This window comes from Haliotis rubra, unplaced genomic scaffold (assembly GCF_003918875.1).
Source record: "Haliotis rubra isolate DU_JTF1 unplaced genomic scaffold, ASM391887v1 Scf1, whole genome shotgun sequence".
Taxonomy (NCBI): domain Eukaryota; kingdom Metazoa; phylum Mollusca; class Gastropoda; order Lepetellida; family Haliotidae; genus Haliotis; species Haliotis rubra.
The window spans coordinates 10,285,841-10,357,929 of NW_025764891.1; the positions used below are offsets into that span (position 1 = coordinate 10,285,841).

At 38.7% G+C, this 72,089-nt stretch overlaps 4 protein-coding genes across 4 annotated transcripts; 3 read left to right on the top strand and 1 right to left on the bottom strand.

The window, feature by feature from the left end:
- Positions 1–9,132: 9,132 nt before the first annotated feature.
- Positions 9,133–10,347, bottom strand: LOC124261998 (muscarinic acetylcholine receptor M4-like). The gene has a single exon (XM_046699857.1). It carries the CDS (start codon positions 10,345–10,347, stop codon positions 9,133–9,135), a length of 1,215 nt encoding a protein of 404 aa, XP_046555813.1.
- Positions 10,348–15,830: 5,483 nt separating this feature from the next.
- On the top strand, positions 15,831–27,887 carry LOC124266429 (penicillin-binding protein 4-like). Its single transcript, XM_046701544.1, is given in 6 exon segments — positions 15,831–15,984; positions 15,987–16,134; positions 19,592–19,771; positions 23,476–23,688; positions 25,627–25,874; positions 26,945–27,887. Coding segments are annotated over 6 exon segments (1,635 nt in total). The 3' UTR covers positions 27,637–27,887.
- A 2,395-nt stretch (positions 27,888–30,282) lies between these two features.
- On the top strand, positions 30,283–37,911 carry LOC124267338 (penicillin-binding protein 4-like). Its single transcript, XM_046702604.1, has 5 exons — positions 30,283–30,584; positions 32,341–32,490; positions 33,063–33,326; positions 35,278–35,525; positions 36,487–37,911. The coding sequence occupies exons 1-5, from the start codon at positions 30,283–30,285 to the stop codon at positions 37,179–37,181; spliced, it is 1,659 nt and encodes a 552-aa protein (XP_046558560.1). The 3' UTR covers positions 37,182–37,911.
- A 2,968-nt stretch (positions 37,912–40,879) lies between these two features.
- LOC124283827 (penicillin-binding protein 4-like) lies at positions 40,880–46,193 on the top strand. The gene is made up of 5 exons (XM_046719887.1): positions 40,880–41,197; positions 42,181–42,360; positions 42,993–43,256; positions 43,679–43,926; positions 44,596–46,193. The coding sequence occupies exons 1-5, from the start codon at positions 40,893–40,895 to the stop codon at positions 45,300–45,302; spliced, it is 1,704 nt and encodes a 567-aa protein (XP_046575843.1). The 5' UTR covers positions 40,880–40,892; the 3' UTR covers positions 45,303–46,193.
- The last annotated feature ends 25,896 nt before the right edge of the window (positions 46,194–72,089 follow it).

Sequence of the window (72,089 nt, forward strand, 5' to 3'; positions counted from 1 at the left end):
CAGCAGCACTGTCACTCTTTCGTCGCATGCCGGGGTGGATCGACACTCGCCGGTCATAAAAATCAACAGTCTTTGAGTTTGATGAGTTACAGGTCGTAGGTCGATCAGAAAAAGATCTATTCTTCGATTCTGCAGGGTTCAGATTCGACAGTCAGTCAAGTATTTCCACTGTCACTTCAAATTTCAACTTTTCGCAAAATGTAAACACTGGCTCGTCCGCCATTTCAAACTGTTGCGTAACTGTCTACTTCCAAGAAAATAAGTAGGTCAGACGATTCCATTATAGTGTGTCCCGGGGGTAGAGTAACACGGCACACAAAAAACAAGCTCTTAGGTGTACATTATTGCATTGAATAAACAGTAGTTTGTTTTCTTTGGACAGAATATATTTTATGTTCCAATGTTAAAAAAAGTACGAACGGCAGCTACCACTCCCTTCACGGACGAGTTCAGTTCGCCTCTCGTCCCATGCCGGATTATGCAGTGTCTTCCGCAGGACGAGGAAGTTCGATTTTAAATCGGTTATGGTAGAATGGAGTAAACATACTGTGTTTGGAAATTAGATGAATCTTAGACCGAATTGATAGTCTCTAAATTAATCATTTGAAACCTCACGCTACGCTTTCTCTCGTCATGATATGGCTAAAATATTGCCGATGTGACGTTAAATAATAACTCACTCACTCACTCACTCACTCACTCACTCACTCACTCACTCACTCACTCACGCTTCGCTTTCGGCTTCAAATGAAATTTAGAAACTATCAATTCGGTCTAAGATTCATCTAATTTCAAAACACAGTACGTTTATCTCCTAATTCGAATCGCGTGTTTGTACCGATTATGTTTCTAGATTTGTTAGCACCATAGCCGTTTACATGGGTTTCAGCAGAGAGATTTACGTCCAGAAGATCTATCCGTGTTAGAATTGGCATCAGTAACCCATGCTTGTCATAAGAGGCGACTAACGGGATCAGGGTGGTCAGGCTCACTGACTTGGTTCACACATGTCATCGTTTCCCAATTGTGTAGATCGATGCTCATGCTGTTGATAATTGGATTATCTGGTCCAGATTCGATAATTTACAGACCGCCGTCATATAGCTGGAATATTGCTGAGCTCAGCGTTAAACAACAAACAAACAATAGACGCAATATCGCTTCGGGATTTTCTCCGACATTAAGGTCACCCGTCAGGATATCACTGGTGTTCAACCTAACTCTGCGACGATGTTGACTGAATGGTCCCTGCTTCTTTCTAATGATGTTTACACTTTGTGGAAGATAATTCTGTACTCTCATTAGGCTATAAGATCAGTGTTTACTTGAAGTATGCCATTCTGTAATGTCAACAAGCGGCTGTATCGTTCTATATGGCCGACTGGTTCCTCATTAGCTCATTATATCACTCGACAATTGAGTGACACAAAATGAGTGAGGTGTGTCAATGAGCAACAAGGGGTTCGTTCGTCACGTCAAAGACCCGGGTTCCATTCCCCATATGGGTACAATGCGTGAAGCCCATTTCTGGTGTCCCCCGCCATGATATTGCTTGAATATTGCTGAAAGTGGCGTAACACCTTACTCACTGCAAGAGTCATAATTTTTAAAATTTGTATTATAGGATGCTTGAATTTAGAAATGAAAGCCGAACATGGCGACAAAGGGCGAAGATTGATTGCTTGTCGGACCTGAAAACGATGATGACTTCATCTGTGATAAGATTTTACGCCATCTTCAAACAGATTTCACTGCTTCTTTCATTATGAAGTGTAATCCACGTGACTATTTATGTGTACAAATACAGTAAAATACGTTTATAACGAACAACGTTCTGCATATTTTAGTCGAAATGCATATAACGAGCAACGGTTATAACGAATTAACTTTGAGAATGTTGCAACCGTAGTTTACTGCATTTAATAACATGATACAATTTTAAGCAATAAATCGGATCACTTAGAAATGAATATATACGCACTTTACATTTACCACAGTGATACTTAACGATGCATCATTTTAATCAGGGATCATTGACAAGACTTCATCTGATGATGATACTCTGCGGTTGGCGACCCATCTGTCCACAACCACCTGCTGCACAACTGAAGTTTTGTGCATAACCATGGAAACTCGCGTGCAAATGAAGTGATGAAGTTTGCACCACCACCGTTCCCAAAAGAGTGCGCGCACGCACGCACGCACGCACGCACGCACACACAGACACATACACGTACGTATCCGTCTCTGGGACATCATGCTGATTCAACTCACAACTGAGACAACACAAGATCCTGTAGTTTGAGGTCAAGAATCGGTTGGGGTCGCCTGTACCAACGTCGCCGCAGTTGGGTACAGAAATGTTTATTTATTTATTTATTTATGTATTAATGTTATGTTTGTTTGTTATTTTTGAAGAAAGGAGGTCGGTAGCTGTTGCCGCTTGCGAACGCGAGTTGTCGTTCTTGCTTAATCCATTCCGGACATGCCAGTAGTAATGTTGTGTTTCTCATGTACATTGTACAACCTCAACCAACAAAACAATATCAAACACTTTATTCACTTGTTGTGTTAATTATTTTATGAAATTTTAAATTTTAAATCACTCGGTAAGGGTCTTTAAATTAACACATGATGTAGATTGAGTTGATTTGCTTTGGAAACTGTGTTTTATAAACATAGATGAAGAAAGGTCAAGCAAGTGTTTTCTTTTGTGTTTTTTAGTGAGTGTGAAAGGGAAAAAGTATTGCTTTATCGTATCAGGGCATAAATTCGAGGTGGTAAAATTGAAATAAGAAACACACTAGAATAAACATAGAGGCGGGTGGGAGATGGGAAACACAGAAAATATGCGGACGGTCCAGTAATCATGACGCTTCCTCTCCCGAGTATATTCAAGACTCATCTATCCTTGTACCGTTAGCCGACACGCCGTGCCGACCACATTCATTTAATATCGCTGCAGTCCAAAAGCAGATTGTGAGGATACGTAAGTCCCAAAACCTTCAAAGTACATTTCAACTTACCAATTTTTTTAAACGTAGCATTTGTGTGATTTTAAATTATGGCTTAACTTTCCTACAATCGCCAGCGGCTGAAAGGAATGGTATAAATCCAGCTAGGGCCCATGCAGGTAGCAAAGGTACTGTAAGTCCCCATGGTCCCTAGTATGGTCATCTACCTTCGGTTGCTGGCGATCTATATCCCGTTTTATTTATATTGTATTGTCCTAATTTGAAATCCAGATTTAGAGATAGATAACTAGTTTTATTTCTTGAGTCTGTGATATTTTAGTTGGTTTTACTGTCGTTCGTTGACAGACGTTTAGTGATTTACATGTATTTATGATGAAGTTAAAAACTTGTTTTAGTCACGATATGGCTGAAATATTGCCGATGTGACTTTAAATTTTAACTCACTCACTCCAAAAGGAGAAACATCACTTAGTGATTGCGGGCCCACAATAGTGTGGCTCGACAGTCATCAGAAAGGAGTCATTACCCTTGCTATTGTTCAGGCCAGATGGAAGGTCTGTGGTCAGGAATAGCTTGCGGTCATCCTTGACCATCAACAGCGCATATTATTGAGGAAACATGAAAGACTACCCCATGTTCTGAGAAAGGGTAAATGCTTCAAATATGATTTTCTTCTTCTTTTTTTTCTGATACAACTATACTGTAGGAAACAATCAAAATGATTCTGTTAAGGCGCTTGTGACATCTTGAACGTCTCTTCATTCATTCATTTGTTGAAACGTTAGAATATAACTCCTTAGTACTAAACACGCATAGTTTTAGGCATTCCTTGACATTGCATTGCTTCGTTTGTAACTGCACGATGTATTTTCTGTGATAAATGTGACATAACGATGATTGCTAAGCAAGAATTATCTGTTTAAACAATGACACTGAGAATTCAAAACAGAATGTTACACAAATGTTACACCCATATAGCTGTCAACGCGTGGATACGTGTCGACTAGGGAATTAGCTCATGTTTAAGATGAAGTGTACGTTCATACGTTGACAAGACGGAGGCATAGTTGAGTTCAAACTTCTTTAATTACATGACAACAAATATACAAGACATAAATGAGGCGAGGCGAGTACCTGCTCAACCCCAGGGAGTTTCTCACGAGCGGCATTATCCTGCTCGCGGTCGTCCTTACACAAGCAGTCGGTATACCGGACTCGACTCCTTCCCACTATAGATGTGAGCATACTAAGTATATATACACTTTTTGACAACAATGGACAGGCGACGACTCAACAATGGACAAATAGAAAAAAAATAGCACTTCCTTGACCAGTTGATGTGATGGCAGACACGGCCAAGGGGGATGACCAATTAAGGTTATAAATGTCATATACAGTAATTAATTGCCTGACAAGTCAATGTACAATGAGGAAGTGATAAGGATTACATAGAATACAGATTAGCATCATATAAATACTTACAATAAAGTCTCACATGTCTTGAATACATAGTTTTTTACTTTTTAAATATTTGGACGATGGCTGTCCTGAATTAGTCCCTGTAACATAGCTATCATGTATAGCAGGCTTTGACTTGGGAACAAGATGACATATCTTGACACAACACACTATCATAATGATTATCAGTTGACATATCTTGACACAACACACTATCATAATGATTATCAGTTGACATATCTTGACACAACACACTATCATAATGATTATCAGTTGACATATCAGTTGACATATCTTGACACAACACACTATCATAATGATTATCAGTTGACATATCTTGACACAACACACTATCATAATGATTATCAGTTGACATATCTTGACAAAACACACTATCATAATGATTATCAGTTGATATATCTTGACAGAACACACTATCATAATGATTATCAGTTGACATATCTTGACACAACACACTATCATAATGATTATCAGTTGACATATCTTGACACAACACACTATCATAATGATTATCAGTTGACATATCTTGACACAACACACTATCATAATGATTATCAGTTGACATATCTTGACACAACACACTATCATAATGATTATCAGTTGACATATCTTGACACAACACACTATCATAATGATTATCAGTTGACCTATCTTGACACAACACACTATCATAATGATTATCAGTTGACATATCTTGACACAACACACTATCATAATGATTATCAGTTGACATATCTTGACACAACACACTATCATAATGATTATCAGTATCATTATCATTTTTTTCACAAATTTCTTATTTCACCAATGACATAACATATTTCGACTCTCATGTACTTTAGAAACTCTATTGATAACAACACAGTGACGTTTCCTTCCATTATTCACCACAAAAGTACACATAGTAAAGAAGACAAAATAAACCTGATTAACAAGATCTGCAATATTTGCAAACAATATACGAGCATCCCAATTTACCAGAAAAATACACCACTTAAGCTTGCGCTGAGAATGTTTAAGAACAAAACAAACATTAAGCACATCTACTTTATCGATTACGCACACAGTATGCATATAGTATATACTTCAAGGACACATGTGTTCCATCGACGGTAGCATTAGTTGGTTATTCCCACAATGTGTGTGCATGCATCTCCATAAATCTCCTGGTGGATACTTATGTCAATATTTTACATCTCTTCGTCAGAACCTTGCTGCGATCACAAAATGAAGCGCTTGGAGCCAACATTCACATTGATCGTTATTTCAGCTAAAGATGAAGACGTTCTGGTGAGGACCTGGTTTGTGGGTAGGACATGTGTTTGATTATCGGAAATCGTTTTTCCCCATCCGACGTCCTGTTTGCCTTAATGGCAAATTAAACACTACATACCTTCAAACTGACAGTGTTCACCTGTACTGTAAAGAGTGGTCGTATGATGCTATAATAATGATGGTAACATAGCATTCAGAAATATATGGAATACTCCCACAGAAATATATTTCCATGTACTAAATCCAACATTGCCCTTTAATTAATTACATATGTGGTAATTGTTCAGTCATGTCAAGGTTTTGATGAAAATTATTACTAAAATGTTAAACATTCGATAAGGGGTATCGCTTTCACCAACAGATCAAATCTGCACATGTGATACGACAATGCTTGATTCTTGACGTTACTTCGAGTTTTGAAATACAATTTTCTCATATTAGTCAGGGCAGCATTTTTATTTTTTGCGTTTCTCATCGCCCGACCGACCCTTCTAATTTTATTGGTGACTTCCCCCCTCCGCTACCTAACACGTACTGCCTCGTCATATAAAATGTTTATCTATCTAAAATGTTTTAATCAGTCGCTGCCACAAGTCCAAAGAACGCGAGAAATTGTAATAAGAATTACAATAAATGAAAATCAAGAACATTATTCGGGTAATTTTGTTTTTTTAATTTTTTTTAGTTTCGACCGACCGACCCATGTTCAGAATTTGGTGGCTACGTGGATCATATTTAAAAAATGATGCCCTTATAAGAACATACTTAAAGTCTCGAAATACAGTTTTCTCATATTAGTCATGATAAATGTCACTTTTGCCAAAATGATTTATATTTTCCGTCATAAAACGTCAACGCCAAACAATAACCAGTGTTGACTCTCCTAAGAAAGATACTTTCCCCACAATAATGTACCCACAACTAAGACCAGTCATTTCGTTTAATGACTAAAGACCGCCTCCGTTGTGTATTGGTTAGAACGCCCGCCCGGAGAGCGGAAGGTCGCGGGTTCGATCCCCGACCGCGTCATACCAAAAAGACGTTAAAATATGGTACTTGTTGGTACCTGCCTGGCGCTCGGCATTAATGGGTACAACAAGGACTGGTCGGCTCGGAGTCAGTATAATGTGTCTGAGTGGGGTATTCATGCTTCACTGCGGCATGGTATCTCAGTGGGCTAGCACTATAAAACCAGCTTCAGTCTGGGCTAGTACAAGCAGCCGCACATACACATACACACGCATACACGTCGTCATATGAGCGAAATATTCTCAAGCACGACGTTAAACCCAATTTCACCTCACCTCACCTCACCTCACCTCACCTAATGACTAAAATACCCAACAGCAGGATGTCAGTCATTTCCTGTAATGATAAACCCTGCTCATCACTTCCTGCAAGACCAACATTATAATCACAAAGATTTATCTGAAAAGATTTTCATTATTCGAAATTTTGTTCATTTTGTTTAACGCTACAGTCCGGTGAAATTAATATAGTCTGTGGATGATTTAAACAAAATGAAAATAAAAAAATTCAAATAACATGATAAATCACAGCCTGTCACTAATGACAAACTAAATAAGGTACCGAATATCTACTTGAATCAGAGCTCCCCTGCTGGGGGATAAGAGAATTAGTTTTATGTTTTTGTTTGTCGACTGTTGTTCCTCAGATATCGAGTCTGGATTAGAGAAACCAGTGATTGACAGAATGAGCATTTATATTAGCGACCTCTACACGCTCCAACAAGACTAACTCTCCTTTGTAACATGAAATTACCCATCAACTTAGAATCATGGTTCTACTTTTTACACAGGTTAATGATGTTTAGCTGTAATCTAAAACACTTTGGAAACGTATATATACATATTTGTATTATTTGTCAAAATGGCTACAAAAATCAAATTCCGTTGTTCTTGGTATTTCTGCACGACATAATCCAAAATACGATGTTGATGTAAGGGTTCGAGTTTCAGTTTATGTATTTAGACATGGACTTGAGATGACAAAACAACAACACTGGCTTCTGGTTTAGAATGCAAGTTTTCAAAGTGTGTCACTGTTTAGATACCCCTGATATCACCAAACGTTTGTCGCAAATACAATACATTGTAAATGATGTTTATCATTTACCTGAACAAGTTTTCCTGGGTTAAACCTATGACACAGCAAACCCCAAAAGGTTGATGTACTAGTTAGAAAGAAACCCTAATATTGAAGATAGACTCGTTTGATGCTGGAGACAATGATAATTCAAGTTCAGATTTTGACAGTGTTCACCTGTATAGTTAAGAGTGTTCGCATAACGTTGTGAGGATGAAGGTACCGAAATGGCAAATTCAAATATATCCTTGACATGTACATGCTTACCTTATCGCGAACACCTGGTGTCATCACTTATTTTCAGTGATCCATTAATATCATTTTCACGGAATTTGTTTCAGAGGATAGTTAAGACTGGTTATTCTTTTGCACTGATGTTCAATGTTTAACAAATTTCGAAACAATCATAATTTGTTGGAAATAGTGATTCTAAAAAAATCAGACCTGCCAAGAAAATAGCACATATCAAGCCACCATGCTCCACGTGGCAAACTTGCCCAGAAACACCTTATCTAAACGTAGAATGTAACCAAGTAGGCAATCTTTGATTAAAACATCCAGTCTTTCAATAATAAATGTCTACCCGTGAAGGTCCGGGTTAGAATATTGGCCTTCAGTTACCCATGCTAGAGGCGACTAACGGATCGGGTGGTCAGGCTCGCTGACATGGTTGACACATGTCATCGGTTCCCAATTGCGTAGATCGATGCTCATGCTGTTGATCGCTGGATTGTCTGGTCCAGACTCGATTATTTACAGACCGCCGCCATATAGCTGGAATATTGCTGAGTGCGACGTAGAACTAAACTGACTCACTCACTCAAAAATAAATGTCACGTTAGTCCAGTTCAGCACAGTAATATTCTGTCCAACAAACAGACAACTTGCTTTCTTTGTTTCTGGCATCAGCACTGTGTTTGATGTCACGGTCACGGGTAATATCATGATACTTCTTGTTCCACCTCATGTTCGATATCTGCTCTCTCCAAAAACATTAAACGTTGTACATTAAGTTAAAGAAATATTACGGCCATCGTGAAAGGGTTGTATCTATATTTTAAGACACTGATTGCAGAAGTCAGGACAATCCCTGAAATGGAACGTATGTGTCTCTCGTTGAATTCGTTTTTGAGCGTGTAGAATTCTGGGGTTCGATTTCCAAATGGGTATAGTTGTCATCCACGTTAATACGGATTGAACATTGATCGAAATGGCATTATCCGCACTCTCGATTTCGTAGTATAGCTATTTTTTTCCTTTTGGTTGTGGACACATACCCAGCTTGAACATAACCATTTCACTCGCGATATTTCTTGCAGAATTTCAGAAAGGGGAGAAGTTTGAAGAAGTTTTCTTTGAATCGTTTACTCTGAGATGCATACAGAAATGGATTGATGGACGATTTAGCCCACAGGAGCCAAGTAAAGAACTCATACACATGCCTGTTGAGACAGTCGTCACATTGTGCGAGTACGACAGTGGCGATGGTATATGGTGCCCAACAGATGAAGAAGGTTATTACAAGCACAGCCAAAGACTTCGCTGCCTTCAGATCCTTTCTGGCTTTCGTTTGTTTCGATGTGATTGGATTCGTAGAGCAACTCGGAAACCTGGAACAATCGTTGCATCCGGAGTGCTGAGATTTACCCGTCTGTGTTTCTTTTTGCAAGGGATTATCAATAGATCTGATATTTGTGTGTTCAGTTGATGATTCTCCTTCGTGTGTTTCGCCATCAGGCTTTCTTACCCTTTCATCAACCATATATTGCGAACGATCACAATGTACACCCGCTGGATCATTTGCTTTGGGGAAGATCCTCAACCTATTCCTAATAGCGATGAAAACCACAAGATTGAGGCAGAATAGAGCAATGAAAGGAAGAGTCAGTTCGAATACTGCCGTGATAAGGGTAAAGTGTAGATCTCTGATAAATTCAGCATCACAATTTTCTTTTTCAATGACACTATATCCTGTCACGATGTCCCAGAAGATCACGCAAGGTCCATATATCCCAAACGCTATGACCCAGGCAATGCTTATCTTCACCATTGCCACCTTCTTGGTTTCTTTGGCAATATACTCTGCTCCATTTCTAAGAAGGATGACTCTGTCAAGACTCAGAAGGAGAATTAGCAGCACAGACATCAAGCACATTGTATAATCGTTAACGCACCATATCTTGCAGAACACTCGACCAAACGCCCAATTCCAGGATTTGAGTGTAAAATCCGCATAGAAGATCATGCTGATGGCTCCAAGGAAGAGATCTGCTATAGCCAGATTGAGTATGTAGAGGTTGTGGACAGTCTGTAGTTGTTTGTCTCTGAAGTAGGAGATGATGACAAGGAGGTTGCCGACCACAGCAAGCAGTATCAGAACACTCATTCCAACCCCTGCTATTCCAGGAACCCAGGGAGGAATGTACCATCCGTCATCTTCATCCACGGTAGCTTCAGTTGATGTCGATAGGTTTAGATCATCCGGTTTGAAAAAGATTTGAGAGGTTGTCATGATGACTTTTCGAGTGTTCCTCTTAGCTGTTCCTTAAAGCGAAACCGAAATAAGAATTAAAAGCAAACAACAAAAGTTACATCATGCACTGATGAGGACGTGCTTCATAGCTTGGAACATTCACAATACTGCCATGCGCATGGCTACTCTTTGAAAAGACAACTTATCATCTGACACTGATGTATGCTTCTACCTCTGCCGTGCCCTGTTAAGTCCTCGACACGCATGTAAGTGTACATACACTCAGTCACAACATCCAGATTAATAGATCCAGAGACGCTAATAGCATTTCAGAGAGTCCAAAACAACCTCTTATTAACATGACGTAGGTGGTTAACAAATACAATGGAGCTGCAAAACCGCACTTCTGACTGAACAAATGGTTTACTTTAATCTCCTGTTTAAACACATTAACATCACAAGAGTCTCTTCATTTACAATGTTCGCATTTACTATCTGAAAAGACAACAGAGTGAGTATGCTTTAGTTTGTCAGAGCACTCGGTTACTATGACAATGCCATAATGGAACAAAATGTATTTATGTCAGCAGTAGACAATCCCTCTGCTACAGAATTAACTGGCGATATATGATTTACTAAATGTAACTGTTACCACGAACATATGTTGAACTTAGATTATGGCCAGTATTAGGTTTCCAAATGGGTACAATAGACCACTTGGGAAAACATCTGGGTTAGATTACATGCATGTAAAAAGGACTAACGGGACTACGTTAACATATGTCATCGTATCCCAACTGCATAGGTCGATGCTCATGATGTTGATCACTAGATTGTCTTGTCCAGACTTGATTATTCACCGACTGCCGCCATATAGCTGGAATATTGCTGAGTGCAATGTTAAACAACAAACAAACCAACTTGTGAAAATAAACTCGTTTCTGATTTAACGTCTTCCTGGATGCATTTTGTTCATAATCTATTTGACAAACCAAGGATGGCGGAAAGGGAGAGATCATTTGAAAATTTGAAATTTAGATCAATCAAATCAACAAAATAACTACAGCATTTACATTATTAACCATGACACAGTGTACGTCTTTGACTCAGACTCTTTATTTTCGTAGATGATGGCCGTTGAGGCCTGTAGTACATGCCAGGACATGAGCGCCCGTTCATAGTTTCGCAGTGTAAACATTTTGGTCAAATAGATAGCAGTATTAAACAATACAGATTTATCTTGGCTGGACATCAATTGTGTAAATTTAAGTTTAGTGTGGTATGTAAAATAAAAAGGTGGTATATACTTCTCTCTAATGTTTTGGTACAGAGGACAAACTAATAGGATATGATATTCGTCTTCAAAACCATCATTACAGAAGGGACAGATTGCATCCGTTAACGGAATTGCGGAACCAGCAGAAACACCGCGTCTATACGGTTGGATATTAAAATCGGTTGATGCGCGGCGAAATATAGTTAAAGCACGGCGCAATTTAGCAGATTTAACGAGATGTAAATAAGGCTCTGGCTGAAGGATGGTTTTGAATACAATAAGAAGATAACAATGAGGATTCATGTAGACGTGCACTCCAATCCTGCATACATACATCTTTCAATCGCTGCTTAAATACAATATTAAAATTATCAATATTACCAACATCATGTGCTAGCCAACCAAAAGCAATCTGGGCAAACATACGTCATAGAATCCCATTTAGAAGTTATACACATGAAACAGAAAATTTTCGGACCCCAATTTCTTTATGACAAGGAACACAACGTTTCGTTACACTTTTTAGTACCTAAAACGACAAATTACCAATAGTTTCATCAGAAGCATTCTTACCTGTACCTTTCTCCCTGCGACGACGATTCGCCCACTCTCGGTTCACTTACCTGTATGAATCAAGCTATCATAACGGTATGTGATCATTTAATGGTTCCCTTAATTACATTGGTCTTGTTGATATCCGATGACCTATACATATCATGGATTATCACAGATTAGTCAGATAGTATTACCGTGTTTGTGGAGCACAGATATTGGTTCAGGAGCCGATAAGACACTGGCATGAATCAGTTTGAAGCGTTTGAAGCGTTTGGATTGGGCAGCAGGAACAGAAGTAGACACGAGTGAATGAAAGAAGGCGGTGAAAAGCACACCTGTAGTCATCGGTGTTATCCAACAAGCATCATCAATTCTCACTGGACATAGACATTGGTTCTGACAATACGTAGATATTGATTCAGACAGGACAGAGGAAAGCAGTGATCAAAACCGCCATGTCATTGTTCACTAAGTCTGTTCCTAATCATCATCAGAGGAGATTCAACACGGCGAATGCCTAACATAAATATTTGCAACTGTAACTTCACACTACGAGAGAAAAGAGCTTTAATTGATTGTATTACGACACGTAGCCACACACGCAAAGGAGCTTCACGCTTTCTCTAAACTAGTTATATATGTAACACTCAAAAAAGGGTATGCTTCAAAACGACTAGGGGTTATGGAGTGAGTGAGTGGGGAGTTAACATTTCACAAGTCACATCGGCATCATTTCAGCCATATCGTGACTGAGAGTTGTACATATACTCATAGAAACGAATAAGGGAACACATGAAAGTACAAATTTTCCTTTATTTATTTCCATAATTTCACTCACAGTGCAATACATACCTTGTGAAGAAACCTGGAAAAGAATAAAGAAACACTTGTACTTTCATGTGTTCCCTTATTCGTTTCTATGAGAATATAAAAAAACGTAGACAATTTAAATATTTGTCGACAAAGGACAATAAAATAAGTCGGTTAAGACGTAAAACTAACATGTTAACATAAAGCAATAATTATACACGCATCAATACAATATAAATATAGGCTGTAGTGCGCCAACAACTAAGGTAGATCACCACACTAGGGACCATGGGGACTTACATTTGCTACCTGCATGGACTCACGCTGGATTTACACCAACCCTTCAGATGTTAGTGACAAATTTAGACATGAATTAAATGAACACATACTCTACGAGTTATAACGTGATAGGAATAAAATACGTACCTTCTCAGGGAGGACAATAATTTTACAATATTTCAACCCCTTTTTACAGCCACAATTTGCCTTCTCACAATAAAGAGGTTGGTCCTGTAGTTGTTGTCGGCGTGGCTGGAGGATCGGCAACAACTGAAGGTAGACCACCACTCTAGGGACCATGGGGACTTACAGTACTTTGGCTACCTGCATGGATCCTTGTTGAGAAGAAGGAAATAAGGAGCCTAGATAACGATTCAGCAGTTCACACACACACACACACACACACGTACACACACACACACACACACACACGTACACACACACACACACACACACACACACATACATACATACATACATACATACATACATACATACATACATACATACATACATACATACATACATACATACATACATACATACACACATACATACAACGAAATAGGTTGTCCTTTACTCAACCTAGCGTAATAATCACAAAGTATAACATTTACAAAGCACGACTAGAAAACGGGCGATCTCATATTAAACACATCCATAATAATATTTAAACTCCATACAATTTGGATCCGTGAAGAACCGGGTTAGAATTGGTCAACAGCAACCCATGCTTGTCGAGAGGCGACTAACGGGATCGGTGGTCAGGCTCGCTGACTTGGTTGACACATGTCATCGGTTCCCAATTCATCGATGCTCATGCTTTTGATCACTGAAGTGTCTGGTCCGGATTGGATTATTTACAGACCGCCGCCATATACATTTTGGATGGATGCAGTTCCACAATAAATTGCAAAACACATGCTTCATGACATTTTGGTCTTCATCTCATTTACTGTTCAAATAACCAATTACAATATTTGAATTGTATTCCAACCAATCTGTAGATGTGCATTTGCATGTGGTTTTGTAAATATTCATTTGCCTTGCCTTACTCACTTTGTAAATTTTAATATGTAAATCCCAAACATATAAAATGAAAATAACAACATGGATTATTATATTGAGGATGGCGATTTTCGCTCGATACACGCAATTAACAAGGCCTGACAGCATTATCCTTTCCGTCTCCTGTACGACAAGCATAGGTTAATCGACAGGTTGGTAATGTCAGTTGGTAGTTCGGTAGTGTAAAGACGACAAACCAAAGACTGAACATGTCACAACGATCACAGCTATCAGGTATGATCTGATACATCTAGTAGAACATCACTAGATTCCCTTGGTCAACTCTCTTCCTTGCCCCAAAACACTAGCAGGAGTCATGTCCACATTACCGAATATATTATTGAATGAGTGAGTGAGTTAAGGTTTACGCCGCACTCAGCAATATTCCAGCTATATGGCGGCAGTCTGTAAATAATCGAGTCTGGACCAGACAATCCAGTGATCAACAGCATGAGCATCGATCTACGCAATTGGGAACTGATGACATGTGTTGTTCATTTTCCCATGAAACATGAAGAAACATGATGAATCTAGTTTCATGTTTGAGAAACATAAGCAGTTCAGTCATCTCCGGCACCAGTTCCCTCCCCTACTTACGGCATAATCCGATGATGATGATGGGCTCGAATCTCCGATTTGCTATACACGTGCGAGCGCTGCTATTGCACCATACACATGCTGCTGGCTTTCATTCATTTTAGCATTTCAAGTTTACACTCCCAAATTAAACTGTTCAAAGCGGTTGCGATAACCACAACTCATTCATGTTCTCACTGGAAACTTCACTCAGTTCTTCCACCTATGATGATCGCAGTGTGCCACCGAGATGTGATAGAGAAAGGTTAATGTTTATACGAAAATTACTAGTTCGTAGAAATGTAGAATCAAAACCTAAATCTGCAGTAATCTGTATCACCATATGTAAACATTCAGATATTACCTTGAACTTTGTCTATGAATAACATACATTAAATCCCAGTCGTGCATGATGAACATTTCGACAAATGTCATTCAGGGCAATTGACAGTTTATCTCTTTTACTTATCAGACACTCCTCGCTACCTAAGAATCACTTGTCTGTGGCGGCTACGAAAGAAATCCGATCAAGATACAAGATGACTTATGTTCGTAACAACACAATTACCGTGATCTGAGACATGTCAACAATCCTATCTAACATTAAGATTAACGCGTCTACGCGAGCAATTTACTACTTTATCATCCCATGGCTTCCAGACGCCACCACAGTACTGCTGGTATGTATGTACTTGATATCTGAAGAACAACACACCGTGTCTGCCCGTGGGGGATAGATATGCCGAGGAGAACCTATGTCACCGCATCTACCGTTCAGTCCAGGTGGTTTCTTTCAGATATGAGTGCTTTGACGTAAAGAAGTGACTAAGTTTATCAGAAATCTAACACTATATCGCCTCTTTACAGGATTATATATTTACTCAGCGCGTGTGTTTCACATGTAGGACGAGATATAGTGTGTGGTTCAGCTTGCAGTGCGTCGATGACTTCGAGCAAGATGATGTGGTGTATACAAGCGTTGCTGATCATGTCCGCTGTCTCTATGGTGTCGGCGGGAGTTTTCACCGATGACCAGGCCAGTAAGGTGGAAATGTTTGTGGAGGAGGTCATGCGGTGTAGACATATCCCCGGGCTGACCCTGGCTGTTGTGAAGGGGGTGAGACGTGGACACGGGGGTTCGGACAGGCGGACATTAAACAGGGAGTGAACGTCACCAAGGACACTTTGTTTGGAATTGGTTCAGTGACCAAGGCTTTCACTAGTACCCTCCTGGCCATGATGATTGATGAAAGTAATGGAAGGTATGTGAGAGATATTGATACAAACAAATTATACATTCTACCATTTTCTCAACAGACGTTATAATTTTCTCACAATTCTTCTCGATCAAGAGGGACAAGAAAGTACTACTTATTTCTCAACCGGTGACTGACTAACAGTACTTAACAACATTCCTAAATCAGTGAAAACATAGGCAGTACTGAAAACAACTGTCTTGAGGTAAAGAAGTTAGTAATTACGGAATTGTTGTCTGTCCATTGTGAAAATCATTGTAGTCCATAGGTTGTTATCTAAAGTAATGTCTGGAGTAGAGTATGTTGTCTAACAGGTATATAAGCACACGATAACAGAAACCTGCGCTCGCGTGTTGAAACCACGCCAGACATTCAAGATCTGTATCTGAGTATGCGTCCTCATCCAGCTGATAAATTCCTGCTTTCTGCACATGTCTACAAGTTTAAGACATTTGGTGCCAGATCCCTCAAACACTCTGCTGCTGTACTATGGAACTCTCTTCCCACATAGCTCAGACGGGCTCCTCCCTTGACTGCCTTTAAAACAAGAATCACCTGTTTCATAATGCATGACAGTTCATGTTTTAGTTCTATGCTTAGTTTTAAAAAACACGACGGTGGTAGCTTTAGGCTCGCCTCAACTCGACTGAATTGATACTGGTTTTGAAACCAGGCCGCAGTCTCAAGCAAAGTATGAAGTCACGGGCTCATACATGAGGGGTGTTTGTTTCCTCTACATCACGTAATGATATTTAAGGATACTAAAGAATATTGGTATATTCAGAGGCGGTCATAATGTCTCCGGAAACAGGACACATAAATGTCTCCGGAAACAGGACAGAGTGAGTGAGTGAGTGAGTTAGTTAGTTGGTAAAGTTATAAGGACATAAATAGCAGGAAACGACCCAAGCCATATAAAATCCTATCACACATTTATAGTTTTGGTAACCATTGATGTATTTGGTGCTGTATGTTCAAGAATGACTACTGTACGACCAGAAGCTGTCAACTTCATAGTTCTAAAATGTAGAACGTTAACGCCGTTTGGACGTAACACAGTGCTAAAATCCTTATTGTTACCAAAACTTAATCTCTTATTTTCTACCGTTCCTACACCACCGGAAACTGTAAAACAAAATTTCCAAGCAAATTGCTTTCGATTTATTTGGAACGAAAAACCCGATAAGATTAAAAGGAACAGGGTAATATGCAATATTCCGGACGGGGGGTTCAATACTCCATTTGTAAGAGATGTAATTGCTTCTCAAAAGATTTCATGTCTTAGACGATTTACCTTCTCGAACACAATACATCAATTATTTCTTTACGAATCAAATACTATTCCAAGTAATATTCTAGAAATGGATGCAATCTATATAAGAGATAATATCATTAACAACATAAGAAACCCCTTCTGGCGAGATGTTTTATCATCCTGGGCTCTATTCCTGAATAAGCATAAGAAAACACGAAAGGATGCGTACTCACAGTATATATAGTATAATGATAATGTTAAGATTGATAAAAAATGCATATTTATTAAACAATGGGAGGAAGCCGGAGTAAAATACATCAATGATTTGATAGATCAGGATGGTCAAACTCTTTCATTCCTAGATTTCAAAACTACGTACAATATTTCCTCCAATTATTTAACATTTCACGGGGTAAAAAAAGGCTTTGAATAAATATTTAAACGAGCTTGATTATGACGATAATACACCATTAACAGCACCATTATTACCATTTAACATTCGTTTGCTCCTGAATACCAAAAAGGGCTCAAAATATTACTATAATGTGTTATTAGGATCCAAGTTCCAGAAGACTTCAGCCAATCAACAATGGGAGAAAGAAATAGTAAAACAATATACAGATATGGAATGGAGGAATATTAATGAAATTCCGTTTCGATCAACTGATAGTGTTCAATTACGGTGGTTTCAATATAAAATTATTAACCGAATCCTTCCAGTTGGAAAATATTTGTTTAAGATTGGATACCAAAACTCTCCTATCTGTACAACTTGTCATAATTTCATAGCAGATATTAGTCATGTTTTATGGAATTGTGAAATTGTGAACTCAATCTGGATTGAAGTCCAAAACTGGGTAAACAGCAAGGCGGAAATCAATATACAGTTTACTAAAGAAACAATTTTGTTGGGCTTTCCTTCTAAAAGAAATGACCCTTTAAACGTAATCTGTCTCGTAATAAAAAACACAATTTTCAAAGTTTATGTTAAACGAGGAAAACTTTCCTTTGCTTCGATCCAGAGGGAGTTAACAAATTACTATAACATAACAAAAGCCATAGCTTACTCTAACTGTGATTACAACAAATTTGTTAAATTTTGGTCAGCTGCCATAAGTTGTTTGTTGGACAAATATATTCAACTACTCTTTTCGATGAAACTTCGTTCTATCGATGCACAACATTGATCAAGTTGCCATAACTTGGTTGTTTGAACCACTCTATTCAATTACCCTTTTCGATGAAACTTTGTTTATCGTTGTATGACATTAGTCCATCTGCTATAAGTGGTATGTTTTGAACAACTTTATTCAATTACTATTATCAATGAAACTTTGTTTATTGATGTATGGTCCAGTTGCCATAAAGCAGTTTGTCTCTAAACCACTCTATTCAATTACCTTTTTCGATGAAACCTTGTGTCTCGATGTATGGTCCAGTTGCCATACGCAGTATGTTTCTTAACCACTCTATTTATTACCCTTTTCAATGAATCTTTATGTATCGATGTATTACATTGGTTATACCACTCTATTCAATTACCCTTTTCAATGAAACTTTGTCTATCGATGTATGACATTGGTCCAGCTGCCATAAGTGGTATGTTTGAACCACTCTATTTAATTACTCTTTTTGCTGAAACTTTGTTTCTCGATGTATAGCATTGGTCCAGTTGCCATAAGCAGGTTGTTTGAACCATTTTATCCAGTTACTCTTTTGATGAAACTGCTTCTCGATAGATGACATTGCTCGTGTTGCGATAAACAGTCTGTTTTCAATGAAGCATATGCTAAATGACATATTATGTATGACATGTATGATTTGCTGTACGACAAAAAAAGTGAAAAACAAACAAACAAAAACAAACAAAAAAACAACTTCATAGTCACCTCTGGGATATTAATACTGTTTACTGGTATGTGTGACAATCATTAGGTGATAGAGAACCATGTAATGACGTGTAATATTTAAGTGTACAATGTATAATTTAATGTAATCAAACAAACAAACCTAACAATGAATTTACTGAAATATAGGTGAAAAAATGTGTTTGAAGTTGTAATTCAGAAGACTGTATTCTTTTATCTGTATAGACACATTTTCATGCTTATTACATTCCTATTTTGAACAAACCTTATTGTGTAAAAACAATTATGAAAAGGATAACTTATTTACCCTTGTAAATGATTGAGTCTGTTCGTGTTACAGTTTAACATGGACGTCAAAGGTGAAGGATGTGTTGGGTTCAGACTTTGAATTTGTCGACGAGCAGAGAACAAGGGAGGGTACTCTGAGGGATCTTTTGTCCCACCGCACAGGGCTCCAGCCTGCAGTCTTAACCCTATTTGCTGGATTTGCCAAGAACTTCACGAGAGCTGATTTTGCCAAGTAAGCTTTATATATTAATTTGTATGAGGAAAATAGTCACACACTTGTGTGCTCATTTTGTACAGAGGGTACCCGTTGTGCAATCATCTAAGTCACCGCAATTCGCAATACTTAGTATATTTAGTAAAATGTTCACTTTTATAGTTAATAAGAGACTTGTAAGCTGGGGAGATACAATGGATAAGATAAATGAATTACAAAGCTGAATTAAGACATGGATATACCACTGTTGACAACATGTTTATATTACAAAGTATAACACAAAGATATTCGAATTCAAAAGGAGGAAAGCTCCATGCCCTATTTGTGGATTTTGAGAAAAACCTTTGATTCTGTTCAACGAAACAAACTTTGGTCTTTGTTTCAATGCCATGGTCTTAGTAGTGAGTGAGTGAGTGAGTTAAAATTTATCGTCACATCGGCAATATTTCAGCCATATCGTGACGAGAACAATTGATTTCATACACAATGGTAAATTGTAAAACCTGTCAATGAAGGACAGTAAAATAACTAGATTATCACAGATTCGAATTTAAAACTAGTAATTAAATCTAAAACAGTTAAACTATAGATGACAATACAAGGTAAAAACAGGCTATATATTGCCAGCAACTGAAGATAGATCGCCACACTAGGGACCATGGGGACTTACAGTACATTTGCTACCTGCATGGACCCTAGCTGGATTTACACCATCCCTTCAGCTATTAGCAATCTTAGATAATCTAGCCACAAATTAAACGAACATATATTCTACGATTAAAATGGTAGTTGGTTTAAATTGACTTTGAAAGTTCTGGGACTTACGTACCCTTTCAGGAGGACCATGGTTTTAGTAACACAATGAGTAAACTGGTATCTAATATGCATGTGGACGTGGAGGCATGTGTTCAAAATAATCAATTTTTTTCGGAAACGTTCGAATTACAACTCGGTGGAAGACAAGGATGTATACTTAGTTCATTCCTGTTTTCATTCTTCATCAATGAGCTTGCTGTTCAAACAGAAACTACTTGTTCAAGTGGTGTACAACTTCATCCAGAAATAGTCTAAATTTTCCTTCTGTTGCTCGCAGACGACGTTGTATTGTTTTCAAGCACCGTTAGTGGCCTCCAAACAAATGTTTATCTAAGGGTATACATATAGGCTGTGTTAGCTATTATAAATATTTGGGATTGTATTATACCAGTGGTTAGTCTTGGACCATGCATGTCAAATATGCATCGCTCTAAGTGCAAAAAGCACTTATCGGTATTATGAAGACAACAAGTACACTTTGAGATTTTAATTATAAAAACCTTTTTAAAGATTTTTTATGCAAAAATAAACCCAATTTTGACTAATGGAGCACAGATCTGGGCATTGGTAGATTATCATCAAATAGAAAGAATACATTTGTATGCATGCAAGAAATATCTTGGTGTTAAATTGAATACATTTAACGCAACGGTTTACGGTGAATGTTGCAGATATCCAATGCACTTGTTTACAAGCATAAAAGTTGTCAAATACTAGTTAAAACTCTTAAATATGCCTCCATATCGATTACCTAAAGTAGTAATATGGTGTATATTTGTATGATGAAAATGGACAAAGAAATTGGACATCTCATGTTAAGAACTTCTTATTCTCTATTGGCTTCGGAAACGTTTGGAATGCACAATATGTAGAATATCATCTATCATTCATTCAATCGTTAACCGTAAAACGTAAAGACATGTATCTTTGTCAAATAAATGATTGTATTATTCAAAATTTAAAAATGATCTATTCAATGAAGTATACGTATCATGTGTTAATATAAAGACATTTACGCGATCACTAGCAAGATTCCAATATTCATCACACTATTTGTTGATTGAAAGTGGTAGATGTAAAATTTTAGATTCAAATGAAGTTTAAGACGAATATCACTTACTTGTCATCTGCCCATCGTATAAATCAATACGTTTCAAATATATTAAAAGGTATTTCTCTGTCCATCCAAGTATTATAAAATTCTCTACTCTTAAAAATAGAAATATATTACAGAATCTTGCCATGTTCATTGATGTATAGAACAAATGTTTTATCGCTGTAATGTAAATATACTGGCCACATAAAGAAACTGTGCACACAGAAAATATAAACATAGGCACACAGCGTCTTTATACATAAATACAAGTGTGAACATAGCAAGTGTTGGAGATAATCAAACGCTCATGAACGTGCCAGGCGACGTGACGTCATTGATGGTGGCCTATGGACTTGCAATGTGTTACTGCACGTGCAGCCCGTGCAGCCGCACACAACATGTGAAACTCAGAAATTGCAGTCACTGTCGAAAGCTTGATCTTTGGTCATTCAAACGTTCACAAATTCACATGAGAAGTCACATGCACATCATGCCAAGATTAACATCTGCTCAACGTCAAGAAGCTTTTGGAATGGTTCGAGCAAGAATGAGCCAACAACAGGTGGCAGCACATTTCCAATGCCATCGTAACACGATATCTGCATTGATCAGGCGTTATCGAAACAGTAATGACGTCACCGACCATCCACGTTCTGGGCGTCCCCGACGTAACGACGCCAAGACAGGACAGATGGATTCGGGTGACTCATCTCAGACACAGGTTCCAGACGGCAGTGACCACGTCCCAAACCATTCCCCTGGCCTTCAATGCTCATTTGGTAGCCCCTATGCGTCGTCGATGCACTGCTGTGCTTCATGCACATGGTGGTCATACCTGTTATTGACTTTGTGACTTCGTCATGTGACCACCTACTCGATTTTGAACTTCTGACGTCATCGTTACGGATTTTGTTCATGTTCTTTTGACATTTTATTGTGGAACGATACTTCAGCTTATAAAGTGTCTCTATCATTTCGTCTTTTCTGTGTTGTATTCTAATTCTGAAGGAATTTTCTGTGTGCACAGTTTCTTTGTGTAGCTAGTACACATTCATTTATATAATTCTCCATCATATATGGATATGTACTATAGGCCAGTGGCCTCTTCAGTACGAAATAAAGATTCATTGATTGATTGATCGCTGGCGGAGTTCTCTGCCTTGCCTTCGCCAGTTTCCACTGAACATTGTTTCGAACCAATAAAAGTCCTGATCATGATGAAAGATTTATCAGTACTAATCACATGCACGAGGAATTCCTTGGACCTTTTCTCCCACGTTAACTTAAAACATGCAACAACATACCAGCAATACCATTGAAAGCCATGTTAAACCAAATATCCCTAATTTAACCTCTAGAAATATAAGCTTTCTGTACACTATTTTTTTATTCCCAGTAACCAGAATTCTAAAGTTACTTCAAAGCGAAGAAGTCATATCGAAAAGACATTCTACCAGATTATTAAAGGTTGCATGCCGGCCGTCAATATTTATACATATTTCAATGCTAACCACACAATAGAAAACGGATCTAAAAGCTTTCGTCCTGTCATTTCACTGAAACCGATCTGGAATGCGAACACAAGCACTGGTGTCCTGCCCTATCGGTAACTATTGGTTGCTCTTTGGGACGTCATGATCATTGTACCGACAAGTTGTGTTCTGTGACAGGCTAAGGCAGCAGGCCATGGAGTCTTTGACTTCGCTGAATATATTCATTTGCATGTTATTTACCCTCTATAATCGCACACTATAACATTGAAACGAATCTGTTTGAGCCACTTATGATGTTATTGTTGTTCTTTATACAGGCGTTTCCGATTTCTTCCTGAAGTTAAACCGTTCCGTGACGTATACGAGTACAACAACTGGGGCTACGCTCTGCTCGGCCATATTGTGGAAGTGTTGTCAGGGGAATCCTTCGAAGCAACCCTGGAGAAACGGATCTTCAAATCACTGGGAATGAACCGGTCACGTGTTCTGGGAAAGACAATTACAACAAATGCAACAGGAATGGCAAAACCGTACTGTAATGTGGAGAACAAGCTCGTATTAACGGATCCCTCAATTTACGAGTAAGATGAAACGCTTTTGCTTAAGATAATTTGTTCTGTACGAGGGTTGGTCAAAAAGTAGTCGGCCTAAGTATATTATCAATGTTCAATGTTTGAAAAGTTTCCATTTCATTTTGAAGGAATCATTAGCAAAGCCATATTCAATATTTCACATATATGGGTAATGTGGTTAACGAGATATTAGTCATCACAACACATTGGGGTATGATGTGTTTCTAAAAGAAATTGCAGAAAATGAAAAACGATTTGGCATTTGGTACCTCTTGGATAATGGTAAAAATATCACTAATATCATATAAAATGTGTACATTATTGGATGATGTATTGGATGACTTCCCGCCATAATCAACAGTCACAGATTTGGATTGCTTGATTTATATAATTTAAACGTGGGCTGTTTTAAGGACACACCCATTTCAGTCTTTCAGAACCATTGTAGTCAGATATTCAAGGTAGCCCTGTTTACAATATATTGAGAGCTGACATTTGTGTGACCATTCAGTATTTAGTTTGAACCCTTGTCATTATGTATAAGTGAAAACATCCGAATAAGTTATGTCCGTATGATTACGTCTTCGGAATGGGGATGGGTTGTGTCTCTTAAACAAGCTCTTTCAGTAAACATGATGGGGGAGTCACTTTAACAAGCGATTGTAGTTTCAAATGACTTTTTTTACGCACTTTAATATCTAAGCTTGATTCTTGCTGCCTTCTACCTGCTCCAATCACACAAATGCATTTGCATATTTTGATTCCTGAAGTTTGTGATGCATTTATTTCAGATTTTGCTTTTTGGGGACAATACCAAGATAAAAAGTCCCCCAACAAAATGAGGATCGTGAGGCTGGAACATAACACAACCAATATTTTGTAGAAAAACATAACATAAAAACAGCTGCATTTGTATCATTTTCTAGGTGAGGCCGAATAGTTTTTGACCGACCGTCGTATTTGAAATAATATACCACTCGTATTCACCTTATGAAGATTTTTAAAGATGTCAGTGATACGTTTTTCAAATGAAAAACGTGTTTGAATAATAAAAAAAACACATTCAGTTTCTAGGTAACGTTCAATACCTCTCTACTGGTTTATTATGTACAATCTATCTTATCAGAAACAACTGCTACAGTTGGGCACATAACATTATCGTAGATGTTAGTGTTGGGAATTGGTTAAAATCTCATAATTGATGATTGGTTCATTACAACCGATCAATCATCGAAAATAATTGGTTAGTGTCATTTATCAAATTTTCCTGGTGATATTTGTTAATGCACAAAGAATAAGAAAGAGTTTTTTTTCAAATTATTGCACAAAATGCATAAATTGCGAATTTCAAATCTTCAAAGGGTGACCAGTATGTTAGGAACATACATTTCCTGGAGTCTTTAAGATAAATTCAATCATGAGTGAGTGAGTGAGTGAGTTAATATTTAACGTCACATCGGCAATATCTCAGCCATATCGTGACGAAAACAATTTATACAATAAAAAGTCAATCATGAACGACCTTGCAGTGCTTAGGAAATGTGACAGACAAAACCAGCCTCGTGAATAATATTCTTAATGCCAGCAAATGTTCAAAAATTGTCTGTGTTCATTGTTTGTTATGAGAAAACATGATCGACTGTTTCGCCGTTTAGTCACTGCGACCAATCTTCGATTATTTCAATCAATCAGACCACCACTAGTAGATGTATCATCATTCTTCAAGCCACTTCCATAATTATTCCTATAATAAATTCATCGGTTGATATCATGAGTTACAGTTCTCATTAGATGCCGTTGGGTCACGAAGATATGGTATATGAAGAACCGGATTGTTCCCTTTATCGTCCTGCGATGAATGATGTATGCTTATGCTGTGATCTTGCTTCTCCACAGCATACATCCAGGGGAGGCTGCAGGTGCTATTGCGTCTTCAGCGGATGACATGGCTACATGGATGCACTTTCTACTGAGGCAAGGGGTGACGGAGGACAACGTCACACTGGTCAACTCTAAAACACTTGCGGAGGTCTTCAAACCTCACGAGAGTATTCCTGCAGATCCGTTCGTGTCAAAGCCGAAGTTTCCCGTGATGGACTTTGCCTATGGCTATGGTTATGCGTGGGTTATATCAGCATATAAGGGTAAATAGAAGCGACAAGACCCTTTCCCCATTCATAAGAAATCTATACGAAAAGCAGAGTCGATTGCACAATTGTGACTATATCATGAGCAGATATTTGTTTCAGCAGTATTACAGCTGTATGATGTTTTTCTAAGCAAATCGGGTCTGAACCAGACAGTCCAGTGATTGTCACCGTGCGATACGATAACAGAGCATGTGTTTATGAATCACTATGTAATAGTGATGATACCAGGTGTTCGCGGAAAGGTGAGCGTAACCTGCTCCACCAGTGGCACCCGTCATAAACATATGCTAAGTCTAGTCATTTGTTCACCTGAAATACATCGGGAACGTAGGATATAATTCAAAATAGTGAACTGCACTGGAAGAAACAGAAATTAGAATTTCTTTCACGCATAACTGATTATGATGTACGGTGTCTCAACAATAATCAAGCCATCAACTAGCAACTGACAGGTACTTTGCTATTACCATTGCTCTTTGGATACGTTAGCTCGCGATAAAGACACTGACACACCTGTTGTCCTGGTTGATCCTGTATTTTGCAGGCACAGCATTATTTATCGGTATGATTGCTGATTATTTGTTTATTTCATAGCACAAACACTCGTTCTGGAATGTCTTTTTGTCACGATAGTTTCTTGTAGTTACCTTTGTTCAGTTTTAAACCATTATTATTTATTTATTTAAACAACGTAAACAAATGCTTAATATGTTGAATTATACCATAAAATATTACTATCATTACATATTATCTCTACTAACTTTTGACATCATTGAGTGGAGATAATGCCTCAGGCTTTCAGCGAAACATATGGTGTCATCATTGATCTTTCAATGATTTATACATATAACTTTAACCACAACGGAATTTGCCAATGTTTTCGTAGGTAATCGAGACTGATTATTGCTTCACATTTTGTACTTTTTACTTCAACATACCTCTTAAGAATGAAACATATACCAATGCACCATGTCAGAAACATGTACAAAGATGTAAGTAATGTGTCGAAAGTGACTTTAACTTTCGTATTTTTATGTAATTTAATTGTGTACCTTATTTTCCAGGATATAGACAGATGATGCACACTGGAGGCTTACATTCTTACATAACCTTCCTTAAACTCTTCCCCGACTTGGACTTTGGAATATTTTCAAGCGCTAATGGACTAGGAACTACGGATGAGGGCGTGGCACAAAACGTTATCTCATTCTATGTTGCTGATATTTTGATGGGTGATCAACCTTGGCTAAATTCTTCCACGGCATGTACGTTCCCTTCGCCATGGGGCAAGATGCCACCAAGCACCCAAAATAATTCTGATGTCACGAACTCCGATGTGGAGTGCCTAGATTGTTATGTTGGGAAATACGGGCAGCATCTGCTTGGTGACGTTGATGTTAGGGAGGGACCAGGGTCGTCACTGGAACTACACTACGGGAGGTTACGGGGCTCTCTCAATACCACGGATGATAAAACGACCTTTAAGCTTGATTTATGGGACCCTTACAGATTTCTTGCTAGGCCAGGTAATGAAACGGTTCTTGTAGAAGTAAACTTCCATGGGTTAAACACAGGAAAGTATACCTACATTGATCTCATTTTACCTCATAAGATGACATTTACCAGAGGTATAAGCTTTTACGATGAAAACATATTCACAAGAAGCAAACCTGAAACAAATGGGAAGAGTGTCAAGGAGTTGAGCAATCTTTTGTTGGTGTTCGTGTCACTTTATGCAGTGTGCTCTATATGGTAGAGACCTTGTAATAATAAAAGTTCGGCTTTTGACACCTTATGTCAAGGGGATTGTATCCTCGAAAGATGGTCAACACGTTTGATTAAATAGTTAATCCATTGTATTCATATCCCACACAGTAACAATTCAACCGATATATACTGAACATATCTCTTGTCAAATGAATATTTGGCATGATGTACATGATTTTCTTTCTTAAATTGAGACTTTTTATCAATGATCAGATTCAATAATAAACTGTAATATTTTGTTTCTTTTGTATAAGATGAAAATGGTTTATTGTGCACAGTATCAACAAAAATGTGTGGGTATTTCTGTAAGAATACAAAAGACCACATAAAGTTTACATTTAAAAGAATTTACTGTCATGAATCGTCATTTCTTGTTGTGACTAGTTAATGCTTGAGGCAAAACGTCCCATGCACATATTTGTATACATATATGCATTTTGACCGCCGTAAAGTCGTGAACATTCTTGGTGCACAAATACCTTGCTGGTATGACAATGCACATGTATACAAAATTAATGGTGATCACACAAATACCATTTTGTAACCTAATTGTGAATGGAATGCAACTCTCTGCACATTCACAAAGAAGATGCCCTGATACCTCGATATCTTGATTACGACGTGTTTTGGATAAGATGCCAACATTTATGTCAGTGATACCATGTTCCAATCCTGTTTAAAGTGCATCCGATTGTTTGGTATTCTCTCACTCGTAAACACCATGGGCTTCATAGCTGCATGGAGCCGTGCCCATTCAATAAATGTATATTCATGTTCAGTTTGATTATTTTAATAAACAGAGATTTATTTTTACTGATACTTGCTGATCTTTCTGACATATCATTCGACACAGGGTATACTAGTATAGTGGTTGTGGCATATTAAATACTTCAACAAAGTGAACTCCGTAAATGGTCTGATGCTTACTCGAACTTACGTCTTTCTACCAGATGTAAAACTATTAACGGTTCTGGGGTTGGACTGAGGTAGTCCCCGAGTTTCAGCATTAGCTGAAGAGCATTTATCATACACCCATGTATCTACTACAAAGGGTAACTACTCCCAACCCGCTCGGTGTTGAAGAACGAACATATTTCTTCACATGTAAGCAGCGGAACCTCTGCACTTGTACACAGCGATCGTCATTCATAGTTTCTACATCGGTTTTAGCTCTAACAAACTCAGTACATGGGCGTTGCTCATAAAACTAATCACTGGTTTGTCCCATGTGAATATGTACCCAAAACACTGTAAATGAAGAAAAAAAAACAGAGATTAATATTATGCGAAAGACCATTTGTACTCGCTGCACTCCATGCTCTGCGAGGCACCTGCTATTGCCCAGAAACCCTTGAGGGGTCGTGTTCACATTCCCGAATAGATTTTTGTAAGCTACATGGATGTGAAAATTTGTCAGAAGGCTGAGCCTTCAGTTCAAACTGGATGTCAAATGTAGACTGGATGTTTGCAATAAGTGACTAGTTAGTCGATTATGTAGCTATGTTTGTGTTTGTTGTTCACACTCTCAAACACGTAGAGTCCCCTCATATGTCGGGAACAGTTGTTTTCGGGTTAAACCAAGATTAACTTATTCAAATAACTAGAATGATTGAACATGTAAGGCATTGTCGAGGTACAAGGAGGCCGCGAGAGCCCTTGCTCCCTTTTTACGTGGCATGAACAAATATACTGAATAATGCTCCCTGTACATGTTTGAGAAACATGGGCAGGTCAGTCATCTCTGCCACCAGTCCCCTTCCGACGGTGTGCGGTTCGAATGTCTGATTAGTCCTTGGTTTCGACATACTCTGATGATGATGATGATGATGATGATGATGATGGGTTCAAATCTCCGATTTGCCATATATTTCCTAGCGTTGTTGTTGCACCATACGCATGCTACTGGCTTTCAATCGAAGGATAAACCTCAGGGACCTCTTCATTTGGCATTTCAAGTTTCCAATACCGAATAAAATTGTTCAAAACGGCTGCGTTAACCCCAACTTATTCATGTTCTCACTGGAAACTTCACTCAGTTCTTCCACCTGTTATGATCGCATCAAGTGTGCCACCGAGAAGTATTAGAACAAATTTTATTCACTTATGTAAGAGTGAAAGTCAAAAGTTTGTAGTTATGTAGGATCCCAACTTTAATCACCAGTAATATCCATGATCATGTGTAATATTAAGATATTGCTTCGAACTTTGTGTTTGAATAGTATGCATTTTATCTCTATCGCGAGGACACAGCTAGCTACCAAAGAATCCCATGTCTACGGTGTGTACGAAAGTAATCTAAACGCGATACGAGATGAAATGCTCGTTACAACACAATTACCACAGGCTAACACATGTCATCAATCCTATCTAACATTAAGAATAACGCGTCTGTGCCAGCAATTGACTTCTTTATCATCCCATGGCTTCCAGACGCCACCACATTACTGCTGGTATTATTTACTTGTTGTCTGAAGAACAACACACCGCATCTATCTGTGAGAAATAGTTTTGTCGAGGAGAACCTTTGTCCCCGCATATCCCGTTCAGTTGAGGTGGTTTCCTCTTTACTCGGCGGGCGTATTATACATGTAGTACTAGAAATAGTGTCTGGTTCAGCTTGCAGTCAAGTAAGATAATGTGGTGTATGCAAGCGTTGCTGATCATGTCCGCTGTCTCAGCCGGGTCGGCGGGGGTTTTCACCGATGATGAGGCCAGTAAGGTGGAAATGTTTGTGGAGGAGGTCATGCGGTGTAGACATATCCCTGGGTTGACCCTGGCTGTTGTGAAGGGGAGTGAGACGTGGACACGGGGGTTCGGACAGGCGGACATTGAACAGGGAGCGAACGTCACCAAGGATACATTGTTTGGAATTGGATCAGTGACGAAGGCTTTCACGAGTACCCTCCTGGCCATGATGATTGATGAAAGTAATGGAAGGTATGTGAGAAACATAAATGCACTCAGATAATACATTCTACCACTCACTCACTCAGGTGACAGTCTCACAGTATAGTACAATATTCCTGGATCAGTGAATATATAGGCATGAGTACTGTACATAGGCATGAGTACAGCTGTCAGGAGGTTAAGAAGTTAGTGAGTTGGGAATTGTGGATCATCTGTCGTGATTAACCATAGTGTGGCATCTAAATGAACTAATGTCTGAAATAGAGCATGCTGTCTACAGTCCGTTTGGCTCAAAAGCGGACCGATGAATTGCAATCTAACTCGAAAACTAATAAACATAACATACTCAATGAAACGCTGATCATAATCAAAACATCATACCCACTCTGTGAGGTTTTTGCAGAATTTTTGTCCTAAAAATAAATGCAATGCCGAGAATATTGTATTCTCATCTATTTTTGTCATCCTCTTTTGCTTAGTTTCTACATTCAAATTTCGGGGCTAGTGAATTATGTTGTGAGCTAGTCACTTTCAGGCATAGCTAGCCCGACTGGCTTCCAAAATTTGGAAACTATCAAAAGAGAAAATTCACTAGAGTAACAATTATTTCGTTCCGCACAAACAGAATTTATTCCGGGTAAATAGGAACTTTCACACACATCCTAAAGTGTCTAAAAGAGGGTTTTGTTTGTTGGGGTGGTCTTAAAAATTGGTTGTTTTTTTTGTTGTTGTTGGTTTGTTGTTGGTTGTTTGTTGTTGTTGTTTGTTTTGTTTTGGTTTTGTTTGTTGTTGTTGTTTTTGTTTGTTTTGTTTTTTTGTTTTTTTTTTTTGTTTGGGGGTGGGGGCGGAAAGGAAGAAAGGATTCAATCCTACGGTATTTGTTCCATGTGGAACAAATCTTGTGGCTATCAAGCAGCATTTATCATGTGTGAAAGTTCCTTATAAAAGGACTCAATATAGTATTGTCGTCAGTGGCACCATTTGTCTTTTTTGTGGGAATTGGTTTCATCTTTTGTTATGGCTATACAAAATAACACTAAATTGCCTAAACTGCCATTAGATATGGTTCACCTTTCTTTAAAAATCTGTGCATCTATTTCAAATTATTATTTCAAGGATGTATGTATAATATCTACATGTCGGGTGATAAGGGTCCTGATCGAAATCCGGACAATACTGAAGAATTGTTCAAATATCGTTGTATTTTAATTTGATCTACAGTTTTGGTAAACGTACAGTGATCAATATGGCACATTCTGATGGTTGCTAATTTTCTGGTCACTAGTTATCACAAGCTTCAATGGAGCAGACTTATCCTTGATCTCGTCCGATACATAGTACAAAGAGCAGTGTTTTCCTCTGCCTCCATAATCGGTCTGATCGATCTCTGATGTATTTATAAGTATGACATATATATATAACATATCTTATATGTTATATATATATAGGTCATACTTATCAAATACATCAGACCTCCGGGCGCCTATGTATGGCACCTTGATTTTGCTGTGTGTGGCAAATGGCCGTTCGTTGATTTGATTTTCACCTAGATCTAACATGATTCACGGTATTTGTATTTCGGGCTTGAAAATCCCGGATGTGCGGACAAGTTGGACGAGTCTATTTTGCATTCAATAATGACTGGAATAGGTGAGGCCTGACGGTATTTGTTCCTGTTCGATGGAATATTTGCCGTATGTGCGGAATTTATATTCGTGTCATCCATTCTCTATTTCACGGCATTTATTCCGAACCGGAACATGTTTACTACTTGGAACTAAATCAGTGTTTTACATAAACAATTTTTTGTGGACGAGGAGAGAACAAGGGAGACTACTCTGAGGGATCTTTTGTCCCACCGCACAGGCCTCCACCCGGCAGTCATCAGCCTATATCCGGGATTTGCCAAGAACTTCACGAGAGCTGATTTTGCCAAGTAAACCCTATTTTTTTGTTCGGGAGAACTATTTTTGTGCCTGTGGGATTTCTGTGAGTTTCCTTCCACATTAAGCACACCACGTTATAACATTAAGAAATGTAAAAGCCAAATGCCCTACTTCTAAATCTCCAATAGTTGTTTTCTGAACACTTCTGTTTTTATATCCCAGTTACCTACCTGTGGTCGAAGGAGTGATATCAATAAGACACTCGACCAGATTACATTTCACACCTCAACCTATCAAAGGTTGCATGCCGGTCGTCATTATTTATATTTCATTGCTAACCAAACAATAGAAAACATATACATCGCTTTTGTCAAGGAAACCAATCCTGGATGTTAAAACAAATATTGTTTCTCTCGAAACTGATGGCACGTCTTGCCCTACCAATACCAACTGATAACTCGTCTGGAACAGACCTTGGGTTCTTCTTTACGCAGTATGATTTTGCGAAATGTATTCATTTGCCTATCATTTATTCTCCACAATCGCACACTATAACGGTATACGTAACATTGAAACGAATCTGCGTTATCCACTTACGATGATATTGCTGTTCTTTATGCAGGCGTTTCCGCTTTCTTCCGGAAGTCAAACCGTTCCGTGACGTGTTCGAGTACAACAACTGGGGGTACATTCTGCTCGGCCGTATTGTGGAAGTGTTGTCAGGGGAATCTTATGAAGCTACTTTGGAGAAACGGATCTTCAAACCACTGGGAATGAACCAGTCGCGTGTTCTGGGAAGGACGATAACGACACATGCAACAGAAATGGCAAAACCGTACTATAATGTAGAGAACAAGCTCATATTAACGGATCAATCAATTTATGAGTAAGATTTATTCGCTTTCACTTATTTTTGTCATTTGAAAAAAAATGACCAAAACATTTCTGGATATTATTATGGATGTCAGTTGTACGATATTCATTTTGTGTCTACATTTGTTGTTTTCAATCAATAATGTAACACCTTAAGTCTCTGGGAACGTTCATTACATCTTTAATAGTGTATAATATACTCTCCCAAAAAAGAAACGCATATAGGAATTTCAACTGTATTTTTATGTTTATTTTGAAACATCTTGTAGGCTTTATGAGTCAATGAAATCTAGCGAAATTGCACACTGGGAATGCAGACTTATCTGTCTTTGGCACCAACTCGAGGAAAGTCAGTTTGAGTGTCACATGGAGACGTGTGGTGGCGCTGAAGTCAATACCTCGTGTGACCACCGTGGGTATCCAGAACTGCACGGCATCGCCTCGGCATCGAACGAATAAGTCTCAGAATCTCGTGTTGCCCAATCGCAACCCACTCTGCCTGTAGTGCCTGTGCGAGTTGCTGAAGTGTCTGGGGCTGAGGGCTACGGCGTCGCACCCGTCTGTCCAGGGCATCCCACAGATATTCGATCGGGTTTAAGTCCGGTGATCTTGAGGGCCAGGGGAGCACATTGATGTTGTGGTTCTGGAGGAAGTCTCTAGTCTGGCGTGCTGTGTTGGGCCTGGCATTGTCCTGTTGAAACAACTCCCTCTGGCGATCAATGATTGGAAGGAGGTGTGGGCGTAGGATTTCGTCACAGTACCGTTGAGCTGTCAGGTTGCCCTGGATCATCACCAAATCACTTCTCCTACGGCAGGTGATCGTTCCCCACATCATAACACTGCCCCGGCCGAATCTGTCCATCTGGGGAACGCAAGCGTCGGCGAAACGTTCACGTCGACGTCTGTACACCCGCATTCTTCCATCGCGTCGTTCCAATAGAAATCGTGATTCATCACTGAACCAAATTCTACGCCCATTTGGGTGGTTCCAGGCCTGAACGTTGGTGCACCATTGAACTCGATGTCGAAGATGTTGTTGTCGAAACACAGGGCCAAAATAAGGTCTTCTGGCACGTAAACCAGCCTCTCTCAACCTGTTCCTGACGGTCTGTGCAGAAAGCCTCCTCAATCCGGGTATTTGTCGAGCGGTACTGGGCGCCGTAGCTGTTCGATGACGCAGGTGATGTACCCGGATGTAGCGATCCTGCGCCGCAGTAGTCGCTCGAGGACGCCCACTACGAGGGGCATCGCATTCTGCCGGCGATATCTGTCCCAGAGCCGTGAAATTGTGCTTTGGTGAACATTCATGCGTCGGGCAACTGCACGTTGAGACTGGCCAGCTTCAAGCAAACCAATGGCGATATGACGGTTTGCTTCACTTAGACGTGGCATTTTGCGTTCGTCCAAAATATTCCAAATACAGTGAATAATCGACAGACAGCGATCAACCTTTTATACCTATCATTGAGACTATCTGATCCCCAACTTTCACGTGCATTGCATGTGAATTGTGTATTCTGTGACACTACACGCCGAAATTGAAAATCATGCTGTTAAATACGGGTACTTTACGGATGGTGCGTTTTGTTGTGATGTTTCAAAACATAAACACCATAGGACTCATAAACAGAGCAAAACCTTTTGCAAAGTGAATCACGTTTTAATTCATTGCTACATGAAATTGCTATTTTTGATGATGCGTTTCTTATTTTAGGGGAGTATATATAACCTATTTTATCAGAAACAACTGCAACCATTTGGCACATAAGATTATAGATATATCATTAATTATGAAAGTAGATTAAAGAACAATGATACAAGTAATTCAGTAGTTGATAACATCAGCAACAGTAATCGTTAGATACCGTTGGGTTAAGAAGATGTTATATGAAGAACGGGATTGTTCCCTTTATCGTCTTGCGATGTTTGATGTGTTCTTATGTACTGATCCTGGTTCTCCCCAGCATACACCCAGGAGAGGCTGCGGGTGCTATTGCGAGTTCAGCGGAGGACATGGCTAAGTGGATGCACTTTCTTCTGAGGCAAGGCGTAACGGAGGACAACGTCACATTGGTTAATTCTAAAACACTTGCGGAGGTCTTTAAACCTCACGAGAGTATTCCTGCCGATCCGTCTGTGTCAAAGCCGGAGTATCCCGTGACGGAATTGCGGTATGGCTATGGTTATGCGTGGTTTATATCAGCATATAAGGGTAAGAAACAGAAACTAGATTATTTGTCTCACATATAATTGATTATGGCGTACACTCAGCAATAATCAAGCCACCAAACAGCAATTGACAATTTGCTATTACCATTGCCCTTTGGATAAGTTAGCATGGTAGAAACACACTGACACACCTGTTGTCCTGGTTGATCCTGTATTTTGCAGGCACAGCATTATTTATCGGTGTGATTGCTGATTATTTGTTTATTTCATAGCACAAACACTCGTCCTGGAATGTCTTTTATGTCCTAATAGGTTTTGTTGTACAGGGGCGGTGGGGTAGCCTAGTGGTTAATGCGTTCGCTCGTCACGCAGAACACGCGGTTTCGAATCCCCCCATGGGTGTGAAGGCCATTTCTGGTGTCCCCCGTAATATTGCTGGAATACTGATCAAAAGCACCATACTCATTCACTCACTCACCCTTTCGGGCATTAACATGTTTAATTTGTCATAACACGAAACACTGAGTTAAGCCCGAACATATTTTGAGAGAGTCACTGACTGACTGAGTTTCTTGTAGTTACATTTGCTCAGTGTTAAACCATTGTTTCAACAACGTAAACAAATGTTTTCATGTCTTCAAGTGTTACCGTATAATATTACTATCATTACATATTATTAAATATCTATACCAACTTTAACATCATGTGGAGGCTGAGTGGAGATAACTTCTCAGTTAAGGGTTTCGACTATGTTTCAATGACTGCTACAAATATATTTTACCACAACGGAATTTGCAAAATTTTAATGTTTTCGGAGGTAATCGAAACTCATTAATTCTTTGACATTTTGTACTTTTTGACTTAAGCATGTTTTCTTATGAATGAAACATTTACCAATGCACCATCTCAGAAACACGTACAAAGATGTAAGTAATGTGTCGAAAGTGACTTTAACTTTCCTATAGCTAGTTCCATGTATTTCAGTTGTGTACGTTATTTTCCAGGATATAGACAGATGATGCACACGGGAGGCATAAATTCTTACATTACCTTCCTTAAACTCTACCCTGACTTGGACTTTGGAATCTTTTCAAGCGCCAGTGGACCAGAAACAACGGATGAGGCCATTGCACAAAACACAATCTCATTCTATGTTTCTGATATTTTAATGGGTGATCAACCTTGGCTAAATTCTTCCACGGCATGCACGTATCCTTCGCCATGGGGCAAGTTGCCACCAAGCACCCAAAATAATTCTGTTGTTACGAACTCGGACGTAGAATGCCTAGATTGTTATGTTGGGAAATACGGGCAGCATCTGTTGGGTGACGTTGATGTTAGGGAGGGACCAGGGTCGTCACTGGAACTTCACTACGGGATGTTACGGGGCTCTCTCAATGCCACAGATGATAAAACATCCTTTAAACTTGACTTATGGGACCCTTATAGATTTCTTGCTAGGCCAGGTAATGCTACGGTTCTTGTAGAAGTAAACTTTCATGGGTTAAACAAAGGAAAGTATACCTACATTGACCTCATTTTATCTGACAAGGTGACATTTACCAGAGGTATAAGCTTTAACGATCAAAACATATTCACAAGAAGCAAACCTGAGACAAATGGGCAGTGTGCCAAGAAATTGAGTGATCTGTTGTTGGTGTTATTGTCACTTTATTATATGGTATTATATGTGTTGTAATAACGTTCTCCCGTTGACATCTTATGACAAGAGAATTGTATAATAATTCTAGAGAGAAGGGTAACTCCTTCGATTACATATTTAATGCATTGTATTCATATCCCGCAACGTACACAGATAAAACGAATATTTACTTAACGTATCCCTTGTAAAATAAAAAAATTAATATGATGTATACCATTTCCTTTCTTAAATGTCTCAATTTGGAGGATTTTTATCAATGATCAGATTCAATATATTTAGTAATATTTTGTTTCTTTTGAATAAGATGAAAAATGGAGCAAGTCTGCCGCTATTCAGGCATGACAGCAACAAAATGTGAGTTTTGTTTGTGCTAAATTACAATTGACCACATGTACGATAATGTTGTGAATCGTCACCATTATCTTTGGCCTGTTGATGTAACGAACTAGTTGATGCTTTTGGCAAAACGTCCCCTGCACGCATTTGTGTACATGTGTGTATTTTAACCGCCATAGACAAAGTCTATGTATACACATGGTGATCAAACAAATACCATTTGTTTACCTGATTTTGAATAGAATGCAGTAATTCCTCGTATATATTTTGAGACGACCTGATTTGGATAAGCCACCACTTGCTGGGAAATTTCTCTCACTGTGAAACACCATAGGCTCCATGCGTACCTGTATGGAGCCGTGCCCATTTAATAAATGTATATTCGTGTCAAGTGTGTCGTGATTATTTTAATAAACAGAGATTATTTGCTGTTCTTATTTATATATAATTTAATACTTATACTACGATATATATTGATTGTGGTTTATAAAATACTTTAGCAAAGTGAAGTCCGAAAATGGTCTGATGTAATACATGGTTAACTCTTATTCAGATTCTACCATATGTACCATATTAACGGTTCCTTAAGTAGTTCCAGAGTTTCACCATAAGGTGAGCGGCATTAATTATATACATATGACTCAACTACAAAGGGAAAGTGTCTTCTCCCCGGCCCGCTCGGTGTTCAAGAACAGACCGGGTTCGAATCCCCACATGGGCACAATGTGTGAAGCCCATTTATGGTGTCCCCCCGCCGTGATATTGCTGGAATATTGCTAAAAGCGGCGTAAAACCCAACTCACTCACTCACTCAAGAACAGAAATATGTCTTCACATGTAAGCAGCGGAGCCTCTGCACTTGTACACAGCGATCGTCATTCATAGTTTCTACATCGGTTTTAGCTCTAACAAACTCAGTACATGGGCGTTGCTCATAAAACTAATCACTGGTTTGTCCCATCCAGATATGCAGTGTGTGAGTGAGTTTAGTTTTACGCCGCACTCAGCAATATTCCAGCTATATGGCGGCGGTCTGTAAATAATCGAGTCTGGACCAAACAATCCAGTGATCAACAGCATGGGCATCGATCTGCGCAATTGGGAACCGATGACATGTGTCAACCAAGCCAGCGAGCCTGACCACCCGATCCCGTTAGTCGCCTCTTACGACAAGCATGGGTTCCTGAAGGTTCATTCTAACCTGGACCTTCACGGGTCAGACATGCAGCCTTGACCTACTCAATTGTAAGTGTACCCAATACCCTGTAAATGAAGATTATTATACACTCGATACACTCAGTCAACAAGGCCTAACTACATGATCCTTTCTGTCTCTTGTACGATTAGCATCGGTTAGTGGAGACTGTGAGGTTGGGAATGTTAGTTGGTAGTTGAGTGGTGTAAAGAAGCCAGACCATTGACTGAACATATAGACAACGATCAGCGTTATCAGGTACGAGGTGACTTACCTACAGAGGTAGAAGACAGTGAGTGAGTGAGTTAACATTTATCGTCACATCGGCAATATTTCAGCCATATCGTGACGAGAACAATTAATTTTATGCATAGTAATTAATGGTGAATTGTAAAAACCTGTCAACGAAGGACAGTAAAATAACTAGATTATCACAGATTCGAATGTAAAACTAGTAATTAGATCTAAAACCGGGTAACTATAGATGGCAATACAAGGTAAAAACAGGATATATATTGCCAGCAACTGAAGGTAGATCACCATACTAGCGACTAGAAGACAGTGATCACTCGATGTCCTTTATCAACTCTCTCGACAAGCATGGAGTACAAGGCACCTGTTCTTGCCCAGAAACCCTTCAGGAGTCATGTCCACACTACCGAATAGGTTTACAGGTTTTTGTAAGCTACACAGATGTACAATTCGTCAGAAGGCTGAGACTTCGGTTCAAACTGGATGTGACCTGTGAAGACCCGGGTTAGGGTGGTCAGGCTCCCTGACTGGGTTGACACATGTCATCGTATCCCAGTTGCGTAGAGCGATGCTCATGCTATTGATCACTTGATTGTCTGGTCCAGACGCATTTATTTACAGCTCGCCGCCATATAGCTGGAATATGACTGAGTGAGGCGTTAAACAACCAGCCAGCCGCCCAATCAAACTTGATATCAAATGAAGACTGCATGTTTACAATAAGTGACCAGTTGGTCGATTATGTAGCAATGTTTGCGTTGGATTCATGTTCATGCTCTCAAACACTGGCTTCTTTATTCCAGAGTCTTATTTAGAGACGGGACATATCTTTCGGCTAAGATCAACATTTACTGATTCTGTTATATAACAGGGGCGGATGCAGCTTTTTCAGAAAGGGGGGTGCACACTATTGAGCAAAGGAGGGGTGCACACTTCATTTTTACCTGAGTTTCAGGACAAAAGAGGGGGTGCGCACCCCTACACACACACACACACACACACACACACACACACACACACACACACACCTCTGGATCCGCCTATGATATGATCACATTACTGGAATGATGGAACATACAGCTATGTTCGAGATACGGCCGGAAGAACCCTTGTTTGTTTCTCCATGTCATGAAGAAATATGCTGAATAATGCTCTAGTTTCATGTTTGAGAAACATGGACAGGTCAGTCATCTCTGGCACCAGTCCCTTCCTTACCTTATGCATAATCCGATGATGATGGTTTCAATCTCTGATCTGCCATTCACATGCTAGCGCTGTTGTTGAACCATACACACGCTGCTGGCTTGCAACGAACTGATAAACCCCAGGGACCCCTGCATTTTGGCATTTCACGTTTAAATTCTCAAATTAAACTGTTCAACCCATTCATTCTATCACGGCAACACTTCACTCAGTTCTTCCACCTGAAATGATCGCCACCAAGATATATTAGAAGTTTTATGTTTATTAACTAATATAATCATGAAAGTCAATAGTTTGTTGTTATGTAGAACCATAACTTTAATCTCCTGTAATATCCATAGCCACGTGTAGTCACATATTGCCTCGAACTTTGTCTATGAATAATATACATTATCTGTGGCGTGTACGAAAGAAATCAGGACAAGGTACAAGATGGCATGCTCGTTACAACACAATTACTAACTGTCAACAATCCTACCTAGCATTACGAACAATGCGTCTGCGCCAGCAATTGACTTTTTTATCATCCCATGGCTTCCAGACGTCACCATAGTACTGCTGGTATGTATTACTTGTTATCTGATGAACAACACACCGTGTCTATCTGTGGGATATACTTTTGCTGCGGAGAACCTTTGTCCCCGAATCTCCACCTACGTCAGTCCAGGTGGTTTCTTCTTTACTCAGTGGGCGTGTTTTGTTTGTAGGACGAGATACAGTGTCTGGGATCAGCTTGCAGTACTTCGATGCCTTCAAGTAAGATGGTGTGGTGTATGCAAGCGTTGCTGCTCATGTCCGCTGTCTCTGTGGGGTGGGCGGGGATTTTCACCGATGATGAGGTCAGTAAGGTGGGAATGTTTGTGGAGGAGGTCATGAGGTGTAGACAGATCCCGGGGCTGACCCTGGCTGTTGTGAAGGGGGGTGAGACGTGGACACGGGGGTTCGGACAGGCGGACATAGAACAGGGAGTGAACGTCACCAAGGACACTTTGTTTGGAATTGGATCAGTGACGAAGGCTTTCACGAGTACCCTCCTGGCCATGATGATTGATGAAAGTAATGGGAGGTATGTGAGAGATATAAATACACTCAGATAATATATTCTTCCAGTTGCTCATCAGGTGACAGACTCGCTGTCCTTAATTAACAATATTACTGAAACGGTGAATATATAGGCATGGGTACTAAAACTGCAAACAGCTGTCTAGAGGTAAAGAAGTGAGTTCGGAATCTATCCGGATAATCCTTTAGCCCATAGGCTGTTATCTAAATGAACTAATGTCTGCAGTAGAGTATGCTGTCTAACAGGTTGTTCAGGTCACGATAACAGTACCTTCGCCCATGGGTTGAAACCACGATGGACGTTTAAGACCTGCGTAACTATTACACCATTGCGTTGACATGCATATCATTATGCAAAAATATCGTTTTAAATATCATTACAAACCATGGCCGGGTCACTGTCTCATACAAAGTAAGAGTCCCTGAAAGGTATTTAAGAAATGTTTATGCTAATGATAATGTCGCCGGAAAAGAAGCAACGTGGTGAGTGTGTAACATCATAGTTGAAATTTAAGCCTGTAACGACCTGTGCCATATAAAACCTGACCATACACTTTTGTGTTAATAATAATAGCTAATCATATGCACAAGAATAACTACCCAACGACTTGAAGTAGACAAATGTGTATTCACTTCCGGTATATATATTTCATGTGCTTTTACAGTTGTAGGTCATTGTGTGATAGAGTACTGTATAATGACGAGTAATAATAAGTGTATTTAAGTGTTCTCAATAGTGTATCATTTAATGTTGTCCAAAATCAGTTTGCACAAATAGAGGTTAAACATCTATTAAAAGGTGTTTGATGTTATATAATTTGAACTCTTTCTTGATTAACCCATATTTATGAATGGAAATATACTTTACTGGGAGTGTTTTGGGTTTACATAAACAATTTGTGTAAAGAGAGGGATAGTTAACACAAGAGAATGTATCTAGTTACCCTTGTGAATGATTGTTTCTGTTCATTTCGATTACGTTTACAGTTTAACATGGACGTCAAAGGTGAAGGACATACTGGGACAAGACTTTGAATTTGTGGACGAACAGAGAACAAGGGAGGGTACTCTGAGGGATCTTTTGTCCCATCGCACCGGCCTCCAGCCTGCAGTCTTAACCTTATTTGCTGGATTTGCCAAGAACTTCACTAGAGCTGATTTTGCCAAGTAAACCCTTTAATTTTAAGGACACTTGTGTGTTCATAACCGAGCGTTCCCATGGTCTAGTCATCTAAATACTCCGTCAAAGGTGTCTGCTAATCCCTTGCCAGTTTCCACTGAACGGTTTCTCAAATCCAATATTTGTCATTTTGTTACACTTATCAGAACTATTTTCGTGCTCATGGAATTTCCGTGACTTTTCTTCCACATTAAGTGAACTTAAACACGCAATAACATACCAGAAATACCATTAAAAGCCAAATAACCATACTTCTAAGTCTCCAATATTTGTTTTCTGAACACTTCTTTTTTATCCCAGTTACCTATCTGTGAAGGAGTGATATCAATAAGACACTCTATCAGATTACATTTCACACCTCCACTTATGAATGATTGCATGCCGGTCGTAATTATTTATATTTCATTGATCACCAAACTATAGAAAACGGATCTCAAGTCACTTTATTGAAACCGAAGGACTGGTTCTCTCCAAACTAAAGCACCTCCTGCCCTACCGATAACAACTGTTATTTACACAGTATGCCTTCTCTGAATATATTCATTTGCATGTTATTTACCCTATGTAATCGCACACTACAAATCTGTTGAGCCACTTGATGTTATTGTTCTTTATACAGGCGTTTCCGATTTCTTCCGGAAGTTAAACCGTTCCGTGACGTGTACGAGTACAACAACTGGGCGTATGCTCTGCTGGGCCGTATTGTGGAAGTGTTGTCAGGGGAAGCCTTCGAAGCAACTCTGGAGAAACGAATCTTCAAACCATTGGGAATGAACCAGTCACGTGTTCTGGGAAAGACAATAACGACAAAGGCAACAGGAATGGCAAAACCGTACTATAATGTAGAGAACAAGCTCATATTAACGGATCCCTCAATTTACGAGTAGGATTTATTCGCTTTTGCTTATGTTTTGCATTTGAAAACAAATACCATCTGGACATCATTATGGATTTAAGTGGTACTTTACTCAGGTTGTAACTATATTTGTTGTTTCCTATCAAAAACTGACATTTCAAAAACGTTTTGAATATCAAAATGTCTCAAGCGCACCTTCATTACATGTGTAAAGTTTAATGATGTATAATGTTTTTTTGTCAGAAATAACTGCAACCATTGGGCCCATTTAATTATAGTGGCTGTATCATTATTCTTTCAATCAGTCAACATGGTTCCCATTAGTCCACGGCGGTCTGTACATAACCAAGTCAAGGCGAGGAAATTCAGGAATTTACAGCATGAAGAACAATCCCAGTTGAAAGCAGTCTTGTGATGTATGCTTATGTCCCCATCTTGCTTCTCCACAGCATACATCCAGGAGAGGCCGCAGGTGCTATTGCGTCTTCAGCAGAGGACATGGCTAAGTGGATGCACTTTCTACTGAGGCAAGGGGTGACGGAAGACAACGTCACATTGGTTAAGTCTAAAACACTTGCGGAGGTCTTCAAACCTCACGAGAGTATTCCTGGCGATCCTATATCATCAAAGCCGAAGTATCCCATGATGGACTTGCAGTATGCCTATGGTTATGCATGGTTTATATCAGCATATAAGGGTAAGAAACAATCTGGAATTCTCTCAGGCTGAAATGAGTATGGTGTAGATGTAATCAGCAATTGCAATAATCAAGACATCAAACACCGATTGAGAGATACTTGGCTATTACCATTGCATAATAGGAATCGAACGTGGTCTTTGGTGTGACGAGGAAACACTTCAACCGCATGGCTACCATCGATTTTATGGATTCAAGAATATAAAAGACAGATACTGATACTGACCTTACCACTTACACCATGCTGTTTTTTTCAACAAGTAAACAAATGCTTTAACCTGTTCCAGTGTTACCGTATAATATTATTATTTTATTATTATTATTTATTATCATATATTTTTCCATATCAGTAGTAACAATAACATCACTGGGCGAACCATGGAGATGGCGTCTCATTTAAGTCTTTCAGGGAAATGTCTGCTGCATCACTGACTGTTCATTGATATATACCTCTAACTTTAACCGAGAGATGATCTGCCAAAGTTTTCGCATGTAATCAAGACTGATTATTCATTGACTTTCTGCCCTTGTTGACTTCAATATATTTTTGAAAGAAAAATGGACCAATGCACCATGTCAGAAACATGTACAAAGATGTAAGTAATGTGTCGGTAAGTGACTTTAACTTTCGTATTTTTACGTAATATAATTCTGTACCTTATTTTCCAGGATATAGACAGATGATGCACACTGGAGGCTTACATTCTTACATAACCTACCTTAAACTCTACCCTGACTTGGACTTTGGAATCTTTTCAAGCGCCAATGGACCAGAAACAATGGATGAGGTCACTGCACAAAACACTATCTCATTCTATGTTTCTGATATTTTAATGGGTGATCAACCTTGGCTAAATTCTTCCACGGCATGCACGTATCCTTCGCCATGGGGCAAGATGCCACCAAGCACCCAAAATAATTCTGATGTTACGAACTCCGACGTAGAATGCCTAGATTGTTATGTTGGGAAATACGGGCAGCATCTGTTGGGTGACGTTGATGTTAGGGAGGGATCAGGGTCGTCACTGGAACTTCACTACGGGAGATTACGGGGCTCTCTCAATACCACGGAGGATAAAACAACATTTAAGCTTGATTTATGGGACCCTTATAAATTTTATGCTCGTCCAGGTAATGCTACGGTTCTTGTAGAAGTAAACTTTCATGGGCTAAACAAAGGAAAGTATTCCTACATTGATCTCATTTTACCTCACAAGATGACATTTACCAGAGATATAAGCTTTTACGATAAAAACATATTCACAAGTACTAAACATGAAACAAATGGGCAGTGTACCAAGAAATTGAGCGATCTTTTGTTGGTGGTATTGTCACTTTCGTGCAGTCTTCTGTATTTGGTAGAGATTGTGTTGTAATAACGTTCGCCCGTTGACATCTTATGACAAGAGAATTGTATTCTAGAAAGAAGGGTAATTCCGTCGATTCCATGTTTAATGCATTGTATTCATACATAACGTACAGATAAAACGAATATTTACTTAATGTATCCGTCTTCTGTATAAGTGGAGACTGTGTAGCATTAAGCGTTCGCCTTTTGACATTTTATGACAAGAGAATTGAATCCTAGAAAGATGGGTAACTCCTTCCATTACGTATTTAATGCATATTATTCTTATCCCGCAACGTACAGATTAGACGAATATTTACTTAACGTATCCCTTGCTCTCTCAATAGTACGGATCATAAAACAACCTATAAACGTGATTTATGGGACCCTTATAGATTTCTTGCTCGGTCAGCTAATGATACGGTTCTTATAGAAGTAACCTTTCGTTGGTTTTTGCGATCAAAACATGTTTACAGGTACCAAACCTTGAACTGATGGGCAGAGTTTCAAGGAGTTGAGCAATATTGTGTGTGTGTTCGTGTTACTTTGTGCTGTTTTCTATATACTATAGAGACAATGAGGCAATAAAAGATCGCCCTTATGACATCTTATGACAAGAGGATTGTATCCTAGAATGATGGGAAACTACATCGATTTCATATTGTGTCCATTCGTGTCACTTTGTGCAGTATTCTTTGTTCTGTACAAACTTAAAAAGGATAAACCTTCGCCCTTCAGAAACATTTAGAAGATCTTCGATTACATAAAAAAATCCATTGTATCATACCCCGCAAAGTACAGACAAGACGGAAATTTACTTCACATATGCTTTGTAAAATGAAAATTTGATATCATGCATATTTTTTCTTCAATGTCACGATTTGGAGGATTTGTATCAATGATCAGATTAAACAATGAACTGTACTATTTTGTTTCTTTTGTATAAAATGAAAAATTATGTTATTTTGCCGCTATTTAGATACCAAACCTGAAACAAATCAGTAGAGTGTCAAAGAGTTAAGCAATCTTTTGTAGGTGTTCGGGTCACATTTTCCAGTTTTTTATATGGTAGAGACTGTACAGTGAAATATAGTCGGCCATTTGGCATATCTTATGACAACAGCTTTTTATATTAGAACTAGAAACTCCTTTGATTAGATATTAATTCCTTTGTAAGCATATCCCGCAAAGTACAGATAAAACGAATATTATCGTGGCGTATCCTTTGTAAAATGAAAACGTGGCAGAGTGGATAGGATTATGTCTTAAATGTCTTGATATGGAGGGGAATTTTTCACTGATCACACTCAAGAAGGATTTGTAATGTTTTGTTTGTATTGTATCAGATACAAATGATGCTGTTGTGCCGATATATATGTACGATATCAGCAAAAATGTTTCTGTAAAATTACAAATGGCCACATGAAGTATACTGTTGAGAATCTCCACCATTATCTTAAGCCTATTGTTGTAACAGGTTAATGCTTTAGGCGAAACGTACACGTATGTATTTTAACCACCGGACACAACATCGTCAACATTTATTGGTATACATTTAGCACTGACACCTTACTGTCATGCCAGTACACGTGTATATACATGATGATCAAACAAATTCCTTTTGTTTATCTGATGGTGAATAGAATGCAACTCTTTGCAATGATATCTCATTGATATTTTGAGGTGACGTGATTTGGATAAGATTCCAATATGAATGGTAATGATTAAGACTGCACGGTATTACCTGTATATCGCAATACGCTTTTCAAACGATACGGGGCGGTGGGGTAGCCTTGTGGTTAAAGCGTTGGCTCGTCACGCCGAAGACCCGGGTTCGAATCCCCACATGGGTACAATGTGTGAAGCCCATTTCTGGTGTCCCCCGCCGTGATGTTGCTGGAATATTGCTAAAAGCGGCGTAAAACCAAACTCAGTCAGTCAGTCAAACGATACGTATTACAATATTTTTTCTGAGAACCGGTATATTGGATAAAGGAAATATTTGAAGTTTTTCTGATTATAATTATCTTTATGGTTTACATTAAAATCTACACACTTTCATTCACAACAATTGTTTCCTTCGTTATTCAGTGACAAAACGCATACTGTAATACTATGAATTGTATAAAAAGGTCAATAGAATAACTGACTATGAATTTTGAGATTGCTGTTAGCAGAACTATATATACGTTTAGGGACTTATAATGTAGAAAATAGGACTGAAAATAGCATAATTAGTGTCACTCACTGTCAAACACTAAAGTTCGCAATATATCGCAATGCGTATCGAAATACAGGTACCTGAATCGCAATGTATTGCAATGCAATTATTTGCCAATTATTTGCCAATACACAGCCCTATTAAAGTGCAGTGGCAGCGGTATAAGTTCTTGGAACCACTCTCACATGGAAACACCATATGCATATTTATGTTAAGTTTATAATGATTATTCAAATAAAATATAAATTGTAACTGTTCTTTCGGATATATACTTCGTCTCAAAAAGTAGGGTATATATAGTGATTGAGTGGGTTTCAGTTTTACACCACTTTTAGCAATATTCCAGCAATATCTTGGAGAGGGGACGCCAGAAATGTGCTTCACACCAGTTACAAGCACATGTAAGAGCTATGGTGTGCAAGCTGTAAAACGGTTCACAGAGCTAGGTTTTACTGTAAATTGGGAAAAGTCTCTAAGTTTCACTATAAGCTGAGTAGCATTCATCTATTATAATGAATCAACTACGAAGTGAAACTGTCTTCTCCCCACTCTGCTCTGTGTTGCAAACATATTTCTTCACATGTAAGCAGCAGAATCTGTGTACTTGTACACAGCGAACTTCATTCATTGTATTCATTGTATTCATACTATTCACAGAGCCCAGCGTCTAAGAACTAAAACCAAACGTACAATGAAATTATATACCAACTAGCACAATAATTACGAGACGATGCGAGGCCTGCAAAGTTCCTACGTGTAGATCTGTCCAGGTCTAAATAGTCCCGATTGTAGTTATGTGCCAGTGTAATGGTGATGTTGGACTTACAGTGGTTAGTGAATGGTAAATAGCACATGGATGTGTAACGACCACTAAAACACAACTCTGCAACTCTATTTCGAGGTAGAACGGACTTTTATAGGTGTTATATTTCTGACACCTACTGACAGTAGATGGCGAGGGCAAAGAAGCACAATGACGTCAAACATAAGTGATCATAATATTAAGCCTTATATATATAACAACAATTGGACTATGAATGCCCTTTATGAGCAAAACTATATGTTAGGTGATTGAGTGAATAAGCAGTTAACGTCACTTCGACAATACTTTAACCGTAACTTGACATGATGGTATACGTTGATACAGACATTTAGAAAAATCTGTCGTCAATAGGCAGTACAATTACTAGACTATGACAGATTTTATTGCAAACTACTTTTAGAACATTTAGAATAATAGACTGCTTTGGTTCGGCAACCAAATATGTATGGGGGATTTCGATTCCCAGCAGCCAAGGAAGGACCGGCTTGCAAAACCCCTGCCATCTACATGGCATGGTACCCAAGTTAGATGAAAACATTCCTGTTATCCCTCCCTGACGATGGTAGCAACGTAAATCCCAAATCAACCTTTTCACTCGCATATATACACTACAAACAGGACTCTTTCGACACAAACATATATACAAACTACACAGGCCTTTTGAACCTAAGTATTACATCAAGCCATATTAAATGGCACTTTGAAATATAACACCTATAAAAGTCCGATCTACCTCGAAAGAGAGTTGCAGAGTTGCGTCTTAGTGGTCGTTACACATCCGTGTGTTATCTACTATTCACTAGCCACTGTGAGCCCTAAATTACCATTACATTGGCACATAATAACTGCAAACGGGACTCTTTACTAGACCTGGACAGATCTACATGTGGGAACCTTGCAGACCTTTACAAAATTAATGTAGATTAAGAGTTAAGTCATTTGACATATATAAACTTTGAATATGTGGCCTTTAACCATTTAAAGTTTATCAAAAACCTGTCGCATGATACACTACTGCTGACGATTATATTAGACAATATAATTTACGTTTTTCTGTTTAACTGACAACATTTTAAACACGGACGTCTAATCAACAGTGAGAAAATCAGTTCAACATCGTTGGCACCAGATATCAATGTGGAAGGAGGTTCTATTGAAATGTAAATCATTATAATGCATTTGATAACGTCTTTGTATTCTAGGCTCAAAATATATCAATCATCCCTCACATGGCTCCTTGCACATATCTCGGCATTGATAGCTGCAAGATAAGTTTGAAAAAAATTGATAAGATCTGTGTACACCTCATCAAGTTGCAGTTGCGAAAGATGGGGCAATATATTCTAAGTAGCCGACATATGTGTTCCAGTTCTGTCTGATCTTAAGAGTGGACATTTTTTATTTACCTCCCCTCACCCGAGTGTAGTATTTGCACATGTTATCAACTGAAACATGCCTGGTCTCTCGGTAGAGCGATTGTGTTGACACTGTGGCTACTCTCTAATATATCACCATAAAGTGAGGGTGAGTTAAAATTTAATGTCACAGTGACACTATCATATCGTGAGGAGAACGATATATATTCTTATAAGGAATACATTTTAACGATAAAAACTCGAGAAAATAGGACAAGAAAAGAACTAGAATATCAAATATCGTTACAAATGTTCACACCATTTAATAAATATTCATTTGACCTCATCAATTATCGACATCCCAAGTAGATGTATAAAACCGATAGTTTCCATAACATATAGCTTATATAGAGATTATTACACGAGCAAGTGTGTCATACGACTTATACAAAACGAGTGTGAGATTTTGTAGTACATAATTTTGCACGAGTTTCGTATAAGTCGTATGACACACTTGCTCGAGTGTAATAATTTGTTTATTATCAATTTTATTCATTTACATTTGTGCAGTAAAACTTAGTTGGCAAGAGTGACGGTGCTGTTAATTGACGTCACGTTCAATTGTTTAATGACGTCACAGACGAAATACATCAACAATGGTTGCTAGGCAAAAGTGATATGTGCACATATGGTATATATGACACTGGTTATGTTTCACCATATGGATAATCTACGTGATTGTACCATCTCTGATGTAACATCTAATAACCAGCCTATAATCGGCGTGTGGTATCAGAAGTGCTGTCAAAGAATTGATGAGTGCTTTTAACAAAGGATTCTAATTGTACGAGGTGAACGACAATACTGCGATTTTTCCAGAAATAACACTAGATATTATATACTCTTACCATTCGTTCGATGGTTTCACAGGCACAACTGGTTACAGATATCAGGATGATCAGTTTACGCCGTCTAGCAATTTGCAATATTGATTGTGCCCATGTGGGGAATCGAACCCGGGTCTTCGGCGTGACGAGCCAACGCTTTAACCACTAGGCTACCCCACCGCCCCATATCAGGTCTACAATTTGATTGATCTGTATGATCCTGGACAGGTTGTGGTATAGGGACTATATTGGCATTATGACACAACGGAGACAATTTCTTGAAATTCATATTTCATCAAATACGTTTAGAATGGCCTGGAGACATGATTTAGTCAAAGGCCATTATTATATCGGAATGCAGCTCATGTAATCAAAATAATTTAACATAATATATCTTCACAATCGTCAGAAATTAAGTTTAATCTTATGTTCTCCTGTTGTTTCTGTCATTTTTAAACTCAAGGACATAATTCGATGGCTGGCTTGAGTTTCTCCAAGTTCATTTTGCAATGTCATTTTCATCAGTTAATAAATAATCCCTGAGAAGGTGAACAGTACTTTGAACCTTTGCTTTTTATCTTTTGTATCATGTTCCACAGAATTTATATTGGACACATATCTCTACCAAGACTGACGCATAGTCTGTTTTAAACCTTGTCGACGCATTTCTACTTTTTCAAGTTATGGTGAGTGAGTGAGTGGTGAGTGAGTGAGTGAGTTAAGATTTTAAGTCACATCGGCAGTATTTCAGCCATATCGTGACTATATCAAGTTAAATATTACTAATATATATCGGTAAAGTATAAAAACCTGCCAACGGACAGTAGAACAACTAGAATATCACGTATATAAATGTAAAACTGGTAATATAATCTAAACCATTTTAACTATACATGACAATACAATATAATAACAGGCTACAGATTGCCAACAACCGAAGGTAGATCACCATACTAGGGACCATGGGGACTTACATTACTTTTGCTACCTACATGGACCCCAGGTGGATTTACACCATCCCTTCAGCTGTCAGCAATTTTTGACAATCTAGCCATAACATTAAACTAACATATATACTGCAGTTAAAAACCATAGTAAGTTTAAATCTACTTGAATTGTTTTGTGACTTACGTATCCTCGCAGGAGGACAATGATTTTACAGTACTTTAACCCCCTTTGAGGATACAGCCACTAACAATATCAGTAAGTTGTTTATCTAAACTACCAAGCATAAAAGATTGATCTATTTACACAATCAAAATTTATGTAATAACTCTATTTCTCTTAAAAATGCAATAATTAAACTAAAAATAACATTAAAAAGATCCTGAACTGTTTTTGCACTGAAATATTTGACCCTTGTGATGGAAAAATCAATACAGTCAAGCAGGACTCAATTTATGGACTGAAGGATGTCGATGAAAACAGTTTACTAGCACAAACCACTTTACTAACTAAATGTATATGCTATTTTAAATTATATCGCCTCTTATAAAAATCATAAATTTACTCGGGCGCTATTTTACATACAGGACTACTAATAGTGTATGGTCCAGCCTGGGGTAATTTCTTCCAGATATGAGTGCTTTGCTGCGAAAATAAGGGGCAAAGTTTATCTACAATCTTAAACTAGATCGCCTCTTTCCAGGATCATATAATTTAGATATTAGGCTACATATAGTGTGTTGTTCAGCTTGCAGTACTTCGAAAACTTCAAGTAAGATGATGTGGTGTATGCAAGCGTTGCTGCTCATGTCCGCTGTTTCAGCCGGGTCGGCGGGGGTTTTCACCGATGACCAGGCCAGTAAGGTGGAAATGTTTGTGGAGGAGGTCATGCGGTGTAGACAGATAACCGGGCTGACCCTGGCTGTTGTGAAGGGGGTTGAGACGTGGACACGGGGGTTCGGACAGGCGGACATTGAACAGGGAGTGAACGTCACCAAGGACACTTTGTTTGGAATTGGATCAGTGACGAAGGCTTTCACGAGCACCCTCCTGGCCATGATGATTGATGACAGTAATGGAAGGTATGCCAGTGACTTAAATACTCTCAGATTGTACATTCTTCCAGTTACTCAACCAGCATTATCACTTTACTATATATTTTAGTTCAAGAGAGACACAGGTTCGTGGGACTTTTAAGACCCGTGAAACTTTGGGCTATGTTGACATGCGTCCACTCGACTGAATATTATTTGAGCAAAAGTGGATTTAACACCAGGTCACCGTCTCACTGAGTGAGTGAGTGAGTGTGTAAAGTCGTAGTGGAAATTTTAGTATGTAACTACCTGTGCAGTTGATAAACTGATCAAATACTTCTAGTTTTGGTTACTATTTAGCGTTGTATGCGAGTCTACCTTATGTGAGCATGACTACCGAAAGACTGGAAGACTAGTTTTTGAAAATATACTATGCTGAGGATGTTTGTGGTTTGCATAAACAATTTATATAAAGAGAATAAAAGTCAACACTAGAGAATATACCTAGGAACCCTTGTAAACAATACGTTTAATTCAAGTCGATTACTGTTACAGTTTAACATGGACATCAAAGGTGAAGGACGCGTTGGGGCCAGATTTTGAATTTATGGACGCGGTGAGAACAAGGGAGGCTAATCTGAGGGATCTTTTGTCCCACCGGACAGGGCTTCAGCAGGCAGTCTTAGGCCTTTTTGCTCCCAAGAACTTCACGAGAGCTGATTTCGCCAAGTAAGCGTTATATGTTAACTTGTATCAGGAAAATAGTCACACACTTGTGCGCTCATTTTTATAGCAGAACAATTCGCTGGTTGCGTTGTTTGCGTCTTGTACTCACCAGTATTCACTGAAGGTTCCTTTGAATCTAATAACATAATTTCAGTCCCGATCATGGTGTTTGATCATCAGTACCATTAACGTGCTCGTGAATTTCCTTTAACTTGCCTTCCACATTAAATGAACCTGAAATACACAATGATATACTTGAAATACCATTGAAATCATTACTAAAAACTTGTAAAACCCAAACCCTCCTAATTACCCTTCCAATAGTAGCTTTCTGTATACGTCATTATATTCCCAGCTACCGGAAGTTTAAAGTTACCCCCATGTGAAGAAGTGGTATCAAAAAGACACTATACTAGATTACATTTCACTGTTCAGATTATCAAATGTTGCATGGGGGCTGTCATTATTTACCCTAGCTAAACTATAAAGCAGCACGCTCAATGAAATTGTTAAAACATAATTCTGTTATGAGTCAGGTCACATCTGCAGTGTCCTAGATAGTCTTCTGTTTTCGGCAGTGATGATCCGCCACATCAGTTTATCGGAATTTCATCAGGTATTTGACAGCGGTCTGTGAAATATTTACGAGCTGACGGACCAAACCCATTCGGTTGATTTTGAAGACAAGCATGCACTGAATTAGAACCAGGATCCCCAGGGTAAAACGATTATTCTTCCCTAGCTTGTTTTACTTACACAAACATGCAACCAGTTCTACTGGTTGTCAATAACTCCTGTAATAGTCCTATGACATTGACTTTTCACCCGTGTAAGCATTAAGCCCGAGCTCGGAAACATCACCTGCCCTTGTGTCTACGAATTGCATAACTGCTTGCTTTCATCCTACATTTAGCTTATCAGAACACAACATGGACGTTGTTAGACGTAATACACTGTTCCCCGATCTTTCTGAAGAAGTTTGATAGAAAACTGTAGTTTGTCACAAGAGTGACAGTTAAGTATGTTTTCTATTTAAAAAACATAAAAAATTTAAAGCATCACCGTCAGAATATATAACATTCTCCCATGCCTTATTTTAAAGAGCAATATAGAAACAAAAATAGAAGTTATGGATTGATAAACATCAGTGACGACACAAGGACTGGTGCTCTCATAATCTGTAAGCATGTCTTGCCCTACCAAAACTATTGGTTACCCGTTTGGACGTCATGATCATTGTCCCGACAGTTGCGTGACAGGCTAAGGAAGCAGGCCATGGGGGTCTCTAAATTAGCTAAATATATTCATTTCTATGTTATTTACATCCTAAATCGCACACAATAACATTGTAAAGAATCTGTTTGAACCATTGTTTATTGACATCATTGTTCGTTATGCAGGCGTTTCCGATTTCTTCCGGAAATTCACCCCTTCCGTGACGTCTACGACTACAACAACTGGGCGTACGCTCTGCTCGGCCGTATTGTGGAAGTGTTGTCAGGGGAATCCTTCGAAGCAACCCTGGAGAAACGAATCTTCAAGCCACTGGGAATGAACCGGTCAGGTGTTCTGGGAAAGACAATTACAACAAATGCAACAGGAATGGCAAAACCGTACTTTAATGTGGAGAACAAGCTCATATTGACGGATCCCTCAATCTACGAGTGAGATGAGAAACATATTCACTTTTGTTTGAGAAATATTTTTTGCATTTAAAAACAAGTAGCGCTCGTGTTATCCACAGGCAAACTGTAACGCTAATAAGGTTGCGCAGCAGAGAGAAAAATGACCAGTCTTCCTATATGCGAGTGAAGCGAAGGTTGGCAACGTACTTCCCTCGTTTTGGTTCGAAAAATATTTGTAATGTCAAAATAAAACAGCGCCACCATCAAAGGTATATACCCATTTCCTCACAGGGCTCTCAGATTTCCAACCTCATATTTAATAATTACTCATGTAAAATAGATTTCACGCGACATTTTAAGCGACACTCGTGACATATCAAATCGTTCTTCGCATCCATTACCCCTGCCAGCTTCCGGTTCATATAGTGAACCATTGGGCACATAAAGTGAATGAATCATTATACTTTAAATCACATGATGTGTACTGATGTTCTGACCTTGGTTCTCCACAGCATACATCCAGGAGAGGCCGCAGGTGCTATTGCGAGTTCAGCAGAGGACATGGCTAAGTGGATGCACTTTCTACTGAGGCAAGGGGTGGCGGAAGACAACGTCACATTGGTCAAGTGTAGAACATTTGCGGAGGTCTTCAAACCTCACCAGAGTTTTCCTGCCGATCCCTCCTTGTCAAAGCCGAAGTATCCTGTGATGGACTTGCAGTATGCCTATGGTTATGCGTGGTTTATATCAGCATATAAGGGTAAGAAACAAACTAGAATTCTCTCAGGTTGAAAAGAGTATGATTTTGATGTTACCAGCAATAATCAAGCCATCAAACACCGATTGAGAGATACTTGACTATTACCATTGCATCCAAAATAAGAATCGAACGGCCTTTGGTGTGACCACCAAACATTTCCACCGGATGGCTAATACCATTTTTATGAATTCAGAATTATGGAATGAATATGAAAGACATAGACTGCAACAAACACACTTATACAACCTTAAAAGTTACACCATGTTCCAGTTCATTTCATGTCTGCTCTTGGCTTAGGTAAGCACGGGGTGAACATATTGATAGCACATCTATTGTCACCATAGATTTCAAGGTACCATTGAAGTTTCTATTTCTATTTCATAACATAAAAGCTCGGTTTTGGTCAACATTGTTTGCTGTAGTTACGTTTGCTCATCGGTGTATAAACATTGTTTATTTCAACATCCAAGAAAGAAACATATCTTCAAGGGTTAATATCACTGTAAGATCACTATCATTACATAGTTTACTGGCTATGATGTAATTGAGCGGATCCTGGAGATAATTTCTCGCAATGGAATCGGACAATGTTTTCTTATATAATTGAGACGTTTTGAAACGTCTCAGTTAAGACTTTCGGGGAAATGTCCGTTGCATCACTGACGGTTCACTGACATAACCAAAAGAGTCTCTGCCAATGTTTTCGTATGTAATCGAGACTGATTATTCTTTGACGCTTTGCATTTGTTGACTTCAGCATGATTCTTCCAATTAAACCAATACACAACCATGTACAAAGATGTAAGTAATGTGTCGAGATAATTGACTTTAGCTTTCGCATTTTTATGTATATATTTTAATTATGCACGTATTTTTTTCCAGGATATAGACAGGTGATGCACAATGGAGGCTTACATTCCTACATAACCTACCTTAAACTCTTCCCTGACTTGGACTTTGGAATCTTTTCAAGCGCCAATGGACCAGGAACAACGGATGAGGCCATTGCACAAAACATTATCTCATTCTATATTTCTGATATTTTGATGGGTGATCAACCTTGGTTAAATTTTTCCACTGCATGCACATTCCCTTTGCCATGGGGGAAGATGCCGCCAAGCACCCAAAATATTTCTGATGTTACAAACTCCGACGTAGAATGCCTAGATTGTTATGTTGGGAAATACGGGCAGCATCTTTTGGGTGACGTTGATATTAAAAAGGGACTAGGGTCGTCACTGGAACTTCACTACGGGAGATTACGGGGTTCTCTCAATACTACGGAGGATAAAACAACATTTAAGCTTGATTTATGGGACCCTTATAGATTTTATGCTCGGCCAGGTAATGATACGGTTCTTGTAGAAGTAAACTTTCATGGGTTAAACAAAGGAAAGTATACCTACATCGACCTCATTCTACCTTACAGGTTGACATTTACCAGAGGTATAAGCTTTTACGATGAAAACATATTCACAAGTACTGAAACGAATGGACAGAGTGTCAAGGAGTTGAGCAATCTTCTGTTGGTGTTCGCGACACTTTGTGCTGTTTTCTCTGTACTGTAGTAATAAAGTTTGCCCTTTGGCATCTGATGTTAACAGGATTGTAGGCTAGAAACATTTGGAACTCCTTCGATTAGATATTTAATCCATAGTACTCCTATTCCGCAAATTACAGATTTCACGAAAAATGTACTTAATGTTTGCTTTGTAAAATGAACATTTAATAGTGATTTATGTGATTTTCAGGACCCCTTATAGCCATTGCTGACATGACAGTACACGTGTACGCACATGGTGATCACGCAAATGCCATCTGTGTACTTTATTGTGTATAGAATGCAACACTCTGCAAAAAAATGTTATTATCCTTAGATACTTTGAGACAATGTGTTTTAGATTAAATGCCAGTATTAATGTTAATCATACCAGATTCCAATATTGTTTAACGTGCATCCGATTGGAGGATATTCATAAGTGGCCCAACAGTTTCAAATGAGTATGATACCGTGCAGTCGGATAAGTCCTTGAGTATTCACTAATTCACTATTCTTTTACAAAAAAGTATAGAGTATTTTCTCTCTCTCTTAGAAACACCATAACTCCATAGGTAGCCATACGAAGCCATGCACATACAAATACAATCAATGTAAATTCATATTAATAAGTTTATAATGATTATTTAATAAACAGAGAATAAGCGTTACTTGTAGTTCCTTGTCTTTCTGATAGATGCACAATGTAATTCGACTCAGATAGTAGGGTGTATACGAATTGAAAGGACACTTTAACACCGTGGAATTTGGCCTGGTGCAATACTGGTTTAACACCACTTCACATTCTACCAGATGTGTCTAAACCTTTAAAGGGACACTGTTCAGTGCTCTCTCCTCTCTCCTCTCTGTGTTGAAAAGCAAAGAGCAGAATCTGTGCACCCGTACACAGCGAACGTTATTTATAGTTTCTTCATCGTTATTAGCTCTAACAAAGCCAGTATATAGGCGTTGCTCATAAAACTAATCAATGGTTTGTCTCATCCAGATATGTAGCTGAATATGTGCATAGTTAAAATACTAAAAACAAAAGATAGAAAGCTGTTACATTTAACACAAAAAATGCTTGACGATGCAGACATATGTCAGACATATGTCAGAGATGGCGAGAAAGCTTAGAGACGTGTAATAACAGTAATTGTAATGAAGCTATATGTATGAAATATATATACATTGTATGCCTGCCCTTATGTCTCTCGTATGACATATGACCCCGAAAGACATGCGATTAATGATATCTTCATGATATAACGTCATTCGTATTTTTAACACTCACAAAATCTGGAATCTGTTTTGCTGTTTTTTTGTTTTGTTTTTGTTGTTGTTTTTCTGACCAAGTAAAAATAGTCTTCATTTAGTCATCAGTTTGCGGTTGTCTCAAACATCGGATAATCAGATGTTATTTATTGAAACTACCCTGGTGTCTCTTTTAAAGCGATAGTGTTGACAGTGTGGCTGTCCTCTCATCTATCATCATGAAGTATCAAAGAGTAAGCGAGTGAGTTACAATCTAATGTCACATGGCAATATTTCAGCCTTATCGTGACGAGATTCTGAACAATTAATAAGTCCCCATGGTCCCTAGTTTGGTGATCTACCTTCGGTTGTTGGCGATCTATAGCCAGTTTTTATATTGTATTGTCCAAATAATGCTATTAGGTTTAATTTTCCACACTAGTTTTAGTTGTAATTGTGATATTCTAGTTGTTTTACTGTCCTTCGTCGACAGGTTTTTATAATATACATCTATTCCATTTCAATGTCACATATGTTCTCGTCACGATATGGCTGAAATATTGCCGATGTGACGTTAAATAATAACTCACTCACTAACTCTGAACAAGTAATATTCTTTTAAGGAATACACGTCAACGAGAACAACCCATGAACGAAGGACTTAAAACAACAAGATTGTCTCAGTTTGTTACTTAAATCATGTTAGTACCATACACACTGACTAAATATATATACCGACCATACATCGCATCATCCACTGAAGGAACATCACCATACTAGGGACATATAGCTGTGTTGCTACCTGCATTGACCCCATGTGTATAAGATAGTGTATACTCTAAGTCCTTGTTCTTGTATTGTGATCCTCCTCAATGGCGGTATGTAGCTCATGTAATGAAAATATTTCAGCATCTTCACCATCGTTAAAAGTAAATTGTATTCTTTTGTTTTGTTGTTTCTGTTATTTTAAAACTCAGCTATATGATTCGACAATGTAGAATGTTTGACAGGAGCTTTACCAAGTTTATTTGCAATGTCATGTTTATCAGTTAATAATTTATCACCGTCCTTTAGATGGTAAACTTTAGACTTTGAACATTTACCTTCAGAGTTTGTATCATGTTCCACACCTTTGACAAAATATTTTATAAACACAATTCTTCTGTCGAGCATTGGCATTTGAAGTTAACTTGATGTACTGTAGAATGTTGGTGAAAATATTTTTCTACCACACAATTAATAACTAACCTTATCTACGAGCATATCCTATATCGCCTCTGACCACGATCGTAAATTTACTCAGTGGGCGTAGTTTACATTTTGGGCTACAAATAGTGTGTGGTTCAGCTTGCACTACCTCGATAACTTCAAGTAAGATGGTGTGGTGTATGCAAGCGTTGCTGCTCATGTCCGCTGTCTCTATGGTGTCGGCGGTGATTTTCACCGACGATGAGGCTAGTATGGTGGGAATGTTTGTGGAGGAAGTCATGCGGTGTAGACAGATCCCCGGGCTGACCCTGGCTGTTGTGAAGGGGGGTGAGACGTGGACACGAGGGTTCGGACAGGCGGACATAGAACAGAGAGTGAACGTCACCAAGGACACTTTGTTTGGAATTGGATCAGTGACGAAGGCTTTCACGGCCACCCTCCTGGCCATGATGATGGATGAAAGTAATGGAAGGTATTTAAGACATACCTGTTTTTAACATATTCTTTTACGTGTTTAGTTCATTGTGTAGTACAGAAGCCTAACCTGTCCTATATGCTTTTGTTTGACAGTGTACATACACAGTGCCATGTTTATTTCAGCCCAGTTATTATCAATCATTATTTACGAATGAAAATATACTTTGCTGGGAGTGTTTGAGATTTACATAAACAATTTATGTACAGAGAAGAATAGTCGACACAAAATACCTAATCACCCCTGTTAATGGTTCCTTCTGTTGATATTATTACAGTTTAACATGGACGTCAAAGGTGAAGGACGTATTGGGGCCAGATTTTGAATTTGTGGACGAACAGAGAACAAGAGAAACTACTCTGAGGGATCTTTTGTCCCACCGCACAGGGCTCCAGCCAGCAGTCTTAACCCTATTTGCTGGATTTTCCAAGAACTTCACTAGAGCTGATTTCGCCAAGTAAACTTTCATTAACAGCAGTTATATGCCTTCTTTGAGAGGCATTTGAGAAGTTGTATGTTCTCTATACTGTATATAATTGACAGTCAAATAAGTAATGATAAGAATTTTCACAAACATTTCCACAAGAACAACTTGGGTTATCTCTTAAACCAGCACGGAATAGATCATAATTCAACTGACTACAGGTGTAACGTAGTTTTGTAAGGATGATGTTAGTGATTCTCGGTCCAGAATCAAAGTATTGAGGAGCAGTTTTATGTTTTATAACAATATTCGATATAAAAGAATTCAATGACTCGCTTTTTCTCACTTCAACTGGAAGTTCATTCCACATTCTAATTGTGGATGAAAAATAAGAATCATGGGAAAATTTTAATCGCGAGAAAGGAAGTGAGATATCATCAGAGTTGCGAAGATTATAGCTACATTTAGATGCTACGTCCCCAGGAACAAGATCAATAAGGTACGATGGTGCCATATTATTCTGTATTTTGTAAAAAAAGTTGTATAGGGGAAGGAAAACCAAGTTCAATGGAGCTTGCTTGACAACGGTGTTAGTATTTACACCGAAACGTCGCCCTCATTACAATAAAGAAGTTGACTATCCATAGAACTTGGTTTTCCTTCAGCAATTATATATACATTGTATTTGAAATTTAGTAGGAAAATGTGTAGTCACTCATTCTTCTAACAAAGGGTACACGTTATACAATCATCTAATTCGCTGTCTGGGGTGTCTGCCTTACCCTCTCCAGGATCCAGTGAACTTTTTTACTGATCCTATTTTGTCACTATCATGATGTTTGGTTTATCAGAACTATTCCTGTGCTCTTGGAATTCCCTTTGGCTTTCCTTCCACATAAAGTGAACCTAAAACACACAATAACATACCAGAAATACCCCTGAAGGCATACCCTGGTCACCCTTCCAACAATACATGTAGATTTCTGTGCACTTCTTTATGTTCCCATTTATTGGACTTCAGAAGTTACTGATTACTTATTAAAGGTAGCATGTCAGCCGTCATTATTTCCCGTGGTTAATCTGTGAAGCAGGCAGCCCAATGACAATGCTTAAATATAATGCTATTATGAGACAGGTCATATCCTGAATATATTCTCCTGTATTCAGCAGCCATGGTCTGCAGCCATCTGTTGGAATCATATGATGTCGCCTTGTAAATAATGAAAAAGAAGAACCAGAGATTGGTATTATGTACAATGGCACGCGTCCATGGGACATAAGGACTGGTTTTCAGCGAAATTAATGAATTTGAGGACCCGATCCATTTAGTTGTCATTGAATACAAGCATACACTGAAGTAGACCTGGGACCCCTAGGGTTAAACCATTGTACCTCCCTAGTGAGTTCTACACAAACATACAACAGTTCTACTCGTTGTCCAATAGCTCCTTCAATACATAATCACCATTGTAAGTTTTAAACTCTAGCTCGGGTGCGCCACCTGCATTTTTTTGCATAGTAGGGCGTCACCTGCACAACTTGCCTTCCTCGAACATGAAGCTGACAATTAAGAATGCACAAGTTTTGTTCAATGCATCGTAAGAGGGCAAAATTCGTGATTGTACAAAAATATTTAGATAAAGTTCAACGCGATATATGCTCTCCCACAATAGAAACGCATATGTGTATTTTTGCAAATTTAATCTGCTATTATTCTGGAACAGTTGCAGCGAAATTTCACAGGGTAAAATATCAAATGTCTGTTAACATATATAGTTCAATAAGTGAAGGCGTCCGTTCCGAGTAGGGCGTTATCTTCAGCATCGGTTGTGGCCAGCATGAGCTCCCAAAACTGCTCTGCACCGTCTCGACTTTGACTATAGTCCGGCTGGGTTCAAATGAAAACGGTGAATGATTAAATATCTGGAAACAGGGATAAGTGCACAAAACGTAAATAAGACACATGGTCCTAAAACCTCTGTACCCAACAGGATCTGAAATCTGACGTTTTATGATCGATCGCGGAAACAGTTGTTTAAGAAATCATCATGAAATATTGTGGTATTTTCACGCTCCACACCGAGGGGTGACAAACGGCTTGTGACACAGCACCAGCACACATTCAGGTGCAACTCAGCACAGCCAGTTGAAATGACCCCGGCTGGTCAGGCGCTGTTTTAATTGTTATCTGTAATTTTTTTCCATATCGACCGAAAGGGATTATATTAAAAATTATTGCGACAACAATTGCAGTATTGGACCATTAAAAATCGGTGATGACACCAGGACTGGGGCTCTCGAAAACTGAAAGCATGTCCCGACCTAGAAGTTGTGTGACGAGCTAAGGCACCAGACCTTCGCCAAATATATTCATTTGCATGTTATTTGCCTCTATTATCGCACACTATAACATTGTAAAGAATCTGTTTGAGCCACTTATAACGTTATTATTGTTCTTTATGCAGGCGTTTCCGATTTCTTCCTGAAGTTAAACCGTTCCGTGACGTATACGAGTACAACAACTGGGGGTACGCTCTGCTGGGCCGTATTGTGGAAGTGTTGTCAGGGGAATCTTATGAAGCCACTTTGGAGAAACGGATCTTCAAACCACTGGGAATGAACCGGTCACGTGTTCTTGGAAAGACAATAACGACAAAGGCAACAGAAATGGCAAAACCGTACTTTGATGTGGACAACGAGCTCATATTAACGGATCCCTCAATTTACGAGTAAGATTTATTCGCTTTTACTTATTTTTGGCATTTGAAAACATATACCACTCGTGTTCAGCTTCTGGATATTAATATGGATGTCAGTGGCGCGTTACTCATGTTGTAAATGATATGAAATATTTTTTCGCTTTTGCTTGAGATTTGTTTTTAAAAGATGCATTTGAAAGCAATACCCGGTTCGTGTTCATCGCATAAACATTATTTAGTATGTCAATGGTACGTTATTTATGTATCAATATTTGCTTCTTCTTCTAAAGAATTGTCAATATTTGCACTACAGTAAAAACGTTCACATTATATGTTCATATATCTATAATTGTATTGTTTATTCCATAAAGGGCTCACCGGCCCATTATACATGTCACATTTGCATGATCATATCAATCACATCAGTGGAGCGCCATGTCAATAAACACAATGAACAGGCAGGGACATGGCTGCTGCTCGTATAGTCTCATATGTTATATTAGATGAAGACATGTAAGACAATTTCTGATTTGGTTACAAAAGATGTGATCATTATTCTTTATTCTGTAAGTCACATTCATCAATATGTCTATTAGTCTACAGCAGCCTGTACATATCGGTAATATGGAGGAGGTAATTCAGTGGTTGACAGCATGAGCAACAATGCTTACTTAAAGCCGTCGAACACGGAAATGTTACACAAAGGTGAGTGAGTGAGTGAGTATGGTTTTACGCCGCTTTTAGCAATTTTCCAGCAATATCACGGCGGGGGACACCAGAAATGGGCTTCACACATTGCACCCATGTGGGGAATCGAACCCGGGTCTTCAGCATGTCGAGCGGACGCTTTAACCATTAGCCTACCCCACCGCCCCTTACACAAAGGACCAGATCATACATCGTAACTTGTATCCTCTGGCGATGAGCGATGTGTTCTTATGTTCTGACCTTGGTTCTCCACAGCATACACCCATCAGAGGCTGCTGGTGCTATTGCGTCTTCTGCGGAGGACATGGCCAAATGGATGCACTTTCTACTGAGGCAAGGGGTGACGGAAGACAACGTCACATTGGTCAAATCTAAAACACTTGCGGAGGTCTTCAAACCTCACGAGAGTATTCCTGGCGATCCGTCCTTATCAAAGCCGAAGTATCCTGTGATGGACTTGCAGTATGCCTATGGTTATGCGTGGTTTATATCAGCATATAAGGGTAAGAAAAACATAAAGCTACCGTCCGGTATAAATTAGTATGATGTAGGCCAGAACAGAGCAATAGACAGAAACATCATGATAGGCATCGAACTCGGTCATAGGTGTGACGAGCAAACACTTTAACAAGAAGGCTAGCACAATAGACGCTTTTTCATTCAAAGTTATAAAAAGAACATGAGGCATAGAGACTGATACTGACAACACGTTATTTATAACAATAGTTTACATCATGTTATAATCAAGATGTGTGTGCTTTGGTTAAGTCACCACGATGGATAAACACATATCTCGTAGATTCTGTATTTCCCAGGCACCGCATTATACATCGGTATTATTGCTGTTTATTATCTATTTCAGAACACAAACGCTTCCTTTGGGATAACACTTTGGCGTTCATGATTTTTTCTAGTTATTTGGCCTGTGAATGTTTTATTTCAATGAGCGGAAATTTGATTTTCATGTTAAAGTGATACTGTACAAAACTGTGTCATTGCACATTATTCCACATCTATACTATAACATCACTGGACTGAACCTGGAGTGAAGTTTACTGTTCTTTCAGCGATATTTGCATATAAACAGAATGGAATCTCCTAATCTTTGACGCTTTGTATTTTTTTAACTTCCGCATGTTCGTTATGAGTGAAAGGTTTACTAAACACAATGTGACAACCATAAAGATGTAAGTAATGTGTCGATAAGTGACTTAAACCTTTTTTAATTTTATGTATAGTAATTGTGTTCGTTATTTTCTAGGATTTACGCAGTTCAAGCACACTGGAGGTTTCCATTCTTACATAACCTACCTTAAACTCTACCCTGACTTGGACTTTGGAATCTTTTCAAGCGCCAATGGACCAGGTACAACGAATGAGGGCGTTGCACAAAACATTATCTCATTCTATATTTCTGATATCTTATTGGGTGATCAACCTTGGCTAAATTCTTCCACGGCATGTACGTTCCCTTCGCCATGGGGAAAGATGCCACCAAGTACCCAAAATAATTCTGATGTCACGAACTCCGACGTAGAATGCCTTGAATGTTATGTTGGGAAATACGGGCAGCATCTGTTGGGTGACGTGGATGTTAGGGAGGGACCAGGGTCGTCACTGGAACTTCACTACGGGAGGTTACGGGGCTCTCTCAATACCACAGATGATAAAACAACCTTTGAACTTGACTTATGGGACCCTTTTAGATTTCTTGCTCGGCCAGGTAATGATACGGTTCTTGTAGTAGTAAACTTTCATGGGTTAAACAAAGGAAAGTACTCATACATTGACCTCATTTTACCTCATAAGATGACATTTACCAGAGGTATAAGCTTTTACGATGAAAACATCTTCACAAGAACCAAACCTGAAACAAATGGGCAGTGTGCCAAGAAATTGAGCGATCTTTTGTTGGTGTTATTGTCACTTTCGTGCAGTCTTCTTTATTTGGTAGATATTGTGTTGCAATAACGTTCGCCCGTTGACATCTTATGACAAGAGAATTGTATTCTAGAAAGAAGGGTAATTCCATCGATTACATATGGAATGCATTGTATTCATACATAACGTACAGATAAAACGAATATTTACTTAACGTATCCCTTTAAAATGAAAATTTTATATGATGTATATGATTTCCTTCTCTAAATGTCTCGATTTGGAGGAATGTTATCAATGATCAGATTCAATAATGAAGCGCAATATTATTCTTTTGTATAAGGTGAAAAATGGTTTTTTGTGCCACTATATGGCTACAATATCTGTAATATTGCAAATGACCACATGCAGTTTACATTTAAAGAATTTTCTGTCGTGAATCCCCATTATTATTTTAGGTCTGTTGTTGTAACTGAATAATGTTTTTGGCAAAACGTCCCATGCACTCTTTTGTATACATGTATGAATGAATGAATTAATAAATGAATACTCTTTATTTCCTCCAATGGTTTCGAGAGTACATATTACTTGTCACTGACAATAGAAACTTACATATGACAAGGAAACAGGATTTCACAACGAAGGGAAATATGAAGAACTGTATGTATATACACAGTATGTGACATAATTTTCACAGATACAATATACACTACGATATAGCTACGATGCTCATGAATGTTGCCCAGCTGTCAAGTGTCATATCATGGACCACATCCATCATGGCAGCGAGATATGTCAGGACCTAAGCTTCATCACTAGCAGTGTCCTCGAGTCTGAAATAGGTTCAAGGTTGAGGTCATCAAACAACGTCTCGCTTAGCACATATCTGTGTTTAAAGAGGCTTTCCCAGTAAAGCAATTGATGCTTAACGATGTCCTCACTTTGCACTCACAGAGCAGACATTGTCCCGATGTTACAGGTAATATGCCGAGCTTAACCAGGACATATACAGGATCAGATGCGATACCATACCACACACACAGATTCCAGAGATGATGTGGAGCAAGCTGGGTGTGAATATGGCTAAACCTATGCATATCATGACGTTGTTGCAAAGTGTTTCTCCACTTCATATTTTCAAATCTACACTTTTACATGGGAATTCTCCGGGTTTAATAAATGTGTCTAGTACGCCTATTAAAAGAAAATGTCCTGATACCTCGATATCTTGATTACGACGTGTTTTGGTTAATATCCCAATATTTGTGTCAATTATGCCATGTTCCAATCTTGCTTAAACTGCATCCGATTGCATGGTATTCATATTTGGCCTAACTATTTCAAATAAATATTCATGTTAAGTATTATTATTTTAATAAACAGATTTTAATTGTTACTGATACTTGCGGTTCTTTCTGATATACCATTCAAATTAGGGTATATATTGGTTGTGGCATTATAAATACTTTAACAAAGTGAACTCCGAAAATGGTCTGATGTGATATGAGTCTAATTCTAATTCAGATTCTACCAGAATCTACCAGTAAAAACTATTAACGGCTCTGGGTTTGGACTGAACTAGTCCCCGAGTTTCAGCATTAGCTGAAGAGCATTTATCATATACATATGACTCTACTACAAAGGGAAACTAGTGCCCTCCTCGCTCGGTGTTGAAGAACGAATATATTTCTTCACATGTAAGCAGCGGAACCTCTGGACGTGGACACGGGGGTTCGGACAGGCGGATATTGAACAGGGAGTGAACGTAACCAACGACACTTTGTTTGGAATTGGATCTGTGTACAAGGCTTTCACCCTCCTGGCCATGATGATTGATGAAAGTAATGGAAGGTGTGTGAGAGACAGAAATACATTCTACCAGTTACTCATCAGGTGACAGACTCACAGAACTTAATCTTTCTAGATTAGTGAGTGAGTGAGTGAGTATGGTTCTACGCCACCTTTAGCAATATTACGGCGGGATTCTAGATTGGTGAATATATAGGCATGGGTACGAGTACTGTAAACTGTCTGGAGGTAAAGAAGTTAGTGAGTTCGGAATTGTGCATGATCCATTGTGCAATTTCTTTAACCTTTTTATAGGGTTTTGTCTAAATGAACAAATGTCCGGAAAGAAGTATGCTGTCTAACACGTTAATCGGGACAAGATAACGATACCTGCGCTCGCGGGCTGAAACCATGACGGACGTTGAAGACCTGCGTAACTATGGGCGGTGTTACCTCATTGCGTTGACATGTCTTAACTCGACTGAATTAATATCATTTTGCAAAAACATGATTTTAGATATATTTTAAAACCAGGGCACCGTCTCATTCAAAGTATGAGGACACAGGTGTGTTTGTTTCTTCAGATCCCTGAAAGTTACTGAAGACGTTTTTATTCTAATTTAAATTAGCATATTCAGAGGCATGCGCCAATGACGTTGCCGGAAATAAGACAACGTGGAGAGAGAGTGTGTAACGTCATAGTGGAAATATAAGCATGTACGACCTATGCCATACAAAACTGATTATACACTTTTTGGTTACTCATGAGTGTGATGTACGAGTCTACCTTCTATACAAGAGTTACTACCGAATGAATAGAAGTTGTCAAAATGGGAGTCACGTCCGGGATATTAATACCGTTTTTATGTTAGTGTTAAGTAATAGATAGATGACTGGATAATGACGTTTAATAATAAGTGTATTTAAGTATATAAGGTGTATCATTTAAAGTTGACAAACAAATGAACATTAAAATTAGTTTACTGGAATTGAGATAATCAGTTATTCTGTTAAATGTGTTTTGAAGTAATAATACAGAATCCTCGCCTACCCTTTATCTTTACAGACACATTTTGATGTTAATTTCAACCCATTAATGATCAACCCTTATTTATGAATGTAGATATACTTTTCGGGGAGTGTTGGAGGTTTAACCAAGTCATTTATGTACAGAGAAGAATGGTCGATTCTAGAGAATATTGTTCGTTACTCTTATAAACGATTGTGTCTGTCCGTGTCAATTATTGTTACAGTTTAACGTGGAAGTCAAAGGTGAAGGGCGTGTTGGGGCCAGATTTTGATTTGTGGACAAGGAGAGAACAAGGGAGACTACCCTGAGGGATCTTTTGTCCCACCGCACTGGCCTCCAGCCTGCAGTCTTAGCCATGTTTGCGGGATTTGCCAAGAACTTCACGAGAGCTGATATCGATTCTGCCAAGTAAACCCGTTTTGTTTTAGGACACTTGTGTGTTCATAACAATGAGTGAGTGAGTTAAAAGTTTAAGTAACATCGGCAATATTTCAGCCATATCGTGACTATTAACAAGTTATAATGTCATAATAAATCATTATAAAAACCTGTCGGCGAAGTAAAAATAACTAGAATTAAAATCTAAAATATCTTAACTATGAAAAACAATACAATAGAAAAAAGGTGCTATAGATCGCCAACAACTGAAGGTAGATCACCATACTAGGGACCATGGGGACTTAGAGTACCTTTTCTACCTGCATGAACCCTAGCTGTTTTTACATCATCCCTTCAGCCATTGGCGATTGTAGTCAAAATTAGCCATACTTTAAAAAAACACATATTCTACGATTAAAAACGTGGTATGAAGAATCCTTTGAATGAAATGGGACTTACATACCTTCTCAGGGGGACAATAATTTTACGCTACTTCAACCCCCTTTGAAGGTAATGCCACTAACAGTCAAAGTCAGCAATTCATTCTCTGTTCAGAACAGAGGGTTCCCGTTGTCTAGTCATCTAAGTTCTCCACAGGAGGTGTCCACTAATCCCTCTCCAGTATCCACTGAATGTTTTCGCAAATCCAATATTAGTCCCGATCATTTTGTTAGATTTATCAGAACTACTCTCGTGCTCGTGGAATTCCTGTGAGTTTTCTTCCACATTAAGAGAACCTAAAACACACAATACTGTACTAGAAATAGAATTAAAAGCTATATAAAAACCAAATTCCCCTATTTCTAAATCTCCAATACAATGTGCGTAGTTTTTTTTTTATTCCAGTTATCTACCTGTGAAAGAGTGATGTCTATCAGATTACACTTCACACCTCAACTTATTGATGATTGCATGCCGGTCGTCAATGTTTATATTTCATTGATGACCAAACAGTAGAAAACGGATCTAAATCGCTTTTGTCAAGTCACTTAATTAAACCCGATCCTTGATGCTTACACAAGGAATGGTTCTCTCGTAACTGAAAGCACGTCCTGCCCTACTAATAACAACTGTTTACACAGTGTGTCTTCGCTAAATATATTCATTTGCCTGATAATTACACAGTGTAATCGCACAGTGCAATGTTGCAACGAATCTGTTTGAGCCACTTATGATGTTTTTGTCATTCTTTATACAGGCGTTTCAGATGTCTTCCTGAAGTTAAACTGTTCCGTGTCGTCTACGACTACAACAACTGGGCGTATGCTCTGCTAGGCCGTATTGTGGAAGTGTTGTCAGGAGAATCTTACGAAGCAACTCTGGAGAAACGAATCTTCAAACCACTGGGAATGAACCAGTCACGTGTTCTGAGAAAGACGATAACGACAAATGCAACATAAATGGCAAAACCGTACTTTAATGTGGAGAACAAGCTCATATTAACGGATCCCTCAATTTACGAGTAAGATTTATTCGGTTTTGCTTATTTTTGGCATTTGCAAAACAAATACCTCTCTGCGTCTGGATATTATTCTGGATGTCAGTAGTACGTTGCTCATGTTGTACCTACATGTGTTCTTTCCTATCATTTGAAAATTAAAGGTTTTTGAATAATGAAGCCCACATTCAATCTCAAGAGCACGTTCATTAAGTGTTTAATGATTTATAATCGTCTTTTATCAGAAATAACAGCGACCAGTGGGGACATTTAATGACAGATGAATCCTTATTCTTTGAGTCACAGTCAACATGGTTCCCATTAGTCCACGATGCTTGTACATAACCAAGTCAAGGCGAGGAAATTCAGGAATTAACAGCATGAACAAAAATTCCTATTGAAATCCGCATTTGATGTATGCGTATGTCCTGATCTTGCTTCTCCACAGCATACATCCAGGAGAGGCTGCAGGTGCTATTGCGTCTTCAGCGGAGGACATGGCTAAATGGATGCACAAATCGTTCTTCGCATCCATTAGGCCCATGTAAGCAAGCGTCCGCCCGGAGAGCGGAAGGTCGCGGGTTCGATCCCCGACCGCGTCATACCAAAAGATGTTAAAATATGGTACTTATTGGTCCCTGCCTGGCGCTCGGCATTAATGGGTTCAACAAGGACTGGTCGGCTCGGAGTCAGTATACTGTGTCTGAGTGGGGTATTCATGCTTCACTGCGGCGTGGTATCTCAGTGGACTAGCACTATAAAACCAGCTTAAGTCTGGGCTAGTACAAGCAGCCGCACATACACATACACACGCATGCACGTCGTCATATGAGCGAAATATTCTCAAGCACGACGTTAAACCATATTTCACCTTACCTCACCATTGTAAGAAGCACAGATATAAGACGGGACCGATATAAGCACACTTTCACCTGTCTATGTATGCTACTAAATGACTATAACAATCTTGAAGGCGATGATAGACGTCATTTCACCAATATCACCTTTTAAGATAAACACGCTGTCGCATTAGCGACAGAAATTACTTAATGAGCATATGTCATAGTGATTTACTAATAGTCTAAGTAAGGATTTGAATTGTTTGTTGTTTAACGCAGCAATATATCAGCTATATGAAGGCGATCTGTAAATAATCGAGTCTGGGACAGCCAGTCCTCTAACAGACATCATGAACATCGATCTACTCTACTGGGATACGATGATATGCATCAGCCAAGTCAGCAAGCCTTACCATCCGATGTCCTTACCCGCCTCTTATAAGAAGCATGTCGTACCTGGGCCTCCTTTCACAAAGCACTAAGGTGATCGTAAGTCACTAAGGTAACCTTAGTGCAATGCTAAAGAATGGGAGTTAAGGTTAACCTTAGTAAAGGTTGCTTCGTGAAAGGAGCCCCTGGTCTATAACAGTTCTTTACGGTTTCAAAACACGTTTGGTTTCAGTGACATTTAGAGGTTCCAAAGCTAATTGTCTATAATTATAATTAAAAAGGAATTTTGTACTTACATCAATACACAATGCAGCAATTTAAAAAGTTTAATCATTATTGTTGTTGCAGTTGTTGCTGTTGTTGTTGTTAATTTTATTGAAATTAATGCATAA

Coding starts and splice junctions, on each gene's coding strand:
- LOC124261998 (XM_046699857.1), bottom strand. CDS start 10,347: ATGACAACCTCTCAAATCTTTTTCAAACCGGATGATCTAAACCTATCG.
- LOC124267338 (XM_046702604.1), top strand. CDS start 30,283: ATGTGGTGTATGCAAGCGTTGCTGATCATGTCCGCTGTCTCAGCCGGG. Junction 33,327..35,277: donor ACGGATCAATCAATTTATGA/GTAAGATTTATT, acceptor GGTTCTCCCCAG/CATACACCCAGGAGAGGCTG. Junction 35,526..36,486: donor GTTTATATCAGCATATAAGG/GTAAGAAACAGA, acceptor GTTATTTTCCAG/GATATAGACAGATGATGCAC.
- LOC124283827 (XM_046719887.1), top strand. CDS start 40,893: ATGGTGTGGTGTATGCAAGCGTTGCTGCTCATGTCCGCTGTCTCTGTG. Junction 41,198..42,180: donor ATTGATGAAAGTAATGGGAG/GTATGTGAGAGA, acceptor TTACGTTTACAG/TTTAACATGGACGTCAAAGG. Junction 43,257..43,678: donor ACGGATCCCTCAATTTACGA/GTAGGATTTATT, acceptor GCTTCTCCACAG/CATACATCCAGGAGAGGCCG.